The sequence below is a fragment of the Ipomoea nil genome, unplaced genomic scaffold (genome assembly GCF_001879475.1).
Source record: "Ipomoea nil cultivar Tokyo-kokei standard unplaced genomic scaffold, Asagao_1.1 scaffold0177, whole genome shotgun sequence".
Classification (NCBI taxonomy): domain Eukaryota; kingdom Viridiplantae; phylum Streptophyta; class Magnoliopsida; order Solanales; family Convolvulaceae; genus Ipomoea; species Ipomoea nil.
The window spans coordinates 246,163-318,251 of NW_017616605.1; the positions used below are offsets into that span (position 1 = coordinate 246,163).

Sequence of the window (72,089 nt, forward strand, 5' to 3'; positions counted from 1 at the left end):
TAAATTTTACATAAAGTTCAAAGTTCATAGTTCATCAAACATCAAACTAGTCACAACTTCAAAGTCCAAAAACATTACACATAACAATAATTTTAAAGTGCATATTTTATATAAAAATATTTTATATAAAATAAAATAAAATAATGGCGGCCAGCCCGCGGACCTAAGCGGGGAGGGTCAAAAAAGCCCGCTCCTAAACGGTTCTGTATTTTTGAAACCCGTCCCCTAACCTAAGTAGGGGCGGGGCGGTGCGCCGGGCTAAGCCCGTTTTGACGGCTCTAACCCTGCAATTAATAAGTTAGCACCCCTGTCTGAAAATTGAGAGAACTAAATAAGTAAGCACTCACAGGAATATCACTCATCACTCAAGTGTTTAAAGTTATAAATTTCACTCAAGTTCATTCCTATAAAATTGTTCTACCATAGGCTTGCATATCTTCTCAATCACCACTACAAGAGTCGCATGACACAAATCACAAGTACTTTTTACAGGTTGTAATGGGGCTAGGGTTAAGGTAGGGAACATTTAGGAAAGTAGCTTAAGCAAAAGCTTCAAACTAGAGGAGCAAATAAATACAAATAATCCAACACCCTCAATTTCCATTCAAAAACACAATCTATTGAGGCTTCAACATGACTACCATTCTAAAAAATATAGAATTCTTCCTCAATATTACAAGAACTTCCCCTTGCTTTATTTATTTAGAGATAACTTCAACTCAAAACTAATTGCTGATTCTTTCTCATTTTTCATATAAATTTCCAACAATATCTTTCTTTTTCAAACATATATTCTCCATTTTTCCATGTCATTTTTTTTCAATTTTCCATACTTTTTTTTTTTTTTTGAAATGATGAACTGCCTTCATTTTTTTTCCTTCATAAAAGGCCAAAACCAAATTGGCAACGAAGATGCAACACCCGCCTCACTCTCAATCATTCTAACAAAAGTAAGTGACCTCCCCCACACTTATTATTCACAACCTCACGCAGATTACAAGAATAATTCAAAATTTGCTCCAATAGTTATTCAGCTAAGTCAAGGCATTGTTTTTAGATATAAGGGGTCGTTTGGTTCACGGAATGTCAAATTACCTTAGGGAATGTTAGATTGCTGGGAATGTTAGATTCCTGTGTTTGGTTAAAATTGAGGTATGTAATATAATCATATTTGGTTTAGGGTTATCTTTTATACACACTATAATATTCTTAACATATTTTCATATATTTTAATAAATTTAAAAATTAAAATAAATAAATAAGATAACGGTATCATATATAATTACATGATTTTAAAATATTAACTAAAATCTTGAACTTGAGAAACAAAATTATTTTATATGCTAACATAACATAATAAAAATAAAAATATATATAATTACAAAAATAATTATATATATATATATATATATATATATATATATATATATATATATATATATATATATATATATATATAAACTAACATAACCAAGGTTATCTTACATTACCTAAGATTTTGAAGGGAATCACATTCCCTTCAAAATCCTATGTGGAGGGAATGTGACATTCCTTAAGAATGTTAGATTCTCTAAGATAATATGAACCAAACACCGAAATGTGAGCTTTGGAATGTCACATTCCCTTAGTTATGTTATATAACCTGAACCAAACGCCCCCTAAAGGGCTTATAATGTGGTTCAAGATAAAGAAAAGAATGGGCATAAAGCTCAAAGTGGTTAGCAAAGGAAAATACATCATAGGACAAATCGGTTATTTTGCTAGTAAGCCTCAAAATTAAATAATGGTCTTAATCTCGCTTGGAGCATGCATGGTCTAATTAGCTTTAAAAGAGAATCAAGGCAAGTTCTAGAGAAACAAAATTATGGAAGAAATCACACAATAGAAAGAAAATAGGACCGAAGTGTAACACCCCACTTTTTATAAATCTTAATTACAATTCTAATCCATAATTAACATAACTAAACAGCGGATAAATAACTTATTAAGAAAGCTAGTGGGAGTGTCACCGCCACAATCACCATTCCATGGTGATTGCACATGCTAAGGATAGAACTATAAAATAAATAAATAACTAACAATCTACCAAACTTAAATAAAGCATAAGGGGGATAAACACACCCCGTAGTCTACATCATCAAATGTCATCAACAACATAAGTCTAAATTCTGATAAATAACATCATAATCAAAACATTAAGAGTTTAGACTTCTATAACTACTAGACTAGTCTAACTCGTTCACTTCTCAATGCTGGGCCCACCTGAAAGGGGTTTTACAAACAACACATATACAAATAGGAAAACACCTGTTAGCACGAAGCTAATATAACCACACTCAACCCTGTAAAGTACTACAGTATATACTTTGGGAAAACATTTGATAACATTCATAAACAACAATCTCATCTCATAGGCAACTATAGTCACATCACATACATACTATATGCTTGCAACCTATAATATCAACATGCATGCTTCAATAGAAATGACTTAACAACATAAAGATTCCAACACATAATTATCACAACGAACTCATGCTTACAAGCAATTTCATACTATAAATCAATACGAAAACTATCATCATGCTTTCAAGTTCTCATTATGAAAATTGGATATACAAGACTTCAAAATGTAGCTAAACCATCATACTCGATAAACAATCTTGAATCATCATTATCATTATGAAATCTCATACAATACTCTACTCAAATGCAATCTCGTGCACATACAATACTCATATGCAATCTCGTGCAATGCCATACTCATATGCAATCTCGTGCAATACTATACTCATATGTAATCTCGGGCAGTACTATACTTATATGCAATCTCGTGCAATACTATAAATATACTCATATGCAATCTCGTGCAATACTATACTCATATGCAATCTCGTGCAATACTATAAATATACTCATATGCAATCTCGTGCAATACTATGCTCATATGAAATCTCGTGCAATACTATAAATATACTCATATGCAATCTTGTGCAATACTATATGTAACACCCCGTGTTACGACCCATGAACCAATTAACTATTTACCCGGAAAAGAAGAAATAAACCTCATTAACTAATTAATTAAGAAAGGTCCACCATAGTCCATAGGCCCACATCCCTATAACCAACCCCTTAGTCCTATAGGGAATAGAACTAGCCATAATTAGGACTCTTAGGTATATAAATAGGGGACATAGGAGGCACCTAGAACCCACACCACAATAATCTCTCACCACACAAGAAGTTCCAAGAATCCCCCTAGGAAAAATCAAGAAAGAAGGAATCTTAAAGAAAGACCCTTCATAGCCAAGGAAATTAATTAAGGCTAAGAGGTAACCCACGTCTCAACAAAACCTATTTTCCTTGCTATAATTATCTTCTTTGGCCTCCTCCCTACACTTGTGTCTTGATGAATTGTTTATAATATTGATGATATGATCTTGATGATTGTGAGATGATTTTATGTGTGATCTTGATGATGATGAGAGGTTCTTGATGATTATGTGATATTCTTGATGAATCTTGACGTTTCTTGATGTTAAAAGACGAACTATGATTTTGATGATTTTAAATGTGATTAGAGCCCTAGGTCAAATTGGGGATTTCATATTGTGTTATTCTTGATATAATTGGGTGGGATTTCACATGTTCGGGTGTTGATTATGTTTACAAGTCATGATAGGATATGTGCTATATGATTCTTGCTTTTGATCCGTTAATTGTCTACGTGGTGTCATCAATTGCGTTTAAAAGTGTCTAAGCATGGTTTCGGGTTCCACAACGGATCCCGGGGCGTTTATTTTGATAAAAAGTCAGTGGGGGGTAGGGGGACCTGCCACCTACCCGCTGCCCGAGAAGGACGTCGCCGGCAGCGGGCAGACGACTGCCCGCTAGGCACCCGCTGCCCGGAGACTTGTCGCCAGCTGGCAGCCGGCGGGTGGTCCCCCACCCACCGGCTACCCGCTGGAATGTGCCCAACCTGGGACTTCGGCTTCCCCGTTTGATGTTTCCCCGACCCTCGTGGTGTCCTAACGGACTCCGTTTATCGTGCCTAAGTCTAGTTTGATGTTTCGGGTACCGTTCGTAGGATAAATGAGTCTTATATATCGCATGCTAGTTGGATTGTTATCCCGTTGGCCTAGGTAAAAGAAGTATGAACCCCTTAGGATTATTCCTAGTATGTGAATGACCACGCATAGGTTTCATTATTCGTTTTTTCCCCTTTCCCAATGTGTCAATGTGGGTTGCATGTGCTTGCTATGAGTTACGTGTGCATGATACCCCAATTTGGTTGCGATCAAATTGGTTATTCTTGAGCTGCGGTTCAGAAGCTGGCTGCGGTCAGAATTACACTCTCGGGCTGCGGTCCACCGTTTGGTTGTGATCAAACGTTTTACATGAGCTGCGGTTCATATTCCTGGCTGCGGTCAGATGATCACTTTTGGGCTGCGGTCCACCGTTTGGTTGCGATCAAACGTTTTACATGAGCAGCGGTTCATATTCCTGGCTGCGGTCAGATGATCACTCTTGGGCTGTGGTCCATTGTTTAGTTGCGATCAAACATTATGATGAGCTGCGGTTCATCGGTCGGTTGCGATTGACCCCTTCGTATTGCGATACGAGGCAGGGTGCTGCGGGGTCGTGTCAGAGCTATATGCGCTGACCCTCATATATGGGCATGCGATTGTCCTGCGGCGCCACCAAAGTATGCTTGTGTGATGAGATGAGAATTGAATGATGACGTGAATGAGATGGAGTGAATTTGTGACCATAGGATATATGCTAGTATCTTTATATGCTTGGTTATAACTGTTGAATGTGCTTACCCCTATCTGTCGAGTCTATTCCTGGTTTTAAAACTAGTGTCTCTTAAGTATATATATTCCTGCTTCAAAATGGTTTTCGTATATCTATGTATATCTATCTATAATGTATTTCAATGCGTTGGAGTGGGTTACCAGCATCTCTCGCTAAACAGATATATTTGGCTTTCAGGCACAGATGAGTAGACACTGGAGCGCGCTAGAGATTCGGACCGTAGAGTAGATAGTTTCCCTTTCGGCCTGCGTGCCTTGCTTATGTATTGACATTATTAAGGATATTAGTTATTAGCATGTGCGTCTGAGTTCTCTAGCTCAGGTGTGGCATAACACCCCGTACTCTTATGTTATGTTTTGGTATTTAATGAGAATTTACCTTTATTATAGTCTCAAAAGTTTTAAAAATTTCGGGGTGTTATTGTTGGTATCAGAGCCTAAGTTTGACCCTAGGATAAGACCTTTAAGACCAGACTTTAAGACATTAGGCTTGAACTCTAGGTATTCAGTAAGATAGGATTTAGGGATCATAGAACGCGCGGTGAGACTGTGAGACCTTGCACTTTCCCTCACCCTAACTCACACGCAATTTAAATAAACTCCCTCTACAAACATAGCATCAAGGTAAGGATGCAAAATAATATCAACCTATGAACCCCAGGATGGCACCAAGGAGGAAACAGGCAACAACACCGAAACTTCCCACACAAGAATTCTTGACTCAAAATCTACAACGTCTGGCTCAAATTGCCCAGGCACTAAACGATGCAGTCCCCCAACCATCACCACCAAACAGAAACTTGGAAATCCACCGCCAAGTCTCGGAACACCAACCGCCCACCTTCTCGGGGGACGAAAGTCCCACGTTCCTCGAAGAATGGATCGGAACTTTTGACAAAATATTCAGGGCAACGGGATGCCCGGAAAGCCACCAAGTAGAGGCGGCCTCCTTCTACTTCAGACACGGGGCCGACACCTGGTGGGTCCACGAGAAACTCAATTGTTAACAAAGCCCCGGGTTCAATTGGGAGGCCCTAAAAACACGATTACGAGAACAATTCTACCCCAGTCACCTAAAAGCAACCATGTACGAAGAATTCCTCCATCTAAAACAGGAAGCGACCCCAATCACAGAATACTACCGGCAGTTCCTCAAGCTAGCTCGCCTCACCCCCGAACTAGTACCTACAGAGACAATCAAAATCAAGAAATTCATAAAAGGCCTCAATCCCGAAGACCAGAAGGCCCTAACTATACGTCTATACAAGAACCGAGAACCCTCTAAGAAGCCTATGCCAAGGCACTCCAGCTACAACAAATACCAGACAAATCACAGGAAACACGCCTGAGACACAAAAGGAAATTTAAAGAGAACTACACAAACTCCCTCCGGGAGCCTAAGGCCGCCAAAACCACCTCGCCCCACAACGGCGTAACACCGGCCACTCAAGGAAGGATCCTTACCATAAGCAAAGCCAAAATCGGAGATAGCAACATAGTCTCCGGAACCTTCCTTGTACACAACACCCCCGCCACCGTACTATTTGACTCAGGGGCTACCAACTCATTTATAGCAACCGAATTAGCCGCTCACCTCGGTCTCAACACCAGCACCAAAGTACAACTTCAGGTCAAGGTGGCATCTGGTGAAATTATAAAATGTGACCGCATGTACAAAAACATAATAATCACCATCGAAGGAGTGTAATTCCCTAGCAACCTAATACAATTCAGACTAGATGGGGTACAAGTGATCTTGGGCATGGATTGGTTAAAGAAATTCCAAGCACAAATCCTATGCGGTGAACAAAAAGTGGTCCTACGGGGACCAAACGGTAAAAGGGTATCCTACCACAGAACCCACAAGGATCCAGAAATCAAATTAGTAAACATGTTAAAAATGAAGAAATATCTAACCCAAGGGAACGAAGCCTTCCTATGCTCGGTCAAGGACCTCGACACCGAAATAGCCGAACCCCAAACCATTCCAGTGGTAAACGAATTCACCGACGTCTTCCCGGACGAAATCCCCGGAGCACCCCCAACCAGAGAAGTCGAGTTCACGATACACCTAATACTAGGCGCCGCCCCGATCTCTAAACCACCCTACAGGCTGGCACCAAAGGAAATGAAGGAACTGAAAACACAACTTCGGAACTACTAGATAAGGGGTACATCCGCCCCAGCACCTCACCATGGGGAGCACCAGTATTATTCGTTAAAAAGAAAGATGGGAGCATGCGCCTGTGCATCGATTACAGGGAACTAAATCAAGTCACAATAAAGAATAAATACCCTCTTCCCCGAATCGACGACTTGTTCGACCAACTTAAAGGAGCCGGGGTGTTCTCGAAAATTGATTTAAGGTCTGGATACCATCAGATAAAAGTGGCCAACCCAGATATTCAGAAAATGGCCTTTCGAACACGCTACGGCCATTACGAATTCACGGTGATGCCCTTCGGACTCACCAATGCACCCGCTATATTCATGGACCTCATGAATCGGGTATTCCGGCCCCACCTAGATGATTTCGTCATTGTATTCATCGACGACATCCTGGTCTACTCCCAAAACAAGGAGGAACATGCGAGGCACCTCCGCACAACCTTGCAAACCCTGCGAGAACACCAACTATACGCCAAGTTCTCCAAATGCGAATTCTGGAAAGACAACGTAGCCTTCCTGGGCCACGTAATAACCAAAGAAGGGATCAAGGTAGACCCCACCAAAATCCACGCCGTCAAAGAATGGCCCACCCCAAAATCACTTCCGGAGATCAGAAGCTTCCTAGGACTAGCTGGCTATTATAGAAGGTTCGTACCTGACTTCACTAAGATAGCTCAGCCTCTCACCAGGCTCATGAAAAAGGAAACCCCTTTTCAATGGGACAACAACTGCACCACATCCTTTCAAGAATTGAAAGAGAAGCTGACCACGGCTCCCGTCCTAGCCCTCCCATCCAGGGTGGAAGGATTCGAAGTCTTCAGCGACGCCTCCAAAAAGGGGCTAGGATGCGTACTAATGCAAAAGGGCAAGGTAATAGCATACGCATCTAGACAACTCAAAACCTACGAAGAAAATTACCCCACACACGACCTCAAGCTAGCCGCCATCGTGTTCGCCCTGAAAATTTGGAGACATTACCTATACGGAGTACAATGCAAGATTTACACGGATCATAAAAGCCTAAAGTACATCTTCACCCAGAAAGACCTAAACATGCGACAACGAAGGTGGTTGGAACTTATAAAAGATTACGACCTAGACGTCCAGTACCATGAGGGCAAGGCTAACGTTGTGGCAGATGCCCTAAGTCGAAAGACTAACCACTCCCTCAACACCACCTGGGTCCTGCCTGACCAGCTATACAAGGACTTCCAGAAGTTGAACTTGGAGGTAGTAGAACAAGGACAAACCAATTCTGAGATCCACTTATTCAATGATAGAGTCATACCCACGCTATTCGAAGAAATCAAGGCCGGACAGCATCAAGACCCAGAACTCGATAAAATTCGAGTCACCCTAACCCAAGGAAAGGGCGGGCCCTTCGAAATATGCAAAGATGGCAGCCTCCGCTATTAAGGGAAGTGGTGCGTGCCCGCAACACACCCCCACCTAAAGCAACGAATCCTGAAAGAAGGACACAACTCCCCGTACTTAGTGCACCCCGAAGGCGACAAACTATACCAAGATGTGAAAAAGATGTTTTGGTGGCCCAACATGAAAAAGGAAGTCGCAGACTTCGTGGGCAAATGTCTGAACTGCCAAAGGGTAAAAGCCGAACGATGCAAACCCAAAGGACTCGTCCAACCCCTGGAGATACCACAAGGAAAGTGGGACTCCATATCCATGGATTTCGTCGGGGGATTGCCCACAACACCAACTGGCAAGGATAAAATCTTGGTAATAGTGGACCGGCTAACCAAGACAGCACGGTTCATTGCTATGAAAGAAACATGGACCATGATGCAACTAGCCCGGGCCCACCTGAACCGAGTAGTAAAATACCACGGGATCCCCCGAAATATTGTGTCCGATAGGGATCCCAGGTTCCTCTCACAATTCTGGAAGTCCCTACAAACAGCCCTGGGGACACAGCTGAATCTGAGCACTGCCTCCCACCCCACTACTGACGGCCAAACCGAGAGGACCATTCAGACTCTCGAAGACATGCTAAGAGCCTGCATGTTAGATTTCCGAGGGACATGGGAAGAACATCTAGACCTCATCGAGTTCTCCTACAACAACAGCTACCACGCGAGTATTCGCATGGCTCCCTACGAAGCTCTGTACGGTCAAAAATGTAGAACCCCCTATGTTGGGAAGACGTGGTCGGCCCAGTAACACTAGGACCCCAATACTTACAAGACACCATAGCTAAAGTCAAGCACATACAAGAAAGAATGAAGGCCGCCCAAGACTGACAGAAATCCTACGCCGACCTAGGAAGAAAACAAGCCGAGTTCACCACCGGAGACAAAGTCTGGTTAAGAATCTCGCCAACACGAGGGGTCTGGAACGGGTACACAACGTATTCCACATATCCCAACTAAAGAAATATGTACACGATCCAAGCCACGTACTACAACCCGAGGCCGTGGGCCTCAACGACACATTAACTTACAAAGAAAAACCCGTAAGAATCCTGGACACCAAGACAAGAACCACCTGCCGGCGAGCCATAGAAATGGTAAAAGTCCTCTGGACCAACCATGGGACCGAAGAAGCAACATGGGAACTCAAAGACACAATGAAAGAACGCTACCCCGAACTCTTCACACAAGGTAACCAGGACGAAAGCATAGAATAAGAGATGAAGGCACTCAACGAGGACCAAAGCTTCGGGGACAAAGCTTCCCATTAAGGGGGGGGGGGGGGGAGTGTAACACCCCGTGTTACGACCCATGAACCAATTAACTATTTACCCGGAAAAGAAGAAATAAACCTCATTAACTAATTAATTAAGAAAGGCCCACCATAGTCCATAGGCCCACATCCCTATAACCCACCCCTTAGTCCTATAGGGAATACAACTAGCCATAATTAGGACTCTTAGGTATATAAATAGGGGACATAGGAGGCACCTAGAACCCACACCACAATAATCTCTCACCACACAAGAAGTTCCAAGAATCCCCCTAGGAAAAATCAAGAAAGAAGGAATCTTAAAGAAAGACCCTTCATAGCCAAGGAAATTAATTAAGGCTAAGAGGTAACCCATGTCTCAACAAAACCTATTTTCCTTGCTATAATTATCTTCTTTGGCCTCCTCCCTACACTTGTGTCTTGATGAATCGTTTATAATATTGATGATATGATCTTGATGATTGTGAGATGATTTTATGTGTGATCCTGATGATCTTGAGGATGATGAGAGGTTCTTAATGATTATGTGATATTCTTGATGAATCTTGACGTTTCTTGATGTTTAAAGACGAACTATGATTTTGATGATTTTAAATGTGATTAGAGCCCTAGGTCAAATTGGGTATTTCATATTGTGTTATTCTTGATATAATTGGGTGGGATTTCGCATGTTCGGGTGTTGATTATGTTTACAAGTCATGATAGGATATGTGCTATATGATTCTTGCTTTTGATCCGTTAATTGTCTACGTGGTGTCATCAATTGCGTTTAAAAGTGTCTAAGCATGGTTTCGGGTTCCACAACGGATCCCGGGACGTTTATTTTGATAAAAAGTCAGTGGGGGGTAGATGGGGGTAGGGGGACCCGCCACCTACCCGCTGCACGAGAAGGACGTCGCCGGCAGCGGGCAGAAGACTGCCCGCCGGGCACCCGTTGCCCGGAGACTTGTCGCGGGCGGGCAGCCGGCAGGTGGTCCCCCACCCACCGGCTACCCGCTGGAATGTGCCCAACCTGGGACTTCGGCTTCCCCGTTTGATGTTTCCCCGACCCTCGTGGTGTCCCAACAGACTCCGTTTATTGTGCCTAAGTCTAGTTTGATGTTTCGGGTACCGTTCGTAGGATAAATGAGTCTTATATATCGCATGCTAGTTGGATTGGTATCCCGTTGGCCTAGGTAAAAGAAGTATGAACCCCTTAGGATTATTCCTAATATGTGAATGACCACGCATAGGTTTCATTATACGTTTTTTCCCCTTTCCCAATGTGTCAATGTGGGTTGTATGTGCTTGCTATGAGTTACGTGTGCATGATACCCCAATTTGGTTGCGATCAAATTGGTTATTCCTGAGCTGCGGTTCAGAAGCTGGCTGCGGTCAGAATTACACTCTCGGGCTGCGGTCCACCGTTTGTTTGCGATCAAACGTTTTACATGAGCTGCGGTTCATATTCCTGGCTGCGGTCAGATGATCACTTTTGGGCTGCGGTCCACCGTTTGTTTGCGATCAAACGTTTTACATGAGCTGCGGTTCATATTCCTGGCTGCGGTCAGATGATCACTCTTGGGCTGCGGTCCACTGTTTGGTTGCGATCAAACATTATGATGAGCTGCGGTTCATCGGTCGGTTGCGATTGACCCCTTCGTATTGCGATACGAGGCAGGGTGCTGCGGGGCCGTGTCAGAGCTATATGTGCTGACCCTAATGTATGGGCATGCGATTGTCCTGCGGCGCCACCAAAGTATGCTTGTGTGATGAGATGAGAATTGAATGATGACGTGAATGAGATGAAGTGAATTTGTGACCATAGGATATATGCTAGTATCTTTATATGCTTGGTTATAACTGTTGAATGTGCTTACCCCTATCTGTCGAGTCTATTCCTGGTTTTAAAACTAGTGTCTCTTAAGTATATATATTCCTGTTTCAAAATGGTTTTCGTATATCTATATATATCTATCTATAATGTATTTCAACGCGTTGAAGTGGGTTACCAGCATCTCTCGCTAAACAGATATATTTGGCTTTCAGGCATAGATGAGTAGATACTGGAGCGCGCTAGAGATTCGGAGCGTAGAGTAGATAGTTTCCCTTTCGGCCTGCGTGCCTTGCTTATGTGTTGACATTATTAAGGATATTAGTTATTAGCATGTGCGTCTGAGTTCTCTAGCTCAGGTGTGGCATAGCACCCCGTACTCTTATGTTATGTTTTGGGATTTATTGAGAATTTACCTTTATTATAGTCTCAAAAGTTTTAAAAATTTTGGGGTGTTACACTATACTCATATGTAATCTCGTGCAATACTATAAATATACACATACATTCGTTTGTAAAATAGAATACTTTCGGTGGAGGTCCCATTGAGTCATAAATGACTTGCTTTCTTTCTCTTGAGTCTCTTGACTCGATATCTTTCTTGCTCAAACTTTCTCATACTTCTCATTTCTCTTCTTGTGTGAGGCAGGTACTCCGCTGTAGCGAAGCCTTAACGTACGGTGCAATCTCGTGCATCCGCCACATCCGTAACTACGGAATCTCTTACTCGTGGGGAGGTAGGTCTTCACGAATCGTGAATGGACTTAACCGGCTCGGCAATCTAGCCAGCCACATACTCAACTCGCCTACTGAGCAACTCTCTTGGTTCTATATCTTTCTTTCTTTCTTGCTTTCTCTGTGGAATCAGGTATCGAACTTTTAGTGTGCACACCCCCTAACCAGGATTCCAAGCCTGGCGGGCAGTCTCCAACCTCGTAACGTGGGAATATGCTGCGTTACATATACTGGGACCGCAATGTCCATAATAATCATCCGAGAGGACATAGTCCAAACGGGGTCCTCCAAAACCTTACATATATAGATAGATAGTATATATATATATATATATATATATATATATATATATATATATATATATATATATATATATATATATATATAACTCTCTCATGCACCAAACTTAAGAATGTCACTTCTCAACAAATTCTCAATGCAACAAGATAAAGACTTTCAACATAGGCATGAGTTTTGGAAGATAATACTTAGGCTCACGTTGGCCACTTGTGCACTTTTAAAACATGATATGCTCAAAATGCAATTTAATGTGAAACATGCTTCAATTTCTATTTACTGTAAATTCTCAATAACTCGATAAATCATGCTTGTAAATCAAAACTTGACAAATCTTCACAACAAACACTTAGTAAGTATTTAACATGCACTAGGAACTCAAAATACTCAATTTAAGCTCTATCACTGTAACATAACATTCAAGGAGTTCATACTCTGTAAACTTCATTATTCAAGAACTTGACAATAATCTCAATAAATCATAGGCGACACTTTAATCATGCTTCTTTAGCTAAACTTAACAAACAAGCTCATGATTCTCTATTTAACAATCAAATAATAACATGTTCACCATATAGATGATCAAAGTCTTATACTTCTTATTTCTACTCACTGTAACAAGCTTCAAACAACCTCTGCAACAATTTCCTTTACCAAAAACTAGCACAAGGAGCTCAAATCTTAACCAAAATCAATGAAATCAAAGGCCAAACGTGCGCCATGATGGCCCCAAGGTACCGAGCCACAAGGGCTCGTGACACCCGGACCGAAACGACACGTAGCTGAGCCACAAGGGCCCGGCCACTACACAGATTTGGCCTGGCAAGGCTTGGTGACGGGGCTTGAAAAGCCCCTCCACTCAGCCCCGCCAAGCAACGGGGCTTGGCAACGGGCCTTGCCATGGGCCACCACTCAACGGGGCTTGGCCAACGGACCTTGCCATGGTCCGTTGGCTAGCTCCGTTGGATGTTCTGGTGCACCTTCTGTGTGCACCAAACAACTTCTTCATCACCTGCAAACATTTTCTGGCAAGTCCAACACATCCAAAACATTATCAACACATCATAAACAAGTAATAGATCACTTCCTAGCTCAAACACAACAAGAATCTACCATTTCTATTCAAGAATCTAGGCTTCACAGAGCCAAAAATAAAGAGGGAGTCAATGGGATTATACCTTTGAAGCTTCTTCTTCTTACTTGGATCTCGTCTTCCTCCCAACCTAGCTAGAACCTCCTTCATCACCTAAACTCCCCAAACAAACCATTCAAAGCTTAGACTAAAACCTCATAGAAAGGATGAAGGTAGAAGGAAGATAGAAGGCTAAGATTGAATAGAAAATGAAGATGAACTTACTATTGTTTTTCTCTCTTCTCTTGGCAGACGAAAATGTTGGGTGAGGCAAAGAAAAAGATCAGTAGACAACTATGGTATAGTGAGGCTTTTATAAGGTCCAAAACCCTAGGTAGATCACCAATGATTGGTTGAGGACAAAGTGGTAATTTCCATAGGCTAGAAAATGAATCAGGAAAGGAATTTTGGATGTCTAGTGGTCCACCATGCTCCATGGACCAAGGGCTAGAATTGCTATTTAAAATACTTTGGGGATGAAAAGGAATTTTCTCAAAAAGTTTTCTAGATGAACACTTGTTTAATGCTTCTCAGAATTATCCCGATCTCACTCAGATTGGTTTCTCAGTTTAAAACTTGGTACACGAGTCACCCGAAAATTAAGGATTTTGGAATAAAAATAAGTTTTGGTGTTGAATTAATTTAAAATGTAACTCAAAATAATTTATTCAAACACCAATTTATCGCAAAAATTTTTAATGGAGTGAAAATGACTATTTTGGAATTTCTTAAGATTGGATTTATAAAATTAAATTTTCGGTTGTTACACGAAGTGTCAGTCAATGGCTCAAAATCTCACGGGTTTATTGCTTACTTAATATAGCCACTACATATCAAACAGGAAATGCTAACAAACTAATCACAATTTGCCAAACTATTTATTCAATCATGTTATGTGTGACACCCCGTAAATCCAAATTCTATTTAGGGATTAATTAAGTAATTAATCCTAATCTAATTGGTGATTTATTCTTTGAATTCCTGAAAATTCAATAGTCGAGGACTAGTAATTTACTAGTCAACCCAAGTCAATGAGTTGTACTCTAAGCTTTGTGAATAGTTCCCTTGTTCCCTTACACTTCTTCATTTTAGTAAGGGTAATGAAGACATTTCACCTCATGATTGTATTCCAAGATAACCTAGAAGACACCTTTCATTCTTTCCCTTACACTCTCAAAACAAAAGCTCTTCCTTCTCTGTAGAAATTTAGCTAGCTTTTCCTTCAAGCTAAGTTTGAGTATTCCAAGATCATCAAAGTTTGTCTCCAAGATTCCACCTTTCCTACTCTCGAGCATCTAGGAGGGTAAGATCGATGTTCCTTTTGTGTTTTTAGTGCTTTCTAAGGTATCTTTTTCTAAAGATGAAATCTTTATGGTCTTTTGGTGTGTTCTTGAAGTGGGTGTTGAAGGTGAACCTTGTTAGGAGCTTTGAGATGTGTTATAAGTGAAGGTTTAGTCTTCAAGAGGTAACCCATGCTTTACAAAATCTATTTTCATTACCTATATGATGATTTCTTGGATTCTACATGTGATTTTGCTATGAAATATGACTGTTGATGCATTGTCTTGTGAAAATGCATATCTAGAGCTTGTTATTAGGGTTCATGTATGCCATTGCTTGGCTATTCCTTTGATTCAAGTCATTTTTTTTTGTATTTGGTGAGATTTTGGATGTTTTGGACTTGAATTTGAGCTAGGTGTTGAAAATCCCCGAAGGGATATTTTTGTACAGGGTGTTGTACCCGTGGGCGAAACGGTGGGTAGGGGTCCACCCGCTGCCCCACCCGCGGGGTACGTATGTTGAGGGACATGGTTCCCGCAGGCGGAACCACGGGTGGGGGTCCACCCGTGGCTCCACCCGCGGGTACATATATGTTGATTGTTGGGGACTTGTTCCCCGTGATTCTTTTGGCTCGGTAATCGATGTTTTAACTTCCCGATGTTCTTTTGCGGAACTATTTGAGTGTCTTATTGATGTTTCGTATGTCTAGAACTATGTGGTAAGAATCCATGTAGGTTTTGGTGTCTTGAATCGTGCTAAGTGTTCAACCTTTTGATTCGTTGAACCATGATGAGTCTTGTGTGTTCTTCGGAACTATGTTTAGTTTACCCGTTTGATAAGCATGCTAGTTCAGTGTCTAAATGCTAGCGTGTGTGGTTTGTTCTTTCCTATTGTGGATGATGACTTGTGTTGATCATCGTTGTTGTCGGATTGTGATCCTTTCCTTGTTTAGTATGGTTTCATATCTTTGTTGTGATCCATTGATTGATTCCTATGATGGTGTGGTGTGTGTGGATATACCTGGATTGCACGATTAATGGTATAGGACATTAGTCACCAAGGTACAGCAGTGGTCCTCGTGGTGGCCATGATGTGATTATGGAGTTTGTGACCTGTGTATAAGGTTCACGTATTTCTTGGGAGGCTGTGGCCATGTGTGTGATCGGTACCCTCGTGTACTATGAAATCGGTGGTATTGTTGGAGATTGTCGGAGTGAGGACGACGGTCCTCGGAGGCATAAGGTTGGACTTTGGAGTACAGGGGTACTGGTGTAATACCCGGTATTTTCCTATGGTTATGCTTCGGGGACGAAGCATCTTTTAAGGAGGGTAGATTGTAATACCCAGTTATTTTATACGTATTATTTTGACATAGATATTATTTTAACCAAAACTATATTATTTTATGAGATCCAAAACTATTTGAAACTAGTTTACTATTATGTATTATTTTGTGATTATTACTATTTCTTAAGATCATATTACTAATATGGTATAATAACTAATTTAAATCCTAAAACTAGAGTTATTAAGTCGTAATGCAAGTTTATATATTAGATAAACTTAAAGTTTTAGTGTGTGTGTATATATATATATATATATATATATATATATATATATATATATATATATATATATATATATATATATATATATGTTAGCTCCGTATAGCTGAAGTCTTAATATATATGCATGTTACATATTTTAGTTCGTATATAACTTAATATCTATATTATTACTAAACCTTATTATATTAAGTTTTTAAGTATTTTAGTTCCCTACAACTAGAATTATTATTTATAATATAAGTTATTAGTTAAGTGTTTAAGTAGTAGTCATATTGTTCCAGATAACCTAATTCAATATATTTTTCTATCTCTCTCTGTCGGCAATTCCTCCTTTCTCCCAAACAAAAATAAAACCCTAGCAGTTTCTTCTTATCAATTAATTTCAAGAATTAGATGTCAAGATCATCAAGCTTAGGTGAATTCTTTTGGGCATTATTAGAGGTAAGATTTATGTCTACTCAAAATTCTTTTACCCCAAATCAAAATTGATTTTTTTTCCAAAGTGTTTATGTGAAAATAATTTTCCTCAAAGAGCAATTTTGCTATTTTTGAATGATTGATATGTGATTAATGATCTTCGTGAATATTGTGTGTTATATGAAAATTGTTTGATGTGCCTTGACAATGAGTACATGGAATCATATGTTCTGGAATGTATAGGTAAATAATATATTGGTTATATTGAGTATGTTTACATATACACATAGTAGGGCGTGAATAGTGTGTATAAAGGAATGATTAAAGAATAAAGTTTATTTGGTTTTTATTCTGTTTATATAGCTATATATACAGATACATTGTGTATATTTGGACAAGTGTGAAAGTGTGTTATATTATACATATATTTATATATATTTGATTATGGTGGAGAGAACAAATTATTTGGTATAGAACTTACATTTAATTAACTTTGGTCATGGAGGATTTGTACTTGGATTTTTCTTGTGAGGTTGGTCTCTCACATTTGATTATGAAACCAGTGTGAGGTTGGTCTCTCACATTTGGTTATGAATCTTGTGGGGTTGGTCTCTCACATTTGATTCTGGATTATTATTATATACCTTGTGGGGTTGGTCTCTCACAATCGAGTTCGTTCTACCCATTGGGGTTGGTCTCTCAATGGGGGTATGCATACTTAAGGGATTGATCTCGTCCCAACTGGGTTGGTCTCTGGTTGGTTGGTTTTGGTCACTGGGGCCGAAGTAATGGCTCTTGCCTTGTATTTTTTCCTCCTCATTGACTTGGGTGGTAAATAAAGGATTAAATCCTAATATTGAGAAAAGTGGTCAAACATGGAAGTTATTGTATTTTGTGTTAAATTATTTGATGATATGGTAAATTCTGGAATGTTATATGAATTTTAATTTATACTTATTATGCGGTTGACTTGGTAATTGGTAATTAAATGTGAAGAAACGGTAGGAGGGAATATTGCAAGTATAATATGATTAAGGGGTTAATGTGGAATTATGTGCTCCAAGGTGTTATATGCTATGTGTAAAATGTTTTACAGGGCGGAGTAAGTCTTACCCGCTGTTGGATGCTAAATTTTTCCCCTCCTTAGTTTCTTTTGCAGGTACATCTTGTATGACATTTGGAGCATGAGAGCGATTCATCTTTTAGAGCTTTGGAGTTTTATTTTATTAGAAAATTTAGAAGTTGTTTTTGAAAATTGTATTATTTTAGTTGGTGGGCTAGAATAAATTATGGATTGCTTTCAATAGTGTTGTTTTAGCCTGTGCGTTTGGATATAGGTTATCTAAACGTGGCGGTAGCATCCCTTTTTTTCCTTGTTTTGTTTAGCTTCCGCAATTAAATAATAAAATTTTAATCAAATAAATGCCTTTTAATAAATTAATTTGGTTTTGGAAAATGGGGGTGTTACAACTGGAGGTAAAGGTTGGAACTAGCTATAAGGTTGGTGGTAGCCATAAGGTTGGAACCGGGCATAAGGAAGGATTATTGTATTCGTGATGTGTGATATCACGAAGGCATATATTGCCGATGTGTGTTTCTCTATTCGTGACGAGTGATGTCACGAAGGCATGTGTTGCCAATGTGTGTCTCTTTACTCTCTTGTGTGGAGCATGTCGGGTGGTATTCTACTGAGTGATGGTAGAATACACCTTGAGCCTTCCTTGGGTTATTGTTGTCACTTCTTGATGTGTCTTGGGATGTGTTTCCCCTTATTCTTGTTGCGAGTGGAATGGAGTCTTTGTGGTTGACTTTTATCTTTGGCTTTGAACTTATATATACAGTATTCCGTTTCAAAAATGATTTTGTATATACTATCTATGTATGATACGTAACATGTATTGATGGGTTACCAGCATTATTCACTGACCGGGCGTCGTCCCATTTATTTATGTGCTTTTCAGGTCCCGAGTAGCGGCGAGCGCGATATAGAGATGGCTAGTGTAGTTCCCCGGACTCTGTTAGTCTTGTTATGGGCATGTGTGCCTCTTATGATGAACGATAGATTGTTGTTGGTTTGACCTTGTCTCTTGTTAGACTTTTAGACTGATGATGTTGATGATGTTCTAGCCTGTGCGTTCACCTTAGTGTGGACGTGGCATAACACTCTTCGTTTTCCAATTTTATATAGTTAGACTTCCGCTGTGTGCTTATATTGTGGTTGGGTTATCTTGCATATTTAAGTTTAAAATTGCATGGAAATCGGGGGTGTTACATATTGAATTTCAAGGAAAGAAAGTGTTTTTTTTTTTATATATAAAACAATACTTATTTTGCAGAAAATACTAGTAAAATATTTGTGAAAATTTTCAAAAATTTTTGACATAAGCAAACAAATAATAAAACTAACCCCCCCCCCCCCCTACTTACTACCAACATTGTCCCCAATGTTGAATAAAAAAGCACTGAAAAAAGGGTTATTGAATGAGAATAGGGAATAAAAGAAAAAGAATGGAACAAACACACCTTTAGTTGCTTCCCAAGTAGCGCCTTTGTTTATCGTTGTTGGCTCGACTTATGATATTTCTTTAAATTTCCATCGTCTTTTTGGGTACCTTTGATGATTATGAGTATTCAAAGAACCAGTCCCTTCATGCAGATTAGTACTCAAAAATGATTTATTATTTTTTCTTTCTTCATATTCATTAGATGCAATTTCATCAAATTTAACAAGCTTCAAAGGTTCAACAAAAATTGCAAAATTATCATCACTAGGAGATTTCATGGTACCATAAATATTAAAAGTCACAGGTTTACCATTAGACTCCTTGGTAAGCAGACCACTATGAATATCAATTTTAGTTTTGGCAGTTTTTAAAAATGGCATTCCTAACAAAATATGAGAAATTTTATTATTATTTTCCATATCAAGCACATAAAAATCAGCAGGAAAAACGAAGTTATTAACTTCAACAAGCAAATCCTCAATCACACCCCTAGGATATGTAGTAGATCCATCAGCCAATTGAATTATTATACTAGATTTATTCAGGGGTCCAAGATTTAAAGAATTATAAACAGAATATGGCATGACATTAATAGAAGCTCCTAAATCTAACATAGCATTTTCAAGTTTCACACCACTTATCATGCACAGAATAGTAAACATACCTGGATCCTTGCACTTTTCAGGAAGAGGGCTTTGACTAGCCATAGAGACATTCTCTTGCACTGTCACTTTCACTTCCTCAACTCCGTTATTTTGTTTATTTTTCAAAGTGCATAACTCTTTTAGAAAATTTCCATAGTGAGGTACTTTTTTCATAGAATCTAAAAATGGTTTATTAGCCTCACATTCACGAAATGTCTCATACAGATCATTATTTGATTTTCCTCTTATTGGTTCTAAAAGAGCTTGAGGAAATGGGGGTACTGGTTCATAATCAGGAAAAGAAGAAAGCTTACCTTGGAACTTCTCTTTATTATTGGCAATGTTACCTGCACTTATTTCCTTGTTAAAATCAACATTCTTTTCCAGCGACATACTTCTCACAGTAATTGCACTTGCATTCTCTTTAGGATTAACAACCGTTTGAGAGGGTAATTTGCCAGAACTCTGTGCTTCCAACCAACTTACCGTGGTTGCTAGTTGGCCTATTTGTCTTTCTAAGTTTAGAATACTAGCTTTCGTTTCTTGAATACTAGCTCTTGTTTCTTGTTGGAATAGTTGTATTTCTTGTTGAAACTGCAAAGTGTTAGTAGCAAGAGATTTAACAATATCTTCGAGATTCATACCTGAGCTAGAGCTTTGGGCTGGTTGTTGGTTGGAAGGAAATTGTTGTCTATACTGTTGAAAATTGGAATGATTCTGAACAAACTGGTTCCCTTGTGAGTTCCCATAGCTAAGGTTCGGTTGATCCTTCCATCCAGGATTATATTTATTAAAAAACTGATCATACTTACCTTGAGGTTGTCTAGGAAAACCTCCAGCCATGTTAACTTGTTCAATAGGTTCTTCTTGAAGAGTTGGGCAGGCATCAGTTTGGTGTCCAACTACCGAGCAAATTCCACATGCGTTTACAGTTTGCATATTGCCTACTGCTAATTGATGAACCGGAGTAGTTAAACCAGATATTTGTTGTTCAAGAATAGAAATATTTACCTCATTCACTTGCTTAGACGGTTGGACAAGTCTATTGCCAAACTGTTGAGAATTTGCAGCCATGTTTGCAATTAGAGTTCTTGCAGCGTCTGGTGTCTTGTTAACTAAAGCACCACAACTTGCGGCATCAATCATGCTTCTGTCAGTCGAAAAAAATCCTTCATAAAAGTATTGAATGAGTAATTGATCACTGATTTGATGGTGTGGGAAACTTGCACATAGTTTCTTGAAACGCTCCCAATATTCATATAAAGACTCTCCATTGTTTTGCCTTATACCACAGATTTCCTTTCTAATGTTGGTCGCCCTTGAAGCTGGGAAATATTTTTCAAGAAACGCTGTTTTCAAGTTATCCCATGTGGTGATGCTTCCGGAGGGTAGATAGTATAGCCAATCCTTCGTTGAATCTTTCAAAGAAAAGGGAAAGGCTCTCAACTTGATTTGTCTTCAGTAACCCATGTGGGTTTCATACTTGAACACACCACATGGAATTCCTTTAAGTGTTTGTAAGGATCTTCACCTGCAAGTCCATGAAAAGAAGGCAAAAGATGAAATAATCCAGATTTTAATTCAAATTGTACATTGGCATCTAGAGCGGGAAAAGTGGTGCATAAAGGTTGCTGATCTAAATTTGGAGCTCCAAGCTCTTTTAAGGTCCGATTTTGACCATGGGTTCCTCTTCTAAATCAGAATTGGTAGAATCGGTAGCCAGATCACTAAACTCCAATTTCCTCAAAGCTTATTTCCTCCACCTGCGTATAGTTCTTTCAATTTCTGGATCGTACGGCAAGATTTCTTGATTAACAGATCGAGTTATAGGCATAAACCGTTAAAGATAGTGCAACAATTATGTAAAAGTAATGAAAGAAAAGATTTTTTTTTTTGATTTTTTTTGGGACAAATGAATAAGAAAAGAAAAAAAAACAAGTAAATAAATAAATAAACACAAAATAAACAAGAAAACTCCCCGACAACGGCGCCAAAATTTGGTGAGCTGTCAAATTAAAACCTTATAAACGTAGTAGTGGGAGTAAGGTCGATCCGAATAGGAGTAACTAGTTTAACTTTTGTGCTTAAGGAAATGATGGGGGATTTGGAATATAACGAGAATAAAGATTAAATAAAAGAGAATTTAAATAAACAAGAAATTTAAATGAACGAATAAAGCAATGAAAATAATATATTGAAAGCACTTATAATAGAAAACATTGGATAGTAAAGATCCACCACCGGAATTTAACACTGATCATTGATTCATAAAGTAATTAATATGCAGTTGAATATTTGTCGTGAAATTATTTCATTTCCATTTTTCCTTAGTTGTAGGTAACTAAAGAACACGCGGTTTAATTACCCATAACTACTAAATAATCTAAGACAAGCGCTACAGATTTAATTTAATAGCAGCAATAGGAACTAGCTAGGAAAACCGACAAACTAAATAACACAAGCACAAGCGGTTGCATTTAATTTAGAAAAATATTCTACCCGAGACCAATTATCACTAAGCCGTCAATAATTAACCTCAGTTGCTACTGAATATTAGAATAATTTGTAGCACAACATTAACTAATATAGCAAATAACTATATTAAATAAATAAATAACTAGTAGGCCTCCTAGCAATTAAATGATATAAATATTCAAATAATTTAGAAGAATATTTAATACTCAAATGCATAAAAACATATATAATAAAAATAAATAAATAATCTTACAGCATAATCAATCCCGGGACATCAATTCACTAAACCAAGCTAAAGAAATTAGCCACAATAACATTGACAACAACTTTAAAGAATAATCGAGAGGGGAAGAATGAACATTTTACAATAAAAAACTTCTAGTATTTATATATTTTTTCAATCATTTTCCACCACCCATTTTCCCTTTTTTTAGCGCCTCATGAAATTGTCTTCCCCAAGACTCTCGGGGGTGATGAATAATTCTCCGCTGCCTACATAATGAAGGAAAGAGTTAATTTCAATTGGTTTGCATGTATGCTAGTTTTATTTGGACTACTTAATTTATTTAAATAATATATATATATATATATATATATATATATATATATATATATATATATATATATATATATATATATAGAGGAAGGTTCAAGTGCAGCAGTGCACTTAGGTGCGACGGTGCGGTTAATTGTAGGCCATTAGATTAGAGAAATCCAACGAATCACATTCATCCAGGTTTTTTTGATATTTTCGCGCGCGTTCTCACAGTACGCGAACTGCAAGGTTAAAGTCGTCATTGGGCACCAGAATATTTCAAATCATAGTGTTGTGTGTTTTATGTTTGTTATTGGTGCATTATTAACCTTACTATGGTGTATTTGAGAATTCGTATTGGTGCCTTCCCGAGCGGTCAGTGCGACCGCACTAATAGTTATAGAAATATACACCATCCATGTTAGAAAATGCACACTAAAAAAACATGCACAAATTAGATACGCATCACCAGAACGCACCACTATGTATGACTAAAAGCATCACACAGTGTTCAGAATACACCATTGCGGTGGTGAGTTATATGGTGTTTTTTTTTGGGTGTGTTGTGTGTTTTTTGGTGTCTTTGTGCATTTCATTGTCGTGTTTTTTCCTAACACTATTGGTGTCTTTTGTTAACACTGTTGGTGTATACTGACAAGCGACCGATATAAATAACCACTACAATTACCATAACACCCCCCACTTACTAGGACGTGCTTAAATCTTTAAATCTTCAGAAATTAGCCGCGGCCGTTAGATTAAGAAGAATGGACGACGCTGATATGGCCGCACCGCCGCACCTAAAGTCACTGCCGCATATGAGCCTTATTATATATATATATATATATATATATATATATATATATATATATATATATATAATCTATACCCTATATAGATTGAGGATCAAATGAGGACGCATTCTTAGGTGAGGACTAATCTTATGCGTTTGTTTTTTTGATTTTGATGGCCCAGATTTGATTTCCTAAGATGACATGGATTGATTTTTTTTGTTAAAATTGGGTAGTAGTGTCTTTTCTATTTTTTTTAAGTGTGAACGCATGTGTAATCCTTGCCTTATTTGGTTTCCTATTTTTTTGGATCACCACCGTCGCGATTTAGAGCCGCGATTTCTTCACCATTGATTGAGTGTTCGCACATGCAATGTAATCGGTATTTTTTTATTTTTTTTCGCTCGTTCTTTTAAATATAATATTGTCTATATTTGGATGATCGTGTATATGTACAAATGCCTGGATAGTACGATTGTGCATTCGTGTGTGCTGGTTGTGCACCGTGGGCTGGTGAGTTGTGCATTAGTGCACATATTTCAGTGCATCGTAGGACATTGAGATGTCCACTGTAGGATTTTTAGGTGGTGTTTGAATGCACAACTTTAGACTTATCGATGCACAATACTGTGTATAGTAATGCACAATATTTTGTATAATAATGCACAGATTCTAATTTACCCATAAATTTATATTTTTAAATATTTTAAAGGAATTTGTTTCCTTAATCCATGTGATTTGTTCCTTTTAATCTCAGCCATACTTTTATTCTAATTTAATGGTCTAGATTAATCCTCACGTCCTCACCTAAGAATATGTACTCACTTGATCCTCACCCTATATATATATATATATATATATATATATATATATATATATATATATATATATATATGTGTGTGTGTGTGTGTGTGTGTGTGTGTGTGTGTGTGTGTGTGTGTGTGTATTAGTATAGTACGTAATATGTATTCTATATATTATATATTATATATAAAAAAAAAACTAATTATGAGATAATATTAAATAACTAATACAAAATTATTATAAAGATGTACCTAAAATATGAGTGTAAAATATGTTTATCATATGTTAATTGGAATTTTATTACCAAATAAAATATTAGATTTTTTGGTGGTAGTAATTGTTATCATATTTGAAAGATGTTCTATATATATATTGATAATTGAAAAAATTTATATGACCAAATTAAATATGAGATATTTTTGGTAATTTTAATTATTATCATAATGTTTATTTTCTATATTTGAAGAATTAATATTTTGGAAGATTAGATAATGATATTTTATTGTTACCATTTAAAATTTGATTTTTATGGTATTGATAATTATATTGTTATAATCTTGAAATATTTATTTTTCTCCTTAAATAGTGATTCTTTATGTGATAATTAAATCCTTTTAAGGTAAGTTTCAATGATTATAATATTTTTTATTAAAGTGTTTAATTTAAAATAATATTATAATAGTAATTTATTGATTACATGCAAATTAAATTTTTGTATGGAATTAATTAATTATTGAAAAGTTTTGATTTTTTATATGCAAATTTATTTCCATATAAAGTTTATTTAGATTGACCCAAGTTTTGGTATGGATGGGGTACGTACCCAGTAGGCCTAGGGCCCAAAGAAAAAAGATGAGAGAAGGAGTTGAAAATTGGGCCCACGAAAGACCAGTCCCAACAGAGCAAAAGAAAATCCCAAAGATAGCCATGAAACAAGCCCAAGAGGCCGACGCGAGCGGAGAGTCTGCGCGAGCAAAGAGTCGGCGCAAGCAAGGGGTCGGCTCAGTGAAGTAGCTGTTGGCATTTAAGAGCCTCTTCAAAGCTCGGTCAAACAGGCCGTTAGGAAACCTAGTAACAGCAGTCCAACAACCCTTAATTGTAATAAGGTCACTTTATGGCACTTGAATATACACATTTAATATTAGCAAGGGGCCGGCTCAGTGAAGTAGCTGTTGGCATTTAAGAGCCTCTTCAAGGCTTGGTCAAACTGGCCGTTAGGAAGCCCAGTAATGGCAGTCCAACAGCCCTTAATTGTAATAAGGCCACTTTATGGCACTTGAATATCCACATTTAATATTAGCAAGGGTAACCCACTATAAAAGGGGCCCTTCAAGGAGTGTAGAGGCCAGCCAAGTCGAGTTGGTCAAAGAGAATACTAAAAAATACACAAGAGTTAAAGCCATTTTCTCTTTACAAGTTCATAGCTTTGTCCTTAATGGTGAATCCACTAACCACGGTTGTGTTGGACCCGCAAATTATGCTGTGCAACCGAATGCACCATGCGCATGGTGCATTCGATGCAAAACGACATCGTTTTGGTTAAAAAACGCGCGTCCCACTTAAAGAGGAAATCAGGTTCGATTCCCGGCAATAGCATTTTTATATATCCATAAATTCATAACTATATATCTATAAATTCATAACTATATATTCACAAATTCATTACTATATATCCACAATGAATGAATGAAGTAAAAATCCACAATGAATGAACTAAATATCCACAGTGAATGAATGAAGTAAATATCTACAATGAATGAACTAAATATCCACAATGAATGAACTAAATATCCAGAAATTCATATCATAACTATATCCACAGTGACTATATCCACAGTGAATGAATAAAGTAAATATCTACAATGAATGAACTAAATATCCACAATGAATGAACTAAATATCCATAAATTCATAACTATATATCCACAAATTCATAACTATATATCCACAAATTCATAACTATATATCCACAATAATGCTATTGCCGAGAATCGAACCTGATTTATTTTTTTAAGTGGGACGCACGTTTTTAATCAAAACGACGTCGTTTTGCATCGTATGCACCATGCGCATGGTGCATTCGGTTGCACAGCATAACTATTGTGTTGGACCTCTCTGTGCACAAAAATCCTAAAACCAACAGGTATAATTGGATTATATATCATATAAAGCCACAAATTAATGCATAATTTATTTTATGCTATCTATGGATTGGCTAGCATGTCGGTTTGGTCATGGACTTAGGACCCATTGAATGAATGTGATTTATTTTGGGTTTTGCACCGTTTTTTGTGATTAATTAAAATTGGAGTCTTTGTGCCTCTTATATATTACTAGTTATGACACGCGCTTTGCGCGATTAGACCAATGCCCAATATGTATTTATAAATTAGTGTTCCTTAATTGGTTAAAGTATTCATAATATATATATATATATATATATATATATATATATATATATATTATAATAATAATAATAATAATAATAATAATAATAATAAGAGAGAGAAAAATATGAAATTAATAAAAGATAAAGAAATAGTCTTGGTGCTTATATATTTTATTAAAAGATAAAGAAATTTGAAATAGCTAAATTAGAATTAAAGTAAGTAAAAACAAATAAACCACTAACTAAAGCTGACTATCTATAATGAAAAGAGTAGTAATTTTAGCAGAGTAAATTAAATTTTCTTAGTGCGTGTTTGTTGAGGCTTGAAATTGTCTTCTTCTTCTACATCTTTAGTGAAGTTGAGTTTCCTTTTTGTTGGTTTTGTGTTTATTGCATGTTGTTTACTTGTGGTAGTGAATGAGAATGAATCGTGCAATGATGTTATGGTATATGATACCATGTTTTTGCCTTGTTGTGTGTAGGATTGAAACCTCAATTGTATTATATATTCTTCATCTTGTAAGCGGTTATTGATATATGTTGAAATCGTAGCTGTTGACCCTGCAAGATGTTTATGTAGTTAGTCATATGTTAGTTTACTGTAAAACATGAGTGGTTGTGGGTGGTAAAGCAATGAAAATGTGCTTCAAAATACAACTCCTAATTGAAAATATAATGATCAGAATGGCTTTTCAATCTTCTAGTAAGATGGAATAACACTAAGGGTTGGCAAAATGAACATAAGCATCCACAAAATAGTTACCTCAAGTCTTTTCTCCCAATCTGCACCATAAAGGCTGCTTAGAATTGGACCAACCTTGAGAATGAAATGAGGAAGTTCTTTGAAAAAGATCATCATTAAAAAATGTAAGAATTTAATATCAATCAAACAAATGGACAAACTAAAATAAATACACGCATTATCTTCCTCACCTTTTTCTCTGCACATTGTTGATACAAGATAATCTAGTCTTGACAGAATGGTTCGATTTCATTGATTTGTAAGCCTATAACACAGACGCGTTAATGAGCCAAATTAGATGTGAAATAAACTGTTGAATTAAGCTTCAGATTAACATTGCTTACATAAGAAAAGATTCCTTAAGATTCCATCACACATATCAACACCTGCAAGAACATGAGAGGCTATCTGTAGTTGAATGATTAGCGATGGAGGGCCCATCATTAGGTCATCACCCACCAAAATAGTCTCCTCCATAGTTGGCTCAGCATCAACTATATGACCACAAGGCATAACAAATAGGATATGTCAAACCATGATAATCCATGATGCTACACATTCACTACATAATATACTACTCAGCCAAAACATATAATTCAATTTGCTGATAAAGGATCTCTTCTCCCTTTTTCATCCGAAATTCCAAATTACATCCATGTCAACCAAGCATAAGATATCTGGCTTTGTCCACTCTTATACAATTCAGCCTTATCCACTCTTATCTAAGTGAGTTCTTATCCAGTTATCCAACCTTAGGCACTCCTATCCAGTTGAACGGTAGATGTAATTGTTAGCCGGTGAAACTCATAATTTGAAAAGGCTGGAAAGCAAGGTAGGATTAAAGACATCAAAATGAGTTAATTTTTTCAGAAAATACAAAAATGGCAATATCAGTAATTACAGCATTATATGCATGATCTTATTGTAAGAGCTTTGGGCATTACAATCCAGTAGGAGTCTCTTCATTTCCACAAACTAAAGTAGGCAACTTCAGCTCTGTACCTCTTGGAGTCTTGGGACAGACAACTCTTAGCATATTGTCCTCAATAACATTATGTCATTCAAAATTCTCAAAAAAAAATATGAGGTACAAAATCAAGTTCTACTATAGCCAAACCCAAGGAGACCCAAAACACCAGACTTGCTTAACATCATCACCATTCAACAACTACCCTAGCCTTAAAAATAAAAAATAAAAATAAAATAAAAAAGAAGAAGAAGATGCCACAATCATCTCCTCCAACTGCAAAATTACAGTTGACATTTCCAATCTTTTACTGGAATTTTCAGTTAGTCAAAATTAAGCTGTAAAAAAGGGAATTTAAAAACAAGCAAAATCAAAAGGGAGCACAAATCACATCTGAAAATCCAGTCTTGATACACAAAGCAACAAAAAATCAATGTACAATTGATGACCTAATGAGAAATAATAAAATAAAAAGAATGAATGGAATTGAAAAACATTAGCTTGAATCTGAGAGCTTATTGAATTAAGAACTCGGGCAGAATTGAGTAGAACAGGATGAGCGTTTGCAGGAGCGAGGAACGGAGCAAGAGGAAGGGTACTGAGGCAACAGGGAGCTTATATGGAATGGCTGAAATCCTTGAAGAGCAACTACGAATCGTGCATTGAGGAGCTCGAAACGGGAAAGATCAAAGAGAAAGTGACGGAGGAGGTGACGCGGCTGATGCGGGAGATGGAGCCCATATCTGAGATCGCTTTGGCTTTGTTCAATTTTATTGTGCTTGTTGTGCTTCTCACGATCTCCTTCCTCCTCTTAACTCCGGCGGCGGCAGACGATCCCCTCTTTTTGTCGATTTTGCTGTGCTTGTTGTGCTTCTCCTTACTGCCATTCAATTTCATTAAAACTACAAATTTGCCACCGCCAACTTCAATTGACAGAAGCTGTTAAGTTTAACATTGTAAGTTTGCTATTAGTAAGAAGAATGAGGGTATATTAGGGTTTTAATTTGGTGATGTACAATTTCATGAACATAAAGTATGATCTTGTAGAGCATATTGTTGTACCGACATTTTTTAGTTCCCGTTAAGGGTCTAACAATATTCGCTTTTATTAAAGTTGTAGATTGTAATGTAAATCCTTCCCCGACATATGTACTCCTTTTATGGTAGATAGGATATGTTTGTACATAAACCACGAAAACTTCAAGAGTTGAAAATCCGAAGACTTCAAGAGTTAAAGACCCGAAAGCTATGTATGATGGAAGCCTACGTGTAATAGATAAGATTTTAATTTTTCACTATTTACTGTGCGCGGTCAAAATTAGTTGGCTCAATTTTGACCATTTAGAAGTCCATGACTGATATTGAGTTTACTTTTCAATGCACTTTATATTTGTGATATATGTGAAAATGTTGCATGAGTAAAGTGAAACTTAATAATTTATAAAAATCTTCCATATATTAAATATTAAGTTGTAAATGGTTAGGCATCAAGAGTTGAGACTATCTAATCGTGGCTTTCCACCATCGTAAGAAATCCAATATTTTTCCTAACACCGTAACACGGTGTCGGCTATGCCAACATAGGGGCAATGTGTTAGTTTAAAATATTTTGATTTTCTTATTCTGAAACATGTGATGTGCGTGGTAGCACTTAGAAACTTTACTTTTCAAGAAATTCCTAAAGGTGAGAAAAGTTGAAGTTCAAGTCTACTTTTTACCAGGATGGCGGGTTTGACTTAACTGAGTCCATTGGACTAAGATGCCCCTTAAGGTGAGGTTCAATGGGCCATGGAGCCTAAGTTTAATAAAATCAAATCATGCATGAAATGTATTGGTAAGAGTTGGCCACTTAAAAATTTTTCAAATTCCAAGATGCTCCTTAAGGTGAGGAATGAGATTAATTTTTAATACCTCAATTACCCATTAGAAATCTTCCAATGGGATTTCCGTTTCTTGCTTGGGAAGTGCATGATTCAAAAAATTTAGTGGGAGGTACTATTTCATTGTTTTTTGAAAATCGAATAGTTTAATAAAGAAACATGTATAATAATTAAAGTTATTTTCTGTATTTAGTTTTGAACTAGCTTTAAATCCTTTGTCAAAAATACTCGAAGAAGACAAATTTAATAGACCAATGCAAATTTCACAGATTGGCTCTGAAATTTGAGAATCGTTCTCAATCTTGAAAAGATGGATTGTGTTTTGATCCAAGATCCTCCAATTGGTATCTTACCAGATGATGCTGATGTTGATTAGCTTGCTGTTCATAATGCTGAAATTGCAGCGTTTGATAAGTGGAATGACGGTAATATGAACGCTAAGAGTTATATCCTCGCATCTATGACCAATGAGTTGCAACGTCAGCATTAAAAGATGTCTGACACAAAATCTATGGTCAATAACCTACACGAGTTGTATGGTAAGCACAATAGGATTGCATGTTATGAGGTTACCAAGGCCTTATTTCGGGCAAAACTACAAGATGGAGAGAATGTAGGAGATCATATCCTAAATATGATTGTCTTATTGGGGAGATTGGAAGAATTGGATATCTTCCTTGACACCGAGCTTGAAGTATACTTAATTCTACAGCCTCTTCTACATTCATTTGGGCCTTTCATAATGAATTTCCACATGAACAAGCTTCATTGTTCCAAATCTGATCTGCACAATATGTTGTGCACTGCTCATGCTACAATGAAGGGTATGCACGCTGATACAGTTCTTTTGGCCTCTTCCAAGTCAAAGAAGAAGAAAAAGAACAAGAAGGTTTCTAAAGAGAAACCAACTGGGGGAGTGACCAAAACAAAAGGGAAGGTTGCAAGTAAAGGAAAGTGTTTTCATTGCAACAAAGAAGGGCCTTGGAAAAGAAATTGCACAGAGTGCCTAAAGTCTTTGAAGGTCAAGGACAATGACAAAACTTCAGAAGGTATGCTCATTAATGAGACTAGCTAGTTTTTTAAATTGGTCTAAATAAATACTTCTGGGATAATAGATTCAGTAGCAACTTCACAGGTTTGTGTATCTGATAGACAATTTTAATAGTTCTCGCAAGTGCACGAATCAATTGTAGTTTTAGCGTGCTTTTAGCAAAGGGTCGAACCCACCGAAAATTGTAACAATGCAATTTAATTAATGAACTAAAAGAGTGAAAAGAGAGAATTTACAATTGCAGTAAATTAAACCAAATAGAAACAACTTAGAAAAATATAATAATCAAGAGCCAAGGAAATAGAATTGACAATTAAAATGGATTAACTAAATGAACTAGGAAGGCAGGAAAAATAATTGAATATAATATAGCATGGAAATAGTTCAACACCATTAATTAACAAAAAGCATATTGAGGAAAATAAAGAATTACCGTATAACAATTGTTGTTGTCGAAGAATGAATATGTTTGTTGATTCAACAAATCAAGAATTGAACTTTGGTAATCAAATGGCAAAAATATTAAATGAATGCACTGACAAGAAAAACAATATTTAAACGGAAAGAACAAAGCTTATCTCTCAACAATAATCAATTAATCATACAAACAAATTAATAATTATAGAGAGTAAAGACAATAAAGAATTGCCGTGTGAAGGTTGTTGCTGCAAATGTAATCTTCTTCATCATATTCGCAACCCGCCAAATCCAAAGCTGCTACACCAGACCAGAAACTGCTATGAACCACCGGAAATCTCTGGGAGGTCAATTGATGACGAAGAAGAACCTTGGCCTCCATTATATACACCCAGCCTCAACCGTTACCTCCGCTCTTCGATAGGATCGCCCAAAGGAATCGGATCGCTTGGAGCTCGACCGATGCTTTGGTTCGCTGCTGTGTTTTGTCCGCCTCTCTCTCAGGGCCGGATTTTAGGTTTTTGGGGCCCTGTTCTGGTAAATAACTGAGGCCCTCCAAAATCATAATTTTTAATATGCAAGTTTCGAACCTTTAACCTCCCAGTAAAAATACAATAAATACACATTGCTATCATCTCTTCATAGAACCTTTTAAGTTTAATTGAAAACTTTTAATTTTTATATCTAAACTAGCTCAGTAAATATTAAATATTGGACCTCTAAAATTTGGGGCCCCTCTAAAACTGGGGGCCCTGTGCGGTAGCCCAGCTTGCACAGCCTAAAATCCGGCCCTGCTCTCTCTCGCTCAGCAATTCAGCATCGTTGATTGGCTTCGGGGAAACCTACGCCTCTCATTTATCAGCTTTGTTGACACGGTCTTGTCTGACCTATTTTATTAACTAAACTAAAATAATAATAGTAATAGTAATAATAATAGTAATAATAATAATAATAATAATAATAATAATAATAATAATAAAAAAGTTATTAGAGACCATATATAACTAAATTACATTTATTAAACTCCTGCTGATGTACTACTAAAATGAATAATATTAATAATATTATTATTAAATTAGGATCAAGGAACTAGACTGACAGAATTCAAATAATAAATAAATTTATAATAAATCTACCTATGACAATAATAAATAAAATAGATATAAAATTAATCAATTATTGTATATTACATATAAATAGATTATTAAAAATAACACTAAAAATAATGTTTATCAGTATCGTTGCAGGATCTGAGAAGAAGTAGAGAGGCGACTAAAGATAAGATTGTTCTAAGGATGGGAAATGGAGCAAGAGTAACTACTGTGAAGACTTAGTATTAGCCTCTTATTATATATCTCTGGTTATTATATTTTTCTGGTTGATATTTCTCATTTGCCTAGTCTTGTGGTTAGGTATAACCACACCTCAATTTATGGCTCTGTAACTCTATATAAAGCTTTGTACATACTGGGAATAAACTACAGCTTTCATATTCTATTATGGTATCAAAGCCTACACTTTAGCGAGAAAAATACATTTTTTCCCTCTCCCCTCTCCTCCTCCCTATCGCTAGTCATGGCTGCTACCAACACCCCTATCATAACTCACCTTCACGCCCCAACCCAGTTACCAATTAAACTTACATCCTCGAACTTTCCCATTTGGAAGAAACAGGTCGAGTCTACTCTTATAGGTCTCGACCTCCTGGGCTACATCATAGCCTCTACTACAGCTCCGACAAAGTACTCTGATACAGCTCGCACTGAAATTAATCCCGCCTACACAGCTTGGTTCAGGAAGGATCAAATCATTCTAAGTGCCATTCTCGGCAGTCTTTCCGATGTCCTGCAACCGGTTATCTCGTCGGCTGCTTCTGCAAGTGATGCATGGACACGTCTGTCCACTAGTTGTACCGCTACGTCGAGGGGACATGTGGTGTCTCTAAAAGCAAAACTTAGCCAAAAGTTGATGTTATCACATCTGTGCTTGTTTTTATGGTTATTTTGAATCATCACAGTAATTAAGCTCTTTAATTTTGCTTATTTAATACATGTTTTCCTTGCTATTATCATTTAATTATGGTTCGCACTTGTTTTGAATATTTTACGGTGTTTGTTAGTGTTTTTGAACCATTTTAGGTCGAAGATATGACCAATGGGAGTTCAAGGATGAGTTTGGAGCAATTTTGGATGAGTTCGGGGCCCAGTGGACTCGACACGTCGAAATTTTCCAGTAGCTAATTAATTCACGCACAGGAAGTCTCGACGCGTCGAGAAAATTCTCGACGCGTCGAATATGCGTCTGTTTCTGGGATAAAAACAGACGCCTAAAGTGGCGCGGATAAAAAAATAGACGCTTAAAGTGGCGCAGCTGGGCAAAATTCAATACAAGCGCGAGATCTCTTTTCCTAATATCAATTGCGCGGATTTCAAGGCTCATATCTCCATATTAAAAGTTAGCAATTCAAGGAATCTTCCAAATTCTAAATATCATTAAAGACGACAATTTCTTTATTTAAATATAGGAATTAGAATTTGAGTCCAATTTGGTACAAGATTCCTATTTCATCTCAACTTTGTACCCACTATAAAATCCCTCCTTCCTCAACCCTAATGGGAGGACGGAGACGAAGAGAATTCAGAGATTCTTGGAGACAAGAAAGAGAGAAATCAAGAGCCACAAGTTGTCTTGGAAAGCAAGAAGAAGACTAGGGAGGTTTGGGAAAATCGTCTGGTTAATTCTTGTTCTCTTTTGATGATTTGTAATTCTTTATTTATATTTGCTATGTATAATTTAGTCATGCTTGGCTAAATTCTTTAGAGATTCTTGGGTAAAAGTGTTTATGAACCTATGTGCCTGAGCTCTCAGTTTCTTTAAAATATTATTATTTGGGTTTAATACTTGTGTTGCAATCGTGACAATATTGTTTGATGCTTGTAATTAATGGCCATAGTTACTAGCTTCATAGCCATGTTTGTGTCACCAGTGGGAGTTGGGGCATAAATTAGGGCACACATGATTGCACCTAATGGTTGGTCCTTGGGAAAGGGGAACTTATTAGGGGAAGTTTATTCTAGATTATTGCGGAGATGGTAGTAATTAGGAATAATTGAATGCTGATCTTTGATCTTATTGGGTGTTTAAGCCATGGGAGTGGAAATTCACTAGGAATAGAGATTACGGGAGTAATTCGATTCCACTTTGCATTCCCACACAAATCTTAATTCCAAACTAAATATTGCAAACGATAATTGGCACTAGGTGATTAAATACTTGAATCCCATGAATCTCAACTTCTCTCTAATTGTTTTCAAAATCCTGAACCTCTGTTTTATTTTATTTATTTTATGCCAATCAATCATCTAAGTAATTGTTAGGATTAGCTCTAATAAATAAGTTAGTAACTAGTGCTTGATACAACCACTTCCCTGTGGATCGATAACTCGTACTCCGAGAATTATTTGTTTGCAAATATACTACGCATCAAATTGGCGCCGTTGCCGGGGAAGTGGCGTTTCTAGTATTAACATTAGTGAAATCTTTATTCTAGGAGACTAGTCCATTTTAATTTTTTTTATTTTATTTTATTCTATTTTGCTAACCTATAACAAGTTCATTGTTTTGAGTGTGATTTAGTTTATGGATAGATATGCATTCCAAGGAACCATGCCACCGTTTTACCCTCCTTCTCAAGGTTATGAGATGAGTTGGAATATGAATCGAGAATATGGAGGAATGGAACAACAGTTCCCTTTCTCAAATTTTGCCAACTCTAGTCAAGGATATTATCAAGAAAGTTCATATCAAACATCACAACCCCAATGGTGCTCATTTTGTGGTGGGAATCACTTTGTGGAAAATTGTTACATGCTCAACCCCACCAACCATATCCCTCAACAATCTACTCAAGGATTTTGTGCCAACATGAGTCAAGCTACTTATCAAAGATGCACACCACCTACTCCACAACCCTCATGGTGCATGATATGTGGTGGACCTCATGAGGCGGAAAATTGCTTTATCATGGATCCCAATTACAAGTATCAAGGGCAAGCTCAAGAGTTGCCGTACCAAGAGTTTCAACAAGATTGTCAATCACTTGACCAAATAATTGAGATGAAGTCCAAAGAGACCAAGATAATGCAATTGTGCTCGAAATATCTGGAGTTACAAGATCACATGAAAGCTCAACTTGATCACATGAATGCTCGACTCGATCACATGATGGCTCGACAGCAAGATTTGACAATTCAAGAGCCACTTCAAGATTTATTTAATGGAGAGGTTCTAGAAGAGTTGCTCTTGCCAAATGAAGGTCATGAAGTTGAGAGAAATAAAAAGGATGATGAGGATCTTAGAGAGGGAGATGAAGAAATATTTGATAAATGCATTGAGATGGAGACACCAAGCTGGGAGGAAAATGTAGAGTTGCAAGGTAATGATGGCAAGGAACATATAGAGAGTTGCCCATTAGATGAGGAAGTTCTTAATGGAGCACATGATTTGAATGAGGATGTCTCACCAATGGAGAACACTTCCCTTGGAGAGAACTTCAGAGAAATTTTGAATTTGGGAAGCATTGGAGTTCTTAAGGATAATGGCACACATTTGCCTATCTATATATCCAATGATTCCCAATACTTGCTGGTTCATGTGAATGATCCGAGACTCTCATTACTTGTTGAACAAAAGAGTGTTGAAAAAGAAGGAAAAGAGAATGGAGGCATAATTCTTGATTCGGGCAAATGTGGTTCCTTACATGATGACGTGAAGGGTTCGAGCTTGAGAGAGTTTATAAATGGACACCACTTGAAGAAATACTTGGAAGAGAAAGTTGATGGAAAGAAGGGGATTTTTCTTCTCCAATCACTTGATGGCTAGAGAGGTAACGTCGAGCTAACGACGTTAAATTTAGCGCTTCATGGGAGGCACCCCATGTTATCTTTTATTACTTTCCCTATTTATTTATTGCTTTCTAGTTTCGTCTTATTTAGTTTTATTATTTTCTAGTTCGTGATTATTTTATTGCTTTTTAGTTTTCTCTTTTCTCTTGTTCTCCTTTTCTTTTATTTTGCATCAGGGATGATGCAAAGTTTTAAGTGTGAGGGGGAGGAATCATTAATTTGGGGATATTTCTAAAATTTTTAAAATTTTTGCTTTTGCTTGGATGACTCATATGTTATTTTTGGTGAATAAGTTACTTGTCTTAGCATGCAGTTACAATTACTCTCTCTTGTTGGTTTGTGGTTTGTTTTAGTGGTGCTTGCTGCATCTCAATTTGTGATGGATGATTTGAGGTGTAACACATATTTGATCTATTCCCTTGCCAAGAGCTTTGTTAACCACTTAATAATTGGATTAATTCTTGATCTTGTGTTTTGCATTGATAGTGAAGGCTTATGTGAGATTCCGGTCATGGGTGTTTTGCTAGAACTTGCCTCATTACTCCCTAAGTGATGTGTAAGTTTTGCATGTTTTGAAGTGATTTAGGCCATTTTTGTTTAGCCATAGCCTTTAAACCTGTCCCTATATATATTTTTATCCTTCGTATCCCCATTGTGCCTTTTGTTTGTTTAAATAAGTGCTAAGCACTTATCCCCTCTTTGTGATTGTTTTTCTTTGATTTACCCCATTATTATAACCCTTAGCCCGTGGCCAAATATTTCCCTTCCACCCTTGAGAGAATGAAACTTTTATCTTCATCTTTTCCGTAAGAAGAGTTTTATGGAGTTGTGCTACGAAAAAAAGCAGCTAGTGTTACAAATGTTCAAGTGTGGAGGTCATGAAAGTTTGGATTAAAATTATCTTTCTATATCCAAAAGAAGTCCAAAGACAAAGAAAAGAATGAGAAAAAAAAAAAAAAAAAGAGATTGAAAGTTTTTGAGTTTGGATCCCCACTTTACCAAAGAGTTGCTAAGTTCTTAAAAGAAATTTGCTCCTTGGAATTATGATTATCTCATCTCTTCCAAATTTTGAAAAGTTTAGATAAATTGTGACATTCTCTCTTTTTGATTAATTTTTCCATACCACTTCTTTGTCAGCCGTCACCCGTAGCCCCATTACAAGCTTAATAAAGTCCTATTTGATCTTAGCATGCATTCTTAGATTTGATCTAGGGGAGTATGAAGGGCAAGCCTATGGGATCTCATTCTTGAGTCGTGTCTTGCATAATCTCAACTGAGTACTTGTACACAATTGATCCTCACACACTTTAAATTCTTGGCGCTCGGTTTTTGGTTTGGAAATGGGTCTCTTATGTGCCAAACTAATTTGATTCTTGAAGCTTGTTGTTTTGTAGCAAGTTGGTTGGTGGTTTGAAAGGTTGTGCAAGAGAGAGCATGAGTAATTTGTATGTTTTGACTTGTGATTTTATTCCTTAGTTTTGCTTGAGGACAAGCAAAAGCTTAAGTGTGAGGGGGTGATGTTATCACATCTGTGCTTGTTTTTATGGTTATTTTGAATCATCACAGTAATTAAGCTCTTTAATTTTGCTTATTTAATACATGTTTTCCTTGCTATTATCATTTAATTATGGTTCGCACTTGTTTTGAATATTTTACGGTGTTTGTTAGTGTTTTTGAACCATTTTAGGTCGAAGATATGATCAAGGGGAGTTCAAGGATGAGTTTGGAGCAATTTTGGATGAGTTCGGGGCCCAGTGGACTTGACGCGTCGAGCCAAGGGCTCGACACGTCGAAATTTTCCAGTAGCTAATTAATTCACGCACAGGAAGTCTCGACGCGTCGAGAAAATTCTCGACGCGTCGAATATGCGTCTGTTTCTGGGATAAAAACAGACGCCTAAAGTGGCGCGGATAAAAAAATAGACACTTAAAGTGGCGCAGCTGGGCAAAATTCAATACAAGCGCGAGATCTCTTTTCCTAATATCAATTGAGCGGATTTCAAGGCTCATATCTCCATATTAAAAGTTAGCAATTCAAGGAATCTTCCAAATTCTAAATATCATTAAAGACGACAATTTCTTTATTTAAATATAGGAATTAGAATTTGAGTCCAATTTGGTACAAGATTCCTATTTCATCTCAACTTTGTACCCACTATAAAATCCCTCCTTCCTCAACCCTAATGGGAGGACGGAGACGAAGAGAATTCAGAGATTCTTGGAGACAAGAAAGAGAGAAATCAAGTGCCACAAGTTGTCTTGGAAAGCAAGAAGAAGACTAGGGAGGTTTGGGAAAATCGTCTGGTTAATTCTTGTTCTCTTTTGATGATTTGTAATTCTTTATTTATATTTGCTATGTATAATTTAGTCATGCTTGGCTAAATTCTTTAGAGATTCTTGGGTAAAAGTGTTTATGAACCTATGTGCCTGAGCTCTCAGTTTCTTTAAAATATTATTATTTGGGTTTAATACTTGTGTTGCAATCGTGACAATATTGTTTGATGCTTGTAATTAATGGCCATAGTTACTAGCTTCATAGCCATGTTTGTGTCACCAATGGGAGTTGGGGCATAAATTAGGGCACACACGATTGCACCTAATGGTTGGTCCTTGGGAAAGGGGAACTTATTAGGGGAAGTTTATTCTAGATTATTGCTCATCGGGAGATGGTAGTAATTAGGAATAATTGAATGCTGATCTTTGATCTTATTGGGTGTTTAAGCCATGGGAGTGGAAATTCACTAGGAATAGAGATTACGGGAGTAATTCGATTCCACTTTGCATTCCCACACAAATCTTAATTCCAAACTAAATATTGCAAACGATAATTGGCACTAGGTGATTAAATACTTGAATCCCATGAATCTCAACTTCTCTCTAATTGTTTTCAAAATCCTGAACCTCTGTTTTATTTTATTTATTTTATGCCAATCAATCATCTAAGTAATTGTTAGGATTAGCTCTAATGAATAAGTTAGTAACTAGTGCTTGATACAACCACTTCCCTGTGGATCGATAACTCGTACTCCGAGAATTATTTGTTTGCAAATATACTACGCATCAAAAGTCCTAGGTCCAACCGGTCTATTGACTCGTACATGAGGGAAATGTGAGCCAATGCCGACGATTTGGCTCTTGCTCAAAGTCCTATGAGCGAAGAAAACCTCGTGGTTCATATATTCACGCAACTTGGGGATGAATACAACCCCATTTTGGCGGCTCTTCGCGTGCGAACCGAGACTATCTCATTTAGTGAGTTGCACGATGTGCTCACTAATTTTGAGAGGTTGATGAAAGATAATGAAGTTGTCTCGCACATCCATATGCCGGTTGCGAATGCCACACAACGGCGGTATAATGGTTCAGCTGACTTCCAATCTCAAACTTACAATCGACGTGGCAGAGGGCGACACAACTAGGTAAAGAATAACGGCAACCGGTCTGCCAGGTACTGTAAATTTATTGTGAGTATCCAGGGCACGACACCAAATTCTGCTTAAAACTAACCACGTTTTTGAAGGAGAATGATGTGGCTATGCTTGAGCCGCGCAACACCGCTCGGTAGTCTCCGTCGGTTCATGCTACATCAACCGTAGCTTCGCCTACTCAGTCCTGGCTCATGGACTCCGGAGCCTCGCATCACACGGTCAATGATGCCACGTCGCTTCACGCTCTGGCGGACTACACCGGACCGGACGAAATCATGCTGGGTGACGGTAAGTCACTACGTATCTCACACACTGGGTCAGTTTCTATACCATCGAATAATCGGTCCCTCATATTGTCTAATGTTTTGTGTGTTCCGAGTTTGCACAAAAATCTTGTTTCTGTTTCCAAATTCTGTAGAACTAACTCAGTTTCTGTTGAATTCTTTGACACATATTTTGTGGTTAAGGATCGGCAATCGGGAACTCCTCTTGTACAGGGTCCAGTCGTGAGCAAGGTTGTAAAAATTGGCCTAGGCGGCGCCTAGGCGCTAGGCGCCCCTAGGCCTTGCCGTTTTCACTAGTAGGCGGTGAAAACTCGCCCGGCCGACTTAGGCGGTCAAAGTCGGCCTAGGCGGTCAAAATCGGACGAGTCGGTCAAAATCGGCTGGGTCGGTCAACTTGACCGAGTCGGCCGATTTGACCGAATAATTTCAATTTTATTTATTTTTGGATTTTTTGCTCAAAACGACGTCGTTTTGAGCAAAAAACCAAAAAAAAATAAATTAAATTTATTGAATTGTCAAACTGAAGTAAACCCTATCTCAAACTCCCCGACACTTCTTTTGTTCTTCATCTCTTCTCTCCGTCGAACTCTTCACTCTCCAACGTGCGATTGTGCGAACAGATGCCCGTCCGGCGTCAGTCGATGCTCCAGCGTGCGAGACGAACTGAAGCTCCGGTGTGCGTCTGCTGAAGTGCCGAACTGAATCTCTGCTGCTCCGGTGTCCGCTGCTGAATTATCTCACTGCCGTGATTGCCGTCTTTCGTCCGTCTTCCGTCTGCTTCTAAGTTCTACCTCACTGCCGTCTGCTCCTTCCTCACTGCTGCAACTCTCTGTAAGTTTTTTTTTTTGTTTGTTTTATTAATTTCTTAATTTGTTATTTACTTATTTTTGCTATTAGCCAGTAAGCTATTATCTATAATTAAATATTCTACACAATTACACATAGACATACACCAAGCAGTATTAACTATTAAACCAGTAACTAGTAAGCACTGTGCAGTATCTATAATTCTATATTCTATAATTTCATTATCAAGATTCATTTCATATTTGTAATTTGTCTTTATTTGTTAATTGACTAATTGTTACTTCAATACTTTGTTAGTCAAAATGCATGAATTATGATTCAATGATGAATTGATGATTAGTGATTTAGTGATAGATGTTCGATGGTGAATTTTGGATTATAAATTTGTTAATTGTAAATGTGAAATGATGTGTAATTTGTTAACTAGTAATTTTATTGTGTAATGTACTAAATTACTAATGTGTATGTTTTTTTAGTGATAATGGCTTCATCAAGTGCTTCAGTTACTCAAAGTATTGGATCTTCGGAAGCATCCGCACTTAAAAGGAGATCAAATGATGTAGGATGGGATTATGGTAGCTTAGTTGATGCAAAAAATTTGGATAGAGTAAAATGTTTGTTGTGCTGGAAAGTTTTATCCGGTGGAGTGTATAGAATAAAAGAGCATATTGCTCATATACAAGGAAATGTTGCTCCATGTTCTAAAGCTACTAAACATGATCAACTTAAGTGTAGGAATGCAATCAATGAAGCGAAGATGAGAAGGAAAAATAAAAAAGTTAGTGAAGATAATTTAAGAGCCGGGGTGAATATTGATAGTAGAAGTGAGTCAATTGATGTTGACGAGTTGCAAGGGTCTCTTGGATCTATGAAGCCACCACGTTCACTTGGCCCAATGGATAAGTTTGCAAGTGGCATCAATCCCGATCCTTCAATGAATTTAGGAAAGACATTGCAACAACAACGTATTGATGGTGCACTATGGAAGGAAAGGACAAATAGAGTGAAAGAATATATATGTAGATGGGCATATGAGGCCGCTATTCCTTTTCATGCATTTGAAAGAGATAGCTTCAAGATGATGTTAGAAGCAATTGGACAATTCGGTCCCGGAGTTGAATCACCAAGTAGATATGAGATGAGTGAAACATTCTTGAAAAAAGAAGTTGATAAAGTGAAAGAGTCTTTGAAGATACATGAAGAGGAGTGGAAGCAAAATGGATGCTCAATCATGACGGATGCTTGGACCGATAGAAAGAGAAGAAGTGTAATGAATTTGTGTGTGAATTCAAGTTTAGGCACCGTTTTCCTTTCTTCTAAAGAATGTTCACTTGATTCACACACAAGTGAATATATTTATGAGTTTGTTGAGCATGGCATTGAACAAGTTGGATTTGAAAATGTTGTTCAAGTTGTCACGGATAATGCCTCAAACAACATGGGAGCTTCGAAGTTGTTGAAAGAGAAGAGGCCAACCATCTTTTGGACTTCTTGTGCCACCCACACGATAAATCTAATGCTTCAAAGCATTGGAAATCTCTCAAGGTACAAGAAAGTCCTTGATCAAGCAAAGGCTTTAACGATCTTTATATATGCTCATCACAAGACTTTGGCAATGATGAGAACTTTCACAAAGAAGAGAGATATAGTGAGGCCCGGTGTGACTAGATTTGCATCTTCATTCCTTACTTTGCAAAGTTTAGCCGAGAAGAAGATTGAATTAAGGGCAATGTTTTCTAGCAATGAATGGGAGGCATGTAAATTTTCCAATATGGCTAAAGGGAAGGTAGCACACTCAACCGTAACGAGTATGGGATTTTGGCAAGGTGTAACGGCATGTTTGAAGGTTTTTGCACCATTGGTGAGAGTACTTCGACTTGTTGATTGTGATAACAAGCCATCAATGGGGTTTGTATATGGTGAGCTTATGAGAGCAAAAGAGGAAATCAAACATGCTTTGTCCGATGTCCCAAGGAACTATAAATCGATTATTGACATTATTGAAGAAAAAATGAAAGATAGGCTTGACTCTCCACCCTTCATTTGATGGCATATTTGTTGAATCCTTATTACCATTATAAGGATCCACAACTTCATTTGGACGAAGTTGTAGGTGTTGGAGTTGTTGATTTTTGTGATATTCTATTCGTCAATGATTTTGACATGCAAAATAAGATTTTAAGTGAAGAATTGCCAAAATATAAGAAGATGGAGGGGATGTTTGGAAGAAGCATCGCAATCAAAGCATGTGAGGTGAATGATGACAACTTTAATCCCGGTAAGTCATTCTTTATTCTTTAATACTTTATTGTTTACTTAATTATATTTATTTAGTTATATTTAATTATTTATTAATTATTATGAACTTTGTTTTGTAGCAAATTGGTGGTCAACTTTTGGTACCTCAACCCCTTTATTGAGAAGAATAGCCATAAAGATTTTTTCTTTAACATCTAGTTCTTCGGGGTGTGAAAGAAATTGGAGCACATTTGAAGGGGTTAGTAACTTAATATGATATTTTAATATTTTATTTAGTTTGTTATCAACTTGAAGTTAATATAAATATGAATTATGATAGTTAATATTTTATTAATCATTATTTAAACTTTTGAATATTTTTATTACTTGAATTATAGATACATACAAAGAAGAGAAATAAACTTGAATCAAACCGTCTCAACAATTTAGTTTTTGTCTAATTTAATGCTACTTTGATGAACAAGAACAAGCAAGATAAAAATATTGAAAAGTTGGTTGGTAGTGATGCAAGTTTAATACAAGATTGGATTGTGGAAAATCTTGAGAATGATGAGACTGAGCCGGGATTGGATTGCAACAATAATGCTATGGAAGTGGATGAAGCATTACAACCCCGTAGAAGTGCTAGATTGAGGGATCTTGATGAAGATAACTTTGAATCGGAAGGGGAAAGTGAGGAGGAAATAAATGAAGTGGAGTTTGAAGATGACGGGCAACGTGTTATTGAGCAATATGGACAAGATGAAGAAATTGGCAATGATCCTATTCAATCATGATTCATGAATCACTTTGGATTTCAAAACTTTAAAATTTGGACTTGAATGTTGAATTTTTGTTGAATGTTAATTATGTTGTAACTTGTAAGTTTAAACTTTAAACATTGATACTTGGATGTTGTTTCACTTGTTTCATTAGTTGGATGATTAAATGTGGTATTGTTATTTGAGTAATTGAGTATTTGACTTGTTTTGTTGTTTGAGTAATTGAGTATTTGACTTGTTTAGTTGTTTGAAGGAATGCATGATAGATTGATAGTTTTATTATTTGGACGTGCTATTTGATTGAATGTTGAAAACAGCTTCATTAAATTTGTCAAACTGCAAGTCTACTACTGTTTTTTAATTTTTTTTTAGAGCCCGCCTAGCGCCGCCTAGATTCCGCCTAGGCCCCGCCTAGCCTGCCTAGGCACTAGGCACTGCCCGGCCGCCCGACTAGCGCCTAGCGCCTACTGCAACCTTGGTCGTGAGTGACGTTTACAATCTCCCAGTCCAGCGGCCTCAACTTAATGTTACCTCCATGTGTTCCCTGTCAAGTTGGCATCATCAGTTTGGTCATCCCAACTCTAAAGTGTTAGCCTGTCTTCTTAGAAATAACAATATTAATTTCATGCCTGATAAGCTTAATGCATTTTCTTGTAACTCGTGCCATGTTAATAAAAGTCACAAACTCCCGTTTTCCTTTAATTCCATGACTAGTTCACGCCCGTTGCAGTTACTTTACACGGATGTGTGGAGTTCTGCAACGGTCTCCGTGGATGGTTTTAAATATTATGTCAATTTCGTTGATCATCACACCAAATATGTCTGGTTGTTTCCTATTAAACTTAAGTCTGATGTCCCCACTATATTTCTCCAGTTCAAACGCAGGTAGAGACCTATTTTGGCTATAATATTGTTTCGATATTTTCTGATAATGGGGGGGGAGTATATCAAGTTGATTCCTATTTTTAATTCAATGGGTATTTCACATTTCACTTCACCTCCGCATACTCCGGAGCACAATGGGCCGGCTGAACGCCGGCACAGGCACATTGTCGAGACTGGTATGGCGCTACTCCATTATGCGTCCATGCCAGCTTCGTACTGGCCCTATGCGTTTCAAACTGCTATTTATTTAATAAACTGAATGCCCACTGCAATTCTCGGTTAATAAATGCCCAAACTATCGAAAAATTCGACCATTCGGGTGTCTGTGTTATCCTTGGTTAAAGCCTTACTTCCCAGCCAAATTAAATCCAAAGTCTCTTCCCTGTGCCCTTTTAGGGTATTCATTGAGTCAGTCCGCCTATAAATGTTTAGAAATATCCAGTGGGCGGGTCTATGTTTCGCGTCACGTACAGTTTGTGCCAAATGAATTTCCATTCCAGACCATGGTTTGTAAGTCCGTGTCAACTAACCCAGGTGTGTGTTTGAACGTGAGTGAGCCTCTGCCTTTGCCTACTTACTTTACTACAGGTCATACTGGAATGCCACTTCTTGGTGAACATCATCCACCTCCCTTGGCCTTGACGACAGACGTAGCTACAACGTCGACGCCGGTATAGCCACACCCACCAGCAACCTTGGCGGTCACTACAGTGGGGTCCCCGGCAGCCCCTTTGCCGTCTGGTCAGGGTTCGGGGGCTCGCACGTCGCACGCTGCTTCTGCTCCGTCGTTGACGGTGTCTGCTGGTTCGCGTAGGGAGTCGCCGGTTGGCCTGACGGTTCCGAACTCACCGCTGGCCGTTGGACTTCAGGAACAGCCGCCGTCTGAACGAGTATCTCAGTCGATGGAGTCGGTGGAGGCGGTGTGTCCAGTCCGGTCGGCTAGTTCCACTTTGGTTCCCTCTACGCAAGCAGGTTCATTGTCGGCTGCCTCCACGCAGGCAGAATCCACGCTAGTTGATGAGAATGATGGTGCTGTCGTGGCAGATCAAGCTACTGTAGTCCCTTCCTTGCGACGGACGAACAGGCAGCGTCGTCCGAATTTGAAGTACTTTAACGACAAATTTGTGAATCTGACGACCTCGCATCCAGTTGCTCCGTCTGTTGAACCGCGCACTGTAGACCAAGCGTTGAAGTGTGACTTATGGCGGGCTGCTATGATAGATGAGTTTAATGCACTAGTAAAGAACTCTACTTGGGAGTTAGTGCCCCGAGCCAATCGTAATGTGGTTGGCTGTAAGTGGGTGTTCATGGTTAAGCGCAGAGCTGATGGTTCTGTAGACAGGTTCAAGGCTCGGCTGGTTGCCAAGGGCTTTTTACAGGAACCGGGACGAGACTACTTTGAGACCTTCAGCCCGGTAGTCAAACCGGTCACTGTGCGTGTTATTCTTAGCATTGCGTTGTCGCGGGGCTGGGCGTTACGTCAATTGGACGTGAATAATGCCTTTCTAAACGGTACACTATTCGAGGAAGTTTATATGGCACAACCTGCGGGGTTTGTTGATAACGAGAAGCCGAATCGTGTTTGTCGTTTGAAGAAGGCTATTTATGGGTTAAAACAAGCCCCTCGGGCTTGGTATCTTGAATTATCTGACTTTCTCGTTTCGTGTGGTTTTCAGAAGTTTGTGGTTGACTCTTCCCTATTTATTTATTGTACCTGTGATGTTCTCTTGTATTTCTTGGTATATGTAGACGGCATTATTGTTACAGGCAACAATGATGCTTTCACCGCGACCTTTGTCCGTCGCTTATCACAGCGGTTTTCGTTAAAGGATTTGGGTCCTTTTCATCATTTCTTGGGTGTCGAAGTGGTGTCTACGCCAACTGGTTTGTTTTTGTCTCAAAGTCAGTATGTGGTTGACATACTGGAACAGTTTAGCATGACGGGGGCGAAGCCAGTTTCTACTCCGATGTGTACCTCAGTTGATTTAGGTGCAGATGCTACACCTTTTGACTCCACAACTTATCGTCACGTCATTGGGCACCTCCAATACTTGTCGATTACCAGGCCTGATGTTTCGTTTGCGGTGAATCGCTTGGCTCAATCTATGGCATCGCCAACTGAGAGTCACTGGCAAGCTGCAAAGCGGGTCCTGCGTTACTTAAAGGGTACATTGCACTTTGGACTATATTTTCGGTGTGGTTGTCCTCTTCCTCTTGTGGCATACTCAGATTCCGACTGGGGGGGGGGGGGGGGGGGAGGGTGTTCGCGATGGGGGTGGTCCACCACAGCCTACTATGTGTTTTTTTGGCTCCAATCTCATATCCTGGAAGTCTATTAAACAACGTTCTGTGTCTCGGTCCTCCACGGAAGCTGAATTCCGTGCGCTTGCTAATTCCGCTGCTGAAGTTATGTGGGTTCAAAGTCTGTTACATGAGCTTGGTGTTGGTCTACGCTCTCCACTGCAATTAATTACTGATAACTTAAGTTCTTCGTATTTGTGCAAAAACCCAGTTTTCCACTCGCGAATGAAACACTTGGCGCTTGACTATTTTTTTGTGCGTGAGCAGGTTGTGTATGGGGCACTGCGTGTTAGCTATGTCCGATCAACTGAGCTGGTGGCTGATTTGCTGACTAAACCGCTTAGTTATCGTTTGTTTGCTGTGTTCCGGTCTAAGCTTGGGCTCGCTGACGGTGCATCAATCTTGCGGGGGCGTGTGAAGACTTAGTATTAGCCTCTTATTATATATCTCTGGTTATTATATTTTTCTGGTTGATATTTCTCATTTGCCAAGTCTTGTGGTTAGGTATAACCACACCTCAATTTATGGCTCTGTAACTCTATGTAGAGCATTGTACATACTGGGAATGAACTACCGCTTTCATATTCTATTATCTACATCAATTGTTGGAGATTTGTCTATTCAGCTTTTCATTTAATCATATCTTAAAAGGCTATTTATTATTTAAAGACATTATTTCCACTCAAGTTGAGAATAATTATGAATTTTTCTTTTTGGGATAATGTTTATTACATTTATTTCAATAATAAATGTTTGAAATAAATGTGTTGGTACTAGAACACCGTTAAATGGTATTTATTGTTTAAATATGCTTGATGATAATATAAATGAGCATTTAATACATATTGATGTATGTATGTGATTCATTTGATAAAAAGGATTTTAGAACCTAAATGGGGTTCCATATGCGCCTGTTCCTAAGACACTATATGAGATATGGGAAACCCCATCTTAAGTATGTTAAGATTAGGGGTTACATGACTTATATCAAAGCTTAAAATAGACAAATTGGAAACAAAATCTAAAAAGGTAGGAAGATATAACTTGTCGAAGAGTTTGTTAATAAATCTTCCTAGCCTAGTCAAATTTAGGGATCTGCGCAATATGAACTAAAAGTTATGCCTCCTCTTTGGAGAAGTGTTAGACATATTCGTGCATTAGACATATTATAGTTGTCTTCATGACGCAAAGAATGTCTTTGCAGTTGGAGATAGTGGGTCTAGTGACGATCCTATCATTTATAAAGAGGCGATATTATATATCAATTTTAGAATGTGAAACATCTGGTTTAACAAGGTAGTCAAATTGTTTGGCTATATTGTAAAACATAGATAATCCATGTGTACTAAATGGTCAGTGGGAGTGCTATCACATTTCTTATTATTAGTATGTCATACTAATAATAAGAAATGACGTATGCATGATGACTCTAGTAAAAGTTTGATTATCTAAAACTTTCTATATGAAAGATTTGGGAGAAGCAACCTATATTCTTGGAATTAGAATTTGTGTAGAGATAGTTCGAAAAGATTAATAGGTTTATCTCAAAAAATGTACATAAAGATATTAAAGATGTTCAATATGTTGGATTCTAAGAAAGGGTTTATTACCTTTAAAACACGAAATCAATCTCTCTAAAGTTTGTGTCCTGACACAATTGAAGAGAGGGATCACATAAGTAAAATACCATATGCTTTGGCTATTGGCCTATGTGAGGTTCTGTACAAGATGTGATGTTTCCTATGCAGTGAGTGTCACTTGCAGACATCAGTCAAATCCAGATGAATAACACTGGTCATCAGTTAAGTAACTAACGGTTTAGTCTTAACTGATAGAAACCGAGTATAAAAGATTAACAACCCGTTTGGTTCACGGAATGATTTTGGAGGGAATAAGAATGCTATTCCATAGGGAATGGAATAGGTAAGGAATAGAATAAGAATTGTATTCTAGTATTTGGTTCGCTGAATGAATAGAGTTTAGGAATTATACTCCAACGTTTGGTTGGTTAAAGGAATAGAAATGGAATATATGTTTAAAAGACATAAATGGCCTTCTACATATTATTATTATTATTATTATTATTATTATTATTATTATTATTATTGTTGTTGTTGTTGTTGTTATTGATGTTATTATTATTGTTGTTGTTATTATTATTATCATCATCATCATCATCGTCATCGTCATCGTCATCGTCATCGTCATCGTCCTCGTCGTCGTCGTCGTCGTCGTCGTCGTCGTCGTCGTCGTCGTCGTCGTCGTCGTCGTCGTCGTCGTCGTCGTCGTCGTCGTCGTCGTCGTCGTCGTCGTCGTCGTCGTCGTAGTCGTCATCAATAATTACCCTCCCAAGCATCATTCGTCCCAGACTCCCAAATGCAAAGTACCACCTAACCCTACGCTGCCACGACACCTTCATTTTCCTCGACAAACATTAGATATTCTCCCATCCCCTCTCGTCTCTCTCTCTTGGAACAACCAGTGGTAGAGGCGTGGACAACAGGCGACGGCAGTAAGAGTGGAGCTCCAGCGAAGCGGTGGTCCTCCGTCTCTCTTTTTCTCGACTTGTAGTGGCAAAACTTAGCAGACATCGGCGATCTATGTCTTTGTCTCTCACCCCTTTGTCGGCAATCCAACCGGCGGATCAACGATCAGGTGGCGGAGATGGAGTCAGGGAGGTGTCTAGGCCGTTTGCCACTGATCGGAATCAAGATCAGATCGGCGAATGCGGTTGGGACCATGAGATCGGCGAAGGCAGGGCAGACAGCGAGCAACAACATCCGACGAATGGCGGAGCAGAGGCGTCTTCCCTCCCCTTCCGGCGTAGGCAGTCTCCAACGCGCTTATCCGATGACTCGGTCCTTCTTTCTCCTTTGTCGGCGGCAGTGCGTGTGTTGATGAAGAAGCAGTGGTGGTTGGGTCTTCCTTCGACAATGGTAGTGGCGGTGGCTGGGCAGCGTCTTTCTTCCTCCGGCAGTGAGTCGAACTTCCGGCGGTTGTAGCTTGGGCAGCGTAGCATGTTGGAGTGCGTAGGTGAGCTTAGTTTTGATGATGAAATTATATGAGGAGTTGTTGTTGTTAATGAAGCTTAGATGGTGATTATGGCTATTGATTTGATGATAATGCTTTGGACTAATGATTTTGAATGTTTAGGATGAAGATTAAAGATTTATGATGGCGGCGATGGCTGTGTTACATGTTTTAGATTTTGTTGGGGTAAACTAGGAAATAGTAATTTTAGGTTATTCCTGAAAACTCAGGAATAGCCTAATACCAGGGAGGGGGGTGCCAGGAATCTCTATTCCCCTTGCAAGGGGAATAGGTTCTTCCCAGGAACATTGTTCCTGGGAAGAGAAGATTTTACCAAAGAAAGGAATAGACCTATTATTGGGAATATTATTCCATTCTAAGCGTATTCCGCGAACCAAACGTGCTATAAAGGATACACATAGTCTGATTTTCTATCAGACCCAGATGGTAGAAAGTCTACATCTTGTTTGAGTGGTGCAATCAGTTGGAAGAGTTCCAAATAGGAAATGATTGCTGATTCAACAACCAAAGCTGAGTTTGTTGTTGCTATCATCCCCTAAGAGAGTTCATAGGAAAGGGTGATATAGCAATGCAGAGAAGAGCAGTTAGATCGACATCTTGAGAAGATGAGTATTACCTATTGGCGCTAGTGCAAGTGGGAGACTGTTAGACATGCCCTATGAACCAACATTTATTGTTTTGGGTATTGATTTCTTATTAAATAAATATACTAAATAAATGTTTTATTTATTTTATTTTGGCTTAATTAATATTTGATATTATTCTATACAATCTTCTTAATTCTTCATTCTTAAGAGTTAAGAATATGAGTGATGAAGAATTAATAAATGAAGTATTGTAAAAATGATCATAGTCAAAGGAATTCGAATTGGGCATTAGAATTCTGATAAGACTAGCACATTATCCTTCTTATGGTGAGTCTTATGCCATTCTGTATGAGATATGGAGAGTGGACATGTGGCTGATTGTTAGAGAACAAGTTATTGAACAATGATTGACTACAATGTACCGCATGTGTTTACCTACGTGTCATCGGTATGTTGTATGTTACAAGTATGCAATAATCTTTTGACTTGAGACGACATGGTTATCTCGTAAATATGGTGAACTAGTTTTTGCCAGTATGTGTTTTTTGTTCCTTATGGTACTACTAGTTTTACACGCGCATTGCGCGAATGAGTTAATGCCCAATGTTTATAATTAAATAAATATTTGAAAGTATATCAATGCAAGATTATATATGAGAAGTTCATACGTAAGTAATTTAATGTCGAATTTGTTTATTTAAATATGTAACTCATAGTATATGAATACAATGTAATATAGGAGATTCATTATAATTTTTACTACTTTTTTTTTTTTAAACAGTAACCAAGTATTTTTGTTGCAAAGGGTTCTAATATATTTAATGAATGCACATATATACAAGATCAATGAATGAATCAACGGTACCATTAGATGTTTTGCTCAGTGTTCATTTAGTTAAACCATTATTGTTGAATAAATTATTATGGATAAAGAAATTCCTAATTTAAGAAATTCCTAATTTAAGAAATTTATATGAAGTAGTAAAAAATAAAATTTTTAATTATACTGTAACCCAAAGATGATATTAGACGATTGGTAAATATGATGTAACCCGAAAATCAAAATGCTAAAGAAAGTGTTTGGTTATTCAACAATTTGAAGCAAAAATTTATTTCAAACCACTAAAAATACAAACATTTCAATTTACAATATTTCTCACTTAGCGCTTTTGAGAATGATTTTCCAAAAACACCTCTATATTTTTTCTTTAAAAAAAGAAGAAGTTAAAACTGTAGAGTCATTTCGACTCCTTGAATAACAAGAGCCAATTTCGCTGGCTCACTACTTGCCCATCAACGGATAGATAAGCTTATTTTTAATTTGGAGCCTTAAGGCTCCTATTATAGGAGCCTCAAGGCTCCCATGCCACTTTTCCCACTGATGTGGGAAAAGTGGCAAAACTAAGGGGATCGGAGCTGAATGTTCGGCTCCCCATATGTTTTAATTTTTAATTTTTTTTTTTAAAATTTTATTTCTTTTATTAAATTATTATTATTATTATTATTATTATTATTATTATTATTATTATTATTATTATTATTATTATTATTATTATTATTATTATTATTATTATTATTATTATTATTATTATTATTATTTGGCGAGCTGTCGTAGGCTCCCAAATTAAAACCTTACAAACGTAGTAGCGGCAGTAAGGATCGATCCCACGAGGAGTAACTAGTTTAACTTTTGTGCTCAAAGAAATAATGGGGGGTTTGGAATATATTGAGAATAAAGATAAAATAAAAGAGAATTTAAATAAACAAGTAATTTAATAGAACGAATAAAGCGATGAAAATAATATATTGAAACACTTATAATAGAAAACCTTGGTTAGTAAAGATCCACCACCGGAGTTTAACGCTGATCATTGATTCATGAAGTAATTAATATGCAATTGAATATTTGTCATGAAATTATTTCATTTCCGTTTTGCCTTAGTTGTAGGTAACTAAAGCACACGCGGTTTAATTACCCCTAACTACTAAATAACCTAAGACAAGCGCTATAGATTTAATTTAATAGCAGCAATAGGAACTAGGAAAACCGACAAACTAAATAACACAAGCACAAGCGGTTGCATTTAATTTAGGAAAATATTCTACCTAAGTCCAATTATCACTAAGCCGTCAATAATTACCCTCAGTTGCTACTGAATATTAGATTAATTTGTAGCACAACATTAACTAATATAGCAAATAATTATATCAAGTAAATAACTAGTAGGCCTCCCTAGCAATTAAATGATACAACTATTCAAATAATAACTTAGAAGAATATTTAATACTCAAATGCATAGAAATTATATAATAAAAATAAATAAATAACCTTACAGCGTACTGAACTCCGGGGCTTCAATTCACTAAACCAAACTAGAAGAAATTAGCCACGAATGGACATTGATAACAACCTTAAAGAATATTCAAGAGGGAAAGAATGAACGATTTACAATAGAAAACCTACACTATTTATACTACTTCTAAAAATAAACTCTAAAAGTCTCCACCATCCATCTCCTAATTTTCCTCCGCACGTCCGAAGACTGCCGAGAGTGCCGCTTCATCTTTGACAAAATGTGCTGCACGTATGTGAGAAAAAGAAGGAAGCATGTAATTAAAGTTTTATTTATGCATCTTAATCAACAAAATCAAGAGGTGGACCACATTTATATATTTAAAAAGCATATATATATATATATACTAGTACGTAATGTGTATTCTATATATATTATTTATTATATATTTTATATATTATATATTATATATAAAAAGAACTAACTATAAGATAATATTAAATAACTAATGCAAAATTATTATAAAGATGTACCTAAAATATGAGTATAAAATATGCCTATCATTATTATTATTATTATTATTATTATTATTATTATTATTATTATTATTATTATTATTATTATTATTATTATTATTATTATTATTATTATTATTATTATTATTATTATATACCCTTAGGTCATTTTACATGTTAATCTAAACAGTTAATTTTATCAAATATCTTTTTACCAACCATTGATATAATTCGCTGGTCAAATCCGCTAATATAATCTGCTAACAATAGCCGCTAGCTGCTGATTGCCAAATAAGGACATTGGGAGATAGTTTCCACTTCAATTTGTTCTGTGATTTGAATACTCTCTTTGTCAACAAATCCCTCAAGTAGTTAATATGATTGACTTAAATATATATTTTTTAATTTTTTCAGGGTATTAATAAAATACTTGGTGAATAAATATATAGCATTATTTTGTATTATAACTTTGATATTTAATTTAAAAATAGTGCACAAAAAAGATAATAGACAATGTAGTGAATATAATCAATTGATGAAATTGAATGTAAAGAATTTTTACATTAGAGAAAAATAAAGACAATATAACTAATGAAAATTATTTCTCTTAATTAATTTATTGATAATGAATAATCTTTGATGAATAAAAACATTGTTGTGACAATGTAGCGAATATAATCAATTGATGAATTTTAATGTAAAGAATTTTTATATTAGAGAAAAATAAAGACAATATAACTAATGAAAGCATTTCTCTTATTTAATTTATTGATAATGAATAATTTTTTTGAATAAAGGCATTGTAGACACATAATTTGTTAGTGAAAAGTCTAGAGGGGAGGGGGGGGGGGGTGGTTAATATAACTTTTCAAAATTTTACAAGACAAATAACACTTTGGTTATTTCAACTCCAAGTAACAAGTATAAACAACTAATTAACTTAGAGTGCACAGCGGAATAAGTAAACAGTAAAGTGTTATGCATGATTGTGCGGTGCTCAAGGATGAAATCTTTACATGCAATACGTTCAAAACACTTAATATAGTCTAAAGATGATGTATGCAAAGTTTGGCTCGCATGCAAACGTGGGAACTATCAAACCCAGACAGTTAAAGATATGCGATGAAACGTTACGGGTTAGTTCGCAGTTAAAGCATGCACAAAATAAATAAACAGTAAGTAAAGTAGAGAGAGATTTAGTGTGGTTCGGAGATGGTGTGATTCTCCTACTCCACTTTCTCCTTTAACGTCCAAAGAAGAGATTCACTATCTTTGTTTCACCCAGATACAATAGTGAATCAATGTCCACCGACACTCCCCGAGTGCTTCGCACAAAGCTACACTCATCCAAGTTTTTTCACAAGCTCCTTTTGTTACTCCGCCTTCCCCGAGTACTTCGCACCAAGCTGTACTCCTACACCACGAGAACTACGCACAAAGCTACGCTCTCACAGGGTTTTCACAAGCTCCCCTTGTTACTCTACTCTCACCAATACAAGGAAAAATAATTTTTCTCTCTCAGACTTGAATTACAACAAATATAGCTCACTATTGCACTACTAAATATTTCTTGATGATTGGATACTTCTTTTTACCATTGTCGTGCAAAGATTGGTGAATCTGTGCTGGTTTTCAAGTCTGGTTGGGCAATTTATAGCCGATGAAAGCTATTTTGCCCATTGATCAACTTTCGATCTCGATCGTCCATTTTGAATGTAGTTGATCAAATAATGGTGTCAACTTGATCAGCAACGTTAGGTAGTAGTCTTTCCACAGTTTGTTAGATATTTTGAATAATCGACCGTTGCTCGTCTGTGGATCTAACAAAAGGTCTATTGAAAAATGTAGCCTCCACTCTGTGATTCTTGCTTGAGTATAAAATAAGAACTTTGTGATTCTTGCTTGAATATAAAATAATATCTTCATGAATTAGCCATTTCCATGGTGCATTTTACATTGTTGCTCTTAACAAGAATCAAACCATAGATCATTTGGGTATCTTTCCATCAAGATATCTTCCAACTCGGCTAATGTAACCTTTAATGTTCTTAAATTGATTTAAATTCTAGTATCTCTTGGATCTCGTCTAATCTTGCAGCTCATCTAACTCCAAAAATGTTCCATTTGACTTTTTGTGTTCCAAATTGACTTGAACCATGATTCACATTGCTTCATTTAACACTTATACCTCGTCTAATACTTGGAGCTCGTCTAAAGACTTTGAATGATAGTCCAAAATATTTTATAAAAGATTCAAACCAAGGATCATGTGGGTATAGCTTGCAAATAAGTTTCTTTGCAACTCCTCCAGCTTGACCTTTAGTGACTCAAGTGCTTCATAAAATTGTTAAGCTATAATCCCACTTAATTCTCTTCAAGTAAAACATGAGAATTAAGACTTCACGATGGTTTCATGGCATGGGTGCACCATACTCTTGTGAATCCAGAACTGACTCAAATAAAACAAAACTGGGGAATACTAATATTGTAACACCCCAGATTTTTAGGATATTTAAAACTTATAAAATAAAGGCGAAATCTCATTAAATGTCAAAACATAACACGAGAGTATGGGGTGCTATGCCACACCTGAGCTAGAGAACTCAGGTGCACAGGCTAACTAACTAATATCCTCAAATAGTATCAATACTAAATCATGGCACGCAGGCCGAAAGGGAAAACTATCTAAGCTACGCCCAAGCTTCTAGCGCACTCCAGTGATCTACTCGTCTGTGCCTGAAAGCCAAATATATCTGTTCAGCGAGAGATGCTGGTAACCCACTCCAACGCGTTGAGATACAATACATATAGAGATATATATAGATATACGAAGATCATTTTGAAGCATGAAGATATATCCTACGAGACTCTAGCTTTTAAAACCGGGAATGACTCGACAGATAAGGCTAGACCCAAGCAACAGTTATAACAGGCGTATACAATCCTCAACAGGCAAGACAGATAAAGCTGAGCAAAATTAATAATCATAACCCAATGTAAACAATCCCCAGCATAAATCCCTTAGTCACATCCCCCAATATACTCATAAACACAATTCCTCCATATCTCATCACATAGCACACTTTGTTGGCGCCATAGGACCAATCGCACGCCCATACATGAGGGTCAGCGCATATAGCTCTGACACGGCCCCGCAGCACCCTGCCCCGTCTCACATTACAGAGGAGCCGATCACAACCAACTGATGGACCTTTGTCCTACATAATATTTATATACCTGACCGGTCTTTACCAGCCTGGTTAACAGTTGGGATGGTTCTCAGCCCATTCAACTGCCCGTATAGTGGACCTTTGTCCTATATAATATTTATATACCTGACCGGTCTCTACCAGCCTGGTTAACAGCCGGTATGGTTCTCAGCCCATCCGACTGCCCGTTAGTGGAACTTAGTCCTATATAATATTTATATACCTGACCGGTCTCTACCAGCCTGGTTAACAGCCGGTATGGTTCTCAGCCCACCCGACTGCCCGTATAGCCCGATTGATCTCAATCAAGTCGGGGTGACACGCACACATAACGCGTAGCAAGCACATGCAACCCACATAGACATATTGGGAAGGGGAGGAAACGTATAACAAAACCTATGCGTGATCCTTCACATGCTAAGAATAGTCCTAAAGGGTTCATACTCCTTTTACCTAGGTCAGCGGGATACCAATTCAACTAGCATGCAATATATAAGACTCATACAACCTACAAACGGTACCCGAAATATCAAACTAGACATAGGCACGATAGACGGAGTCCGTTGGGACACCACGGGGGTCGGGGAAACATCAAACGGGGAAGCCGGGAACCTAAGATGGGGAAAATTCTAGCGGGTAGCCGGTGGGTGGGGGGCCACCCGCCGGCTGCCCGCCGGATTCACTATTCCGGGCAGCGGGTCACCGGCGGGCAGCTGCCCGCCCGCCGGCTGCCCGCTGCCGGGATCACCATTCCGGCCGTGGGTAGGTGGCGGGTCCCCTACCCCCCACCTACCCCCCACTGACTCTTTTCACACAATTTCGCCCCGGGAACCATTGTGGAACCCGAAACCATGCTTAGACACTTTACAACGCAATCAACGACAACACGTAGACAATTAACGGATCAAATACGAGAAACGAACGGCACATAACCTATCATGCTTTTCTAAACATAATCAACACCCAAACATGCGATTACCCCACCCGATAATCCAAGAATAATATCATACGATACAACCTAGGGTTCTAATCACTTTTATATCAACAAGAATACAATTCGCCTTCTAATTGCAAGATTCGGTAAGAATAACACATAAGCATCAAGGGCATCACACAATTTTCAAGAACAACACATAATCATCAAGAACTCCATATAATCATCAAGAACATCATAATTATCAAGAACCTCCCAATATCAAGATTAACAAGATCCCCCATGGGATCATCACATCAATCATCAATAATAATCATCACAAGTCATTAATACACAATAATATGGGGAAACCCTAAGGGGGAATCATAACTATGAAAATAGGTTTTGTTGAGACATGGGTTACCTCTTAGCCTTAATTAATTCCTTGGCTATGAAGGGTCTTTCTTTAAGCTTTCTTGCTTTCTTGATTTCTTCTAGGGGGATTCTTGGAGCTCTTTGGGGAGGTGGGGCGTTATTCTTGTGGGGGGTTTCTAGGTGCCTCTTAAGTCCCCTATTTATATATTTAGGAGTCCTAGTTAGGAACTAATATTATGGGCTTGCTAGTTCTATTTCTTTTGGGACTAAGGATTGGGTTTAGGGATAAGGGCCCGTGGACTATGGTGGGCCTTCCTAATTAATTATTGTGATTTAATTCTTTATTTTGGGTAATTGATTAAATGATTTAATTGATCTTAGGGGTCGTAACACGGGGTGTTACACTCTCCCCCCCTTATGAGGGGCTTCGTCCCCGAAGCCCGGTGTGTTAATCCACTCTTTCACCCCCAGGCATCCCGCATCTTGGCCTCCCGGCTGGGAATGTGGCCCCACGTTTTGCCTTAGCTGGGGTAGACTGGATTTCTGGTGGGGTTGTGATAGAAGGATTTTAGGTCTACCTCGGTCTCCTGCTCCTGAGCTGGACGCCCTGCGAGAGCCTAAGGTGGCCTTGATGGCTGCCACCCTCTGATCTAGTGCGCGTGTCGTACGGATCAAGGGCGAGAACCCTTCCTCCATGATTTGGTTTTGCCGGTTGAGTTGTGCGAGTATGCGTTCATTGATTGAGCCTTCGTTTTGCTCCCTTGGGTTCCCTCTTGATCGTGGTTGCACCGATGGGTTGGGTTCGTCTTCCTCCTCCTGGTCCTCATGTCCTTCCGAACCCCCGCAGTCTTGCATGGCTTGTTTGAGCTTTTTGTTGGAGATGTCCAACCGGTCGACCAATTCCCTTCGCTCTTCCTCGGGTTTTTGGCAAATTTCTTCGAGGGTGAGGTAATGTCCCCCTTCGGTGTAGTAGATGTCGTTGCGGCGGAGGTTCTGGGTGTTAAAAACCATGCCATTTGCGGTCTTGACCTCGGTGTGGCTTAGGTCCACCCCCTTTTTCTCCATGATCCAACTTAGGATCATCCCGTAGGATAGGCTAAGTCGGTTGCTTGATTTGCAAAACTCCATGTGTTTCAGCATGAGGGACGGCAGGTTGAACTTGATTTTGTGTTTCAAGAAGTAGGCAAAGGTGCACTCTAAACTCCCCACGTCCTTGCTTTTATTGTTCGTGGTCAAGAGGCTATCGGTTACGATCATAACCAATATCTTTTGTTCCGCCGATAGCCACTTCCTATTTGGCCATGTGGCCGCGGTGAATCCGTCTTCTTTCCCGAGTAGGTACCCGAGATAGTCCTTGTACCCCGTGTTTTGGGTATCGATCCACCCTTTTCGGTCATAGTTTGACACACCCGTGGTGGTCAATTTCAAAAGCTTGGCCAAACGGCCTTCGGAAAGTATGATTTCCTTGCCGCGGACCTTGGTGGTGATTTCTAGCTTATCGTCCCGTTTGGTGGCTACAAGGTGTTGATAGAATTCTTTCACCAATTCGGGGTACGTATCCCGCTTGATGGCGAGATATGTATCTAAAAGCCCTTGGTGTCTAAGCATATCAACCAATTTCGGAGAAAATTGGTCGGGTTCAAGGGCTTTACCTCCGATCACGGTGTAATCGGCGTTGCTCCACTCCGGGGTGCGGGTTCCGAGGGGCTTTTTCGGCATTGTGGAGCTTCTCTTGGTGGAAATTTATCCGGCGAACTTTTTCGGTGGCTTTCCGGCGAGTCGACGGCGGCACGTTTTCCGGCGAGGTTCCCGGTGGCGCGATGTCTTGCGAGGGAGACGGCGGCTAGGCGGGTTCCGACCCAGGGCGGCGAGGGAGCGATGGCGAGGTGGCGACGTTGGGCAGTGGTGGCAGCGGGTTGCAGCTGGGTGCAGCGCGGGTAACGGTGGGGCGGTCGGCTTGGGCGGCGGCGCGGTGGCGCGGGCGGACGGGTGGCGTTCGGCCGGTGGCGGCGTTTGGCTGCGCGTGGTTTTGGTGGTTGGCGGTGGTGATTCGTGGGGGTGGTCGGACGAGCGGGAGAGGAAGGAAGGGAGGAAGGAGAGAGAGAGGGTGTGGAAGAAGGAGAGGAAGGGTTTTTGATTTGGGGATTTTTGTGGGTTTAGGGACTTGTAGGGCTTTAAGAAGAAAGTGTCCCTTTGTGGTTTCAAGAAGCATTCCTAGCCTAGTGGTCAAGACCTTGGTCTTGTAAGTGGGAGGTCAAGAGTTCAATTCTCATGGTAACACTAGGCTCTTTGATGATGGGGCCCTTGTTTTTTCCCTATTTCGGCTTTTAGTGGTGAGGCTTGGTTAGTTTGTATAGTTTTAGTTCTATCCCCCCCTTGTGAATAGGACCGAATTTCGAACTAATCTTTTATTTATAATATTACCAGGTAATTAAGCTAAGTAAGTAGTTCCGCTACGAAGGTGATTACAAGGGAATTGCCGACTTATCATAGACAGAATTCATTTTCTTGGTTTTCCCCTACGGGGTCTGCGTGGTCCTCGTCCTCTAGGGTTGGGTTTCATTCCTCGAGATTGTCCTCGCTCCCGAGGTCGGCTTGAGTGCGGCTCATGACGAATATTTTTCCGGGAGCGCCGTAGTTTCCTTGATGAGTGGTGCCCCCATGTTGTCCCATGGTGGTAGTGCGTGGCCTTTGGGGTTGGGTGCAAAGGAAGGCCTTGTGTCCCTCCTCTCCGCAATTGAAGCATCGCAAGGGTTTGCCCATGCAATCCTTGCCTCTATGGTTCTTGTTGCATTTCGGGCAAGGAAAGCCCCTGGCGCTAGCGTCGTTGTTCTCCCGAGGTGGCCTTTGGTTGGTCGGGTTGCCGGGTCTCGTGTTGGCGTCGCTTCTTGTTCTTTTTACTGGTGGTGCCCCTCCTCCGGAGTTCCTCTTCCGCATTTGCTCCTGAACCCCGCGTTGGAGTAGTTGGATTCGGTAGAGATTAGCGGCACTGGAGTAAGCCTCGTTGAGAGTCCGAGGTCTGCTTACCACTAGTGCTTTTCGGGCTTCAAAGTTGAGGCCCGATACGAATCTTTCTATCTTAGTCACCTCGGTGGGGAATAGTTCTGGTGCGAAGCGTGCTAGTTCAAGGAATCGTTTGTGGTATTCCATGACGGTAGCTGCCCCTTGTTTTAGATGGAGAAACTCCTCGTACATAGATGCCCTCACGTGTGTTGGATAGAATCACTCTCGCAGTCGCGTTTTGAGCTGCTCCCAGTTGAACCCCGGTTCTTGTTGGTAAGTGGGACCCTCGTGGATCCACCAGAGATCGGCCTCGTGTCCGAAGTAGAACGAGGCTATCTCCACGCGGCGTTCTTCTGGGCATTCCACTAGTCCGAGAATTTTGTCAAGGGTTCGGATCCATTCCTCTAGGATCACGGGATCCTCTTCTCCTGAGAACGTGGGTGGTCGTTGGTTAGAGACTTGTCGGGCGAAGTCGGTGTTCGCGTTCGACGGAGGTGGTGGGGGCCTGTCGCTGCGGAGAGCTACGTTGCTTAGTGCTTGGGCGACTCGTGTTAGTTGTTGTAGTGTTTGGGTTAGGGGGGTCGTGCGCGGCGGGTTCTGGAGTCCTTGATTGTCTTCTGTTGGGTGCCATGATGTCGTCTTCCTGGGTCAAAGTTTATAAGGACGTTAAATTGGGGCTTGGTGTCCTTCTTTGTGATAATGGGGGAAAGTTTTCTCCAGGTAAGGGAGGTTATGTGTAGGTTTCACAATCTCACCGCGTGTCCTAAGTTTCCTGAATCTTATGTTCCTAGATACTTAGAGTTCGAGCCTATTGTCGTAAAGTCCGACCTTAAGAGTTTTATCCTAGGGTCAAACTTAGGCTCTGATACCAACTGTAACACCACAGATTTTTAGGATATTTAAAACTTATAAAATAAAGGCGAAATCTCATTAAATCCCAAAACATAACACGAGAGTATGGGGTGCTATGCCACACCTGAGCTAGAGAACTCAGGTGCACAGGCTAACTAACTAATATCCTCAAATAGTATCAATACTAAATCATGGCACACAGGCCGAAAGGGAAAACTATCTAAGCTACGCCCAAGCTTCTAGCGCACTCCAGTGATCTACTCGTCTGTGCCTGAAAGCCAAATATATCTGTTCAGCGAGAGATGCTGGTAACCCACTCCAACGCGTTGAGATACAATACATATAGAGATATATATAGATATACGAAGATCATTTTGAAGCATGAAGATATATCCTACGAGACTCTAGCTTTTAAAACCGGGAATGACTCGACAGATAAGGCTAGACCCAAGCAACAGTTATAACAGGCGTATACAATCCTCAACAGGCAAGACAGATAAAGCTGAGCACAATTAATAATCATAACCCAATGTAAACAATCCCCAGCATAAATCCCTTAGTCACATCCCCCAATATACTCATAAACAGAATTCCTCCATATCTCATCACATAGCACACTTTGTTGGCGCCACAGGACCAATCGCACACCCATACATGAGGGTCAGCGCATATAGCTCTGACACGGCCCCGCAGCACCCTGCCCCGTCTCACATTACGGAGGAGCCGATCGCAACCGACTGATGGACCTTTGTCCTACATAATATTTATATACCTGACCGGTCTTTACCAGCCTGGTTAACAGTTGGGATGGTTCTCAGCCCATTCAACTGCCCGTATAGTGGACCTTTGTCCTATATAATATTTATATACCTGACCGGTCTCTACCAGCCTGGTTAACAGCCGGTATGGTTCTCAGCCCATCCGACTGCCCGTTAGTGGAACTTAGTCCTATATAATATTTATATACCTGACCGGTCTCTACCAGCCTGGTTAACAGCCGGTATGGTTCTCAGCCCACCCGACTGCCCGTATAGCCCGATTGATCTCAATCAAGTCGGGGTGACACGCACACATAACGCGTAGCAAGCACATGCAACCCACATAGACATATTGGGAAGGGGAGGAAACGTATAACAAAACCTATGTGTGATCCTTCACATGCTAAGAATAGTCCTAAAGGGTTCATACTCCTTTTACCTAGGTCAGCGGGATACCAATTCAACTAGCATGCAATATATAAGACTCATACAACCTACAAACGGTACCCGAAATATCAAACTAGACATAGGCACGATAGACGGAGTCCGTTGGGACACCACGGGGGTCGGGGAAACATCAAACGGGGAAGCCGGGAACCCAAGATGGGGAAAATTCTAGCGGGTAGCCGGTGGGTGGGGGGCCACCCGCCGGCTGCCCGCCGGATTCACTATTCCGGGCAGCGGGTTGCCGGCGGGCAGCTGCCCGCCCGCCGGCTGCCCGCTGCCGGGATCACCATTCCGGCCGTGGGTAGGTGGCGGGTCCCCTACCCCCCACTGACTCTTTTCACACAATTTCGCCCCGGGAACCATTGTGGAACCCGAAACCATGCTTAGACACTTTACAACGCAATCAACGACAACACGTAGACAATTAACGGATCAAATACGAGAAACGAACGGCACATAACCTATCATGCTTTTCTAAACATAATCAACACCCAAACATGTGATTACCCCACCCGATAATCCAAGAATAATATCATACGATACAACCTAGGGTTCTAATCACTTTTATATCAACAAGAATACGATTCGCCTTCTAATTGCAAGATTCGGTAAGAATAACACATAAGCATCAAGGGCATCACACAATTATAAAGAACAACACATAATCATCAAGGACTCCATATAATCATCAAGAACATCATAATTATCAAGAACCTCCCAATATCAAGATTATCAAGATCCCCCATGAGATCATCACATCAATCATCAATAATAATCATCACAAGTCATTAATACACAATAATATGGGGAAACCCTAAGGGGGAATCATAACTATGAAAATAGGTTTTGTTGAGACATGGGTTACCTCTTAGCCTTAATTAATTCCTTGGCTATGAAGGGTCTTTCTTTAAGCTTTCTTGCTTTCTTGATTTCTTCTAGGGGGATTCTTGGAGCTCTTTGGGGAGGTGGGGCGTTATTCTTGTGGGGGGTTTCTAGGTGCCTCTTAAGTCCCCTATTTATATATTTAGGAGTCCTAGTTAGGAACTAATATTATGGGCTTGCTAGTTCTATTTCTTTTGGGACTAAGGATTGGGTTTAGGGATAAGGGCCCGTGGACTATGGTGGACCTTCCTAATTAATTATTGTGATTTAATTCTTTCTTTTGGGTAATTGATTAAATGATTTAATTGATCTTAGGGGTCGTAACACCGGGGTGTTACAAATATTTTCAAAAATATTTGGCTCATCAAAACTTTACAATTTATTCCTAACATAATTCTAAATTAAAGAAATGCATATTTATTATTTTTTGTTGTAGCTACTAAATTATTATTTAATAATTTAATACTAGTAAAATAGAGTACTAATTATGCCAATTTTGATTGGGATGGGGTTCGAACCTAAGACCTTTCTTATTAAAATCAATGAGTAAATTAATGGTGAACTAATACAAATTAACGGAGAAGATAATATTTAACGGAAAAGTTAACGGATAATCATATAATTAAGGATAAATTTAGAAATCTCAAGGAAAAATTATAATCTGATCAATCTGAGCCATTCATTTGATTAAAAAATTTGACCGTCATTTTTTCTTCCCATTATAGGCCTAACTCTCTTTGACTCTTATTAGTATAGTGTCCTTTGACTTGAGACGACATGGTTATCTCGTAAATATGGTGAACTAGTTTTTGCCAGTAAATGCGTTTTTTGTTCCTTATGGGACTATAAGTGTACTTGGTGGCCTAGTTCAGCATTGTAAGGAGATATGTATGTGTTCAATATAGGATTCACCGCCTTAAGGTAACAAGGATATTCTAGTCTATTCAATAATCATACAACGAGAATATCTGGCCAGAGTATAATGAAGTTGGACTTCAGGTTAAGAATATTGAATAGATGTATTGACCAGGTTTATGGATTTAACCAAGTTTGACCGTGACCTTTACCTGATTTGGAACAAGTATTGTGGGAAAGGAATGTTGCATAGTAGTTGTAATGGAAAGGTTTATTATAATATATTTAATTATATTCATTGTCAACTAGGTAGTCATGACATCCCGCTAGGTGTCACTCATGACATACGAGTTATTTAATAATGAGTTATTAAATATTACTCGTTGCTAGTTTGACTATGAACATAGAAAGTCACACTTTAATGGTTCGTGGTAATGTTGAGAACTTTAAAATAAATTGATAAAGAGTTATCAATATAGAATTAATTAATACATTAGTAGCTTATTAATGAATTAATTCTATATTGGGTAGTTTTGAGGGCTAGCACCTTTGGCCCAAACCAAGCTTTATAAATAGTCTTGCACATTTCTTAAATTAAGAGATAAGAAAAAGAGAGATTTTAGCCAGAAAATAGTAAAACTATGGCTTCTCTTTGGCGCCCTGTAATGGGTGTCCAGATCGTCCCCATCGAAGATAATTTGTTTGTTTTCCAGTTCCCCCATCAGAAAGACATGTCGAGAGTTTTAGATGAAGGGCCATGGTCCTTTGAGAACAACACATTGGTGTGTAATCGAGTTCCAGCAAATGTTCGTCCTGAAGATGTGGTTTTAGATTCCATTGACTATTAGATCCATATCCATAATCTACCATCGACCTTTGCTAGTGCAGATTTTATTGAGAAGATTGGAAACTATGTTGGCAGGTTCAAGGCTATCGACTCCAATAATTTTGGCACTGAACAGAAATGCTTTATCCATATTCGGGTCTCTCTTCAGTTGAATGAGCCTTTGAAAATGCTGATGAAGTTACGTTTGAGGGATGACACTTTTGAATGGATCACCTTCAAGTATGAACAGCTAAATACGTTTTGTTTTTGCTGCGGTTTAATAGGCCATTCTGAGCAATTCTGTCGTAAGGTGTACGACTTTGGGATAGAGGCTAAGGATTACCCATATGGCACATGGTTGAGAGCGAGAATATGACGTCCAGTTACACCCGTTGGTGCAAAATGGCTCATTGTAGATTTCCCAGCTACACCAGTCTGTGTGCCGTCTACACCAGCGGTTCCTACACATACTCCTATCCAGTTAGAGGCCTCTACAATGCTGCATGGTGAACTTAAACAGAGAAGGGAGGATAATAGTAGTGAAGATCAGTCGGTTGGCTTGACCCGCCCATCCCAATGAGTACTCTAAGTTGGAACTGTCGAGGTTTCGGTGGCCCTCGCGCAGTTCGAGAATTAATGGGCTTTGTGTCCATTCACCACCCTGATTACGTCTTCTTGATGGAGACGAAAACTCGTTCTATTCAGTCGGAAAGACTTAAGATGCAGTTAGGTTTCGAAGGTATGTTTTGTGTTGAGAGAATTGGATTGGGAGCCGGTCTGGCCCTATTATGGCGTAATTCCGATATGGCTACGCGTCTAGATTATTCAAGAGTGAATTTCATTTTTGGTCCTACTGTTATAGGGGCGTTTCCAATTTTAGTCCACCTTAATTTTTTTTGCCACTTTATAACCACTATTATTGAATGTGTTCCACTTTTAGTCCCACCGTTAGTATTTCCATCAAGAGGCCGTGTAATCTAGGGGTATTTTTACCTTTCTTCTCATCCAAGATTATGTTTGACTTAAGAAATGAGAACATTAAACCTAAAACCTAAGAAACCTCGCCGACCCATGTTGGAACGATTAGAGAAACATTTGTTATTCAGTTTCAACAGAACAGAGATACAGGAGAGTATATGAAACTATGCCACTATTATCTCCTATCTAATAGCCTAGTCAAATAAGACTTATTCTAATACATAATATAACTAGACTTAGGATTACAAATAATAATAACAAATAATAACATTACTAACACACCCCCTCAAGCACAAGGTAGGTGAGAAACCACATTGAGCTTGAACCGTAGCGCTGTAAAACGCAAAGTCCTGGTAGCGGTTTGGTGAAGACATCTGCGAGCTGATCCTTAGTTGAAACATAGTTGACAATGAATTCCCCGGTTGCAACCTTGTCCCGGACAAAGTGATAGTCGATCTCAACATGCTTCGTCCGTGCGTGGAAAACTGGATTGGCACAAAGATACGTGGCACCCAAGTTGTCACACCAAATGCTGGAAGGTTGCCTGTCATGCAGACCTAGCTCACGAAGCAAAGACACAACCCAGGTTACCTCAGCCGCAACGTCGGCTAAGGCTTTATATTCAGCTTCGGTAGACGAGCGAGCTACGGTGCGTTGCTTCCTGGACTGCCAAGAGATGAGATTATCCCCAAGAAACACCGCGTAACCACTAGTGCTCTTCCTGTCTGTAGGACAGCCGGCCCAGTCAGAATCCGAGTAGGCATGTATAGTAGTAGTCGGTGAAGCCGAGATTCGCAATCCATACGCAAGAGTACCCTTGATATAGCGCGATACACGCTTAGCCAAGGCCCAATGATCCATAGTCGGTGCATGCATGAACTGACACAATCGGTTGACTGAGAAGGAGAGGTCTGGACGTGTGATAGTCAGATACTGAAGCGCCCCTACTATCTGACGATACTGTGTGGGATTGTCGAATGGTTCATCTGACGCGGTAACTGGTTTAGTGACGGCAGCTGGAGTAGTGAGTGGCTTGCAATCAGACATCCGAGCACGTCCGAGGAGATCTGTCATGTAACGCCGCTGAGATAGAACTATACCACCTTCAATATCAACTGTCTCGATGCCCAAGAAGAAACTCGGCTTGCCTAGGTCCCGAATTTTAAAGGTAGTTGCCAGACGAGTCAGCAGAGTATCTACAGCTCTTGCATCGTGCCCCATTACAATGATATCATCTACATAGACTAGTAGATAAACTTTTGAGGCGCCAGAAGTGGTGTAGAAGAGGGACACATATGTTTTGGACGATGAAAAACCTGCAGATATTAAGAAATCGTGAAGCCGCTTGAACCACGCCCTGGGTGCCTGTTTAAGGCCATAGAGCGAGCGTTGCAAGTGGCAAACATGGCCAGGGTGAGTCGGGTCTTCATACTCTGGTGGCTGCTTCATGTATACAGTCTCAGCCAAGTGGCCATTTAGAAAGGCGTTGTGAACATCTAACTGACGTAGAGTCCACTTGCGGGAGACGGCAAGGGAGAACAGGATTCGAACCGTAGTGGGTTTCACCACTGGGCTAAAAGTGTCGAAAAAATCCTCCCCGGCCACTTGGTTAAAGCCTTTGGCCACAAGACGGGCGTCAACGGTGCGTTTGGTGCGGAACACCCATTTGCATCCGATGATATTCATATTAGGCTCCGGTGGAACAAGTTTCCAAGTATTATTGTGGAGCAGGGCATTGAATTCCTGGTCCATAGCATCCCGCCATTGCGGATGCCCAACCGCTTGAGAATAGCACGTCGGATCTACCGACGCGGTAAGAGCCTGAAAAACCTCGGGAGCGACTCTAGTCATGTGCCGGAGACGCATGACATGCCATCGGTCCAGTGGATGTACCCGAGTGCGTTTCCGAGCCCGAGGTGGTGCGGTGTGAGTGATGGCCAAGCAAGGAGGTTCCTGAGCAATCGGGACCGCCTCAGTCACAGGAGAAGGCCCGGGTTCACAAACAGGAGCTTGTAGCAGCGGAACAATAGGACCAGAGGCCCATGGCAAAGGAGTGGGCTACGGGACCTGCTGCATTGTACCTGTATTAAAAGGGAACACACATTCGTCAAACCGCACATGGCGGCAGATATAGGTTTTCCCACTAGATAGATCCATACATCTGTACCCCCTATAGGACGGTGGGTAACCTAGGAAGACACGAGGGGTGGAGCGGTATTCTATCTTGTGCCGATTGTAAGTCCGAAGATAGGGATAACACTGACACCCGAAGACACGAAGGAACTGATATGGAGGTGGCTTTTTGTAGAGACATGAGTACGGGCTATCAAAATTTAGAACTTTGGTTGGAAGATAATTGATTAGGCAAGTGGCAGTTTCAAAAGCAAAGTCCCAATATTGTTGCGGGACGTTGCCTTGGGCAAGGAGAGCCAACCCAGTTTCCACAATATGGCGGTTACGGCGTTCAACTCTCCCGTTCTGTTCGTGCGTGTAAGCACACGACTGCCTGTGATTAATGCCTAGAGATTGGAACGTGACACTTAATTTGCGGTATTCACCCCCTAGGTCGGATTGAATAGACTTGATAGAGCGCGAAAATTGCCGCTCTACCAACACACGAATAACGTCAAAAACATTATAAATGTCTGATTTTACCCGTAATGGATAAAACCAGCAGAAACGAGTGAAATCGTCAACAAATAATACAAAGTATCTAAAACCACTAAACGACACTACAGGTGCAGGACCCCATATATCTGTATAAAGCAAGTCTAGTACATTTTGGCTTGAACTTTGAATATTTTCGAGTTTAAAACGTGATGACTTGCCGAGATGGCAAGCCTTACATGACTCAATATTTTTGACATTATTTGACTCAACCGGGCAGCTTTGGAGAATTTTATTTTGAACCACGGTATGCGGATGACCGAGCCTGCGATGCCAGACTTCGGGCGTTGCACGAGAGGTGACAAAAGCAAACTGACTCCGGGACACAGGAAGCTTGTACAAACCGCCAGCTGTAGACCCCTTAAGAAGTATGGCCTTGGTTTTGGAATCCTTCACAAAGAAACAATTGTTATGAAACTCAAAATAAACCGCATTATCACTAGTGAATTTTTGCACAGATAATAACGGGACAGTTAATGAAGGAACATGTAAAACGTTTGACAGGAATAAGTGTTTAGATTTTGATGGGATAGACGTATGGCCTATTTGTAAGATCGCCAAACCTGCCCCGTTTCCAACTCTGAGAGTGTCAGCACCCTCATAGTCCTCCGAGTGTGTTAACATCCCGGCATCCGGTGTGGCATGCGCGGTAGCGCCCGTATCGGGATACCATGCATCGGCCAGTGGTACAGGGCTCGTAGGTACATCTCTCGAAACAGCTACATTTGCCTGCGCCGGGGGTTGAGTAGTATACCGTTTATAATAGTAAACTGCGGTATGCCCCTGAGCCCGACAAATTTGACATCGTGGAGGTCCCCGGCCACCACGACCGCGCCCGCCATTATTGTTCTGGCCCCTACGACCTCGGCGTCCACCACTGCCCGACGCGCCGTGGTTACCGTGCATGCCGCCCTGCGCATCCACGTCCTGCGTACATGGCTGCATGTGACGCTGCTGGAACACCATCGCCAACCTGCAGGTAGTCATCGGCCAAAATAAAATCTGCGGCCTGTAAATAATCCGCTAATTGCGGCTGGGAAATCGGCGTGTTGGCGGTGAGAGATGCGGCATAGGCGCGATACTCCGGGCGAAGTCGGCGTAGAACATATAAGTTCTGTTCGCGAAGAGAGAGGAGTTGCCCAGCCTGTGCGAGAGCTTCCACGAGTAATTCGGCCCTGCCAAGATATTCTGATGTCGGCGTGCCTCCTTGCCGCAAGGACTGAAACTGCCCGAGCAAGCTCAGACATCTTGCTTGGGTACTAGAACCGAGAGCTGTGCAAATGGATTGCCATACTTCTGCAGCTGTGTTGCGCCCAACAGCCAGGTGAAGAACCTCGTCAGACATTGACGAGATAAGAAGAGAAAGGATCAACTGATCCTGTTGAACCCAGGCTTTGTGCGCCGGATTCGGGGTTGGAGTCGCTGTTGTCGCGCCGGAATCGGAGGTCCCAGTCGGTGGAGAAACAACGGTAGGAGGCGGCACAGTGAGGTGCCATCCACAAAGCCGAGCAGGTCCTGTCCGCGAAGAAACGGAATAAGCTGGGTGCGCCAGAATAAAAAGTTTCGGGACGTCAACTTCATAGAGATGAAGTGATGAGCGCCCGTAAGGGAATTGTTACCGGACGGGGATGAGCCACCGCCGGCGGAAATTGTTCTCTCGGAGGAATTGGATGACATTTGCGGTGGTGGTGGGAGTTTTACGGTGGTTTTGTCGAAAACAGAGAGAGAGAATGGATCGACGTTTGGCTGATACCAGATTAGAGAAACATTTGTTATTCAGTTTCAACAGAACAGAGATACAGGAGAGTATATGAAACTATGCCACTATTATCTCCTATCTAATAGCCTAGTCAAATAAGACTTATTCTAATACATAATATAACTAGACTTAGGATTACAAATAATAATAACAAATAATAACATTACTAACAGGAACGAACGAAACGATGTAGCTTTGGCTTCCCATTCTCGTTGTTCGAAGAGCCATCTTTGAATATCGGAGGAGGAGGATGAAGCGCTTAGATTAAAAGAGAAGAAACAAACATAAAAAGACCAAAATACCCTTTGATTATACGGCCTCTTGACAGAAATATTAACGGTGGACTAAAAGTGGAACAC

The 72,089-nt window shown here is 39.3% G+C and overlaps 3 protein-coding genes across 3 annotated transcripts; 2 read left to right on the forward strand and 1 right to left on the reverse strand.

Annotated features, from left to right (window-relative positions):
• Positions 1 to 31,362: 31,362 nt before the first annotated feature.
• On the forward strand, positions 31,363 to 33,446 carry LOC109178560. Its single transcript, XM_019328167.1, has 2 exons — positions 31,363 to 31,712; positions 33,379 to 33,446. Exons 1-2 carry the CDS (start codon positions 31,406 to 31,408, stop codon positions 33,393 to 33,395), a joined length of 324 nt encoding a protein of 107 aa, XP_019183712.1. The 5' UTR covers positions 31,363 to 31,405; the 3' UTR covers positions 33,396 to 33,446.
• An 8,588-nt stretch (positions 33,447 to 42,034) lies between these two features.
• Positions 42,035 to 43,604, forward strand: LOC109178487. Its single transcript, XM_019328119.1, has one exon. The coding sequence runs from the start codon at positions 42,035 to 42,037 to the stop codon at positions 43,598 to 43,600; it is 1,566 nt and encodes a 521-aa protein (XP_019183664.1). The 3' UTR covers positions 43,601 to 43,604.
• Positions 43,605 to 67,479: 23,875 nt separating this feature from the next.
• LOC109178506 (uncharacterized mitochondrial protein AtMg00810-like) lies at positions 67,480 to 68,938 on the reverse strand. Its single transcript, XM_019328135.1, has 3 exons — positions 68,863 to 68,938; positions 67,615 to 68,795; positions 67,480 to 67,498 (listed from the first exon to the last, which is right to left on the reverse strand). Exons 2-3 carry the CDS (start codon positions 68,751 to 68,753, stop codon positions 67,480 to 67,482), a joined length of 1,158 nt encoding a protein of 385 aa, XP_019183680.1. The 5' UTR covers positions 68,754 to 68,795; positions 68,863 to 68,938.
• Positions 68,939 to 72,089: the final 3,151 nt, after the last annotated feature.

What these genes read in the sequence shown, in the direction of transcription:
- LOC109178560 (XM_019328167.1), top strand. Translation starts at nt 31,406, where the DNA reads ATGAATTTCCACATGAACAAGCTTCATTGTTCCAAATCTGATCTGCAC.
- LOC109178487 (XM_019328119.1), top strand. Translation starts at nt 42,035, where the DNA reads ATGGCTTCATCAAGTGCTTCAGTTACTCAAAGTATTGGATCTTCGGAA.
- LOC109178506 (XM_019328135.1), bottom strand. Translation starts at nt 68,753, where the DNA reads ATGAAGCAGCCACCAGAGTATGAAGACCCGACTCACCCTGGCCATGTT.